General features: G+C 42.7%; 1 protein-coding gene and 1 pseudogene across 1 annotated transcript in view; both read right to left on the bottom strand.

Moving 5' to 3' along the window:
• The window catches only part of LOC122448935 (trophoblast Kunitz domain protein 1), a 22595-nt gene extending 20019 nt beyond the window's left edge, over window positions 1–2576 (bottom strand). The window contains exons 1-2 of the mRNA XM_043480592.1: window positions 2483–2576; window positions 184–267 (exon numbers count right to left, since the gene is read on the bottom strand). Of these exons, the coding sequence (XP_043336527.1) occupies window positions 184–267; window positions 2483–2576 (178 nt within the window). The remainder of the gene's footprint in view (window positions 1–183; window positions 268–2482) is intronic.
• Window positions 2577–36326: 33750 nt separating this feature from the next.
• Window positions 36327–70762, bottom strand: LOC122448934 (annotated as a pseudogene).
• Window positions 70763–72089: the final 1327 nt, after the last annotated feature.

Raw genomic sequence — 72089 nt, 5'->3', positions numbered from 1 at the left:
TAGAAAACATAGGACCCTCACTTCACATCATGTATTACCACCCCAAATGCTCCCTGAAATACATATTTATGGATTCTTATTGAGGTTTCATTAAATAGGCATTGTGATTGAATCATTGGCCAGTGGTGCCTGTTCTCAATCTCAGTGCCCTCTTCCCTCCCCAGAGCTACAGAAAGTTCTCACCTGTAGCCACACCGTCGATGATGCTTGTAACCACATCTATTACTGAACGCTTCTCAGGTCCCCTTCCATGGCTTGTCTCCACACCTATGAACGACAGTAAATTCCAACATTTTCAGGAAGCCTGGGACATGAACCAAGTAAGGATCAAATATGCAAATAAAATAGTAGTCAACACTGGACAAGGCAAAGAACAAATGTGGATAATAAATAATAGTCAAAAGGGGACATGGGCAAGGGCCTGGACACTTTCATAATATTCTCTCAGCCTTGGTCCCAGTGCTCAACCTACACAGGTCTTTTTCTTACATTCCCTGCAGCACATTTATTCCAGGTCTTTCTGATTATTTTTCATGATAGAAGAACACTCACTATTTGACATGTTAATATTCTTTCTTGCCCAAAAGAAGTAGTAAAGGAAATTTTTTCAGATTTATTTTAGATTAACACATATTGGTGTAAAATGCAGGAAATTCAGCATGAAATGTGATTCACTTCCTCATATATATGAATGGTAATCTGTTAAAAAACCCATGTAACATGTATCCCCTGTTCTGATGAGAAAATTGCAGATGACTTGTTCCAGGGGTCATAGGGCCAGGACAAGATACTAGCATGTTACAATCCATTTGATACACTCCCTGATTCTCCCAAGAACTCTGAAAATACAGACAACTGAGATCAGTTTCTGGTTGCAATGTGTACTTTCATTGCTCTCCCTTTTTGGAGCATCACCTGAGCCCCAAATCACAGGGGAGAGTGGTCCTGGGTTTTTGTCTGACACCAAATATGTGGTGTCTCTACCAACAGCACCCAATTCCCCAGACACCCACTGGGTGTGCAACAAGTCCTCAATGGAGCTACTGCAGATTCTGCAGGTTGAGGGCTCAAGACTATTCAGTTCAGATGGCAGCCATGAGGTCCTGAGTCAATCAGCCTTGTGACCAAATAAGTAAAAGGGGGGATTGTGGGTCCATGACCCCATCTTCAAATTCAACAACTCAATAGAACTGGGGGCTGAACTTTGGAAACCATTGGTTACATTCCCAAAATAGAACTGAAGGCAGAAAAATGGAAGAGATGTGCAGGCAAAGAAGGAGGGAGGTGTGCCCAGCCTCTGTGCCCTAGTGAGCACAGCGCCCTCACAACAGCTTCCTGTATTCACCAACCCACAAGCTCTCTGAGCCCAGTTCTTATGTATTTCTTCCTAGGGTTCACTAAACAGGCATATTGGTTGTATTATAAGCCACTGGTGATTGATCTCACTTTCAGTTCCCTCCCTTCTCCTCAGAGGTGCTGGAATGACAGTTGTTGAAAATTGTAAACAGTAAAGACATGCTTGTGATTTTTGGATATCAACCACATCTTGAGGTTACCTTGAGTTGCCTCTTCTGACTCATCTCATAACATCTAACGGCAGGAAACCCCAACAGTTTTAGGAGATCTAGGCGATTAACTAAGAGACGGTACAAATTTGAAGCTTTCTATTACTATGTAGGGGTTTCCTGGTGGCTCAGCTGGTAAAGAAACCGCCTGCAATGCTCCTGCATTGCAGATTCAATATCTGTGTTGGGAAGATCCCTGGAGAAGGTAAAGGGATCCCATACCAGGATTCCAGCCTGGAGAATTCCATGGACTATACAGTTCATGGAGTCGCAAATAGCTGTACCCAACTGAGCAACTTTCACTTTATTTACTTTTATTACTACACTACAGTTAGGTTCAGGGACATGGCAGAGAACAGGAATAGAGAGTCTCCAAAATGGGGACCCTGATCTGGTAGAGTTATATATATATATATATATATATATATATATATATATATATATAATAAAATTGTAATATATATCTTCATGAGAGTCAAGATATCAGTGGAGTTAAACCTTTGCAACTTAAGTCTTCCCTGATGGTCCAGTAGATAAGAATGCACATGCTACTGCAGGGGACATGGGTTCTTTCCCAGAACCCATGGGGAAGATTCCACATGCCTTGCAGGAACTAAGAAGGTGAACTGCAACTTATGAGCCCAATTCCTAGAGCCCTTGCCCTGCAACAAAGGAGCCACTTCCAGAAGAGGCCCACACACCACACCAGAGAGTAGACTGCAGAACTAGAGAATACCCTTCCATAGGGAGGAAGACCAATGCTTTCAAAACCAAAGAAACAGACAGTAATCCTGACCAACATGACAGGAGAAATCCAGAGATGCTTGGCAATACCCACTCCTCACCTGCCCCGCCCCCTTCCATGGACTTCTATCATTTTCCCAGAAGCTGTAGAAGAGAGGTGAGGCTGGACCTACCTTCATCCTGGATATGGTGTATATTCAGCGGGGTGCTGTCCACCAGGATAACCAGGAGGAAGAGAAGGGCTGCGGAGAGGCAGAGCCGTCTCATCTTGGTGGCCTTGCAGGAGGGCTCCTGAGGGTGCTGGGGATGCACTGAGCTTTAATATCCTGGCTGAGGGGTGGGATCAGGTGATGGGGAGGGGAGTGGGCAAGGGGAGGAGCTGGGTCAGTCCTGTTTATTGCATAATCTGCCTACCTAACCATGCCTCCTGCTTCTGTCTGCAGGGCTCAAATGCCCAGTAACACCACTTCTCACTTCATGCCTGTGGGTCTCATGTAAACACAGATTGTGATCAGAGAGATGCAGTGTGTCCTATATGGACAGTCAGGGAGCATCCCAGCCCCTACAGCAGTGCCTGGCATGTGATGAATGATAAGTAGGTGGATGAGAGTAGATCAGAGAACAGATAAGTGAACAGCGTTGTGTTAAACAGGTCCTCCACTTCAGCCACCTGCAGGTGTCATCTCAGCTGGACCCCAATGCCCTGACCCCCCTCCCCCACCTCAGACGACAAGTGTGACACAGGTCACCTTCCTACAACCATTGCCACAGCTTCTCTGGTGGATGGACACTTGCACTTTAGCAGACATTGGCCCACAAGGGACTTAGCTGGTGAAGGTGATGTTGTCCTGGGCTATAACCCTGTTTATGCATCAAAAAACAAGTAAGTGGGAGGGGCAGCTGAGGGGAAACAGGGAGCTGAATCTGCCTCCACAGCATGACCAACAATCATCATCACCTGGTTTCACCAACAGGAGAGCGGTCTCCATGAGTGAACATCAGGCAACCTCAGAAGACCACCTTAGTCACCCAATTCCTCCTGCCCTCTCCCTCTCTGTCAATGGGGCCATAGGACCTCAGTTTGGGTACCAGCTCTTCATTTTCCTCCCTTTTTGCCTGAGGATTTAAATCTCTCAGAACCCTGTGTCTTCAGGAGTCACATGAGACACGTGCTATGTACCCATGTGGTTGCTATGGAAGCAATGGATGCAACAGGCATATATTCCTTCTCCCTAGAAGGCAAAGTCCTTTCTAGTAGTAATAAAAACAGTAATGAGTAATTTCTCCAGGCAAAACTTCAATTCTTTATTGTAACAGGCATTATCCTAGACACGTGAAATATGTAGTTCATTTAATCCTAAAAAATCTTTAAAGAAAGGGGCAGAAACTGTTGACATATCCTCGTGTTACTGAGGAGGAACCTGAGATGTAAAGAAATAGAGTAATTTGCTTAGACCGTAACTTGTAGAGAGAGGATTTGGACCCAGCGATCTGACTCAGAGTCTGTGCGCATGCCCTCTGCTACATTGCAGCTGTAAATTAGAGAGAACATGCCACACCCACCACCCCGTCACTCACTCTTGTTTATCACTTGTGGTTACAAACATAGAGCACCGTTGAGAATGGCGGGAGCTCTCAATACCAAGCTGGCTTATACACATGTGCAACAGGGTGACCCACAAAACAAGCTACTGTGTGTCGAGGGCCTACTCTCTCTGAGACTTTCCACATGCATGGTTTCCTTTAGCCTCATTTCAACCCTACAACATCTGGGATTCTCATCCCATTGTGTCAAGCAGAAAGCAGAGGCTCAGAGGTAACGCCACTTGCTCAGGTCACACAACCTGCTGAAGGTAAAACAAGGATTCACTTTCAGGAGGCGCTCTGGCCCTGCCCTTCTTTCTGAGTCAATCTCTGCATCTGAGACCAGGAAGTAGCTGAGACTCTCCCCTCAAAAAACTTCTCTTTTCTCCCTTCTTGTCTCTCATCAGTCTGTCTTTCTCTCCCAATGTCCTCCTCTCCTGGTCTTTCTCACTCTGATCCTAATTAGAGATCCTCCGGGTCCACAAGCCTCATAATGGGTCAGTTCTCACTCCAGCTCCCCCATCCCTGCTTATGGAAGAGTGGTCATTATTTAGAAACCTCCCTGGTCCCTGCAGGCCTCTTCAGCGAAACTGAAGAACAGGAACAAATAGTCGCTGTATACTGGAAGAAGACAAGCAATGCCAGCCCTCTGGGACCCCAGGTCATATCTCTGCTTCTGTTCCTCGGTATCTCCATCTGAATAATGAGAGTCTTTGATTCCATGGTAATAAGGCCACATCTTCAAATGGATGGAATGCACCTGGGGCAGACAGAAGATGTTTAGATATTTGAGATGCTTTGCCTTTAGAGAGGTATGTTCATATCTGCATAATAGATGATTACTTTCTTGCTACATGATAAAAGAGCACCTGATATTTTGAACCCTGTAGTATGTTTTTCCAGATTATGTTCAAGATTAAAAGGGGATGTATCCTTAGGATGCACTTCTGGCTAAAATGTATGTATCATTAACTACAGAGTTCATTTTACAATTTTAGACATTTATAAGATTTCACAGTGGGACATTTCATATAAAATTTTTCTATCAATACAGGACAAGGAAGCAAACTGGCATCACAGTCCTGGTATTTAACAAGGACCAAGGGTCTCAAATGTGAGTGAGCATCAGAATCCCTTAGTCATTTGGTCAACCACAGATTTCAGATCTTCATCTGCAGAGTTTTGATTCAGTAGCACTGGTTGGGACCTGGCTAGCTGCATCAACAAGGTTCCCAAGGCGCTGAGGGTGCTACTCAAGGGACCACACTTTGAAAACCATGAACTAAGCAAAGAAGAGCAATCCTCTTCTTAGGAAGGGATCATTCTTTCCAGTTTCCATAATCCCCGCCATTCCTAATTGTCCACCTGCCTCCACACCCACTTGGAATACTTCCATTTATATTACTCACCTGTCTAGGAGGGAATTTAAAATTGTTACCTGTGATGTGGTCTCACAGTAAGTGTTGATAAAAAGATACCTTGCTCTTCTTTAACAATCTTAGCAATTAAGTATCATTATTCCTTTTTTAGAGATGAAGATACTGAACCTCAGCTATGGAAAAGTGACTTTCTGGAAGACAAACAGATGAAAATCAGGAGGAAGACACTTGCCTGTTTTTCCTGTGTTTCCAGATATTTCAATTTCATTAATACACAGACAAATGAACACAACCCATTCATATCTATTTGATATTAACACAGGTGATGCATCAAATATCCTGGATGTAACTTCATGAGAGTCACATCGTATTTACAAGAATAGGAGGTTGTGCCAGCCTCTCTAGGGGCATTCAGGCAGCCACATTCCAAGGCTCTCGAAGTGCTGGTGGGGTTGTGGATGAAGTTGAGGATGCAGTGAGGAAGACGATCACAGCAAGAATCATGAATTCACATCCCAGACTCTACTTTGACTGCAGTCACGAGCAGCTTTTCTTCTGCATTGTTTACATCCTCATTTAAATATTTATGGACTATCCTATGTGCCTGGCGCTGTGCAAAGTTCTTTGGAAAGTCCTACTCTCATGGTGCTTAGAGCCAACTGGATGAGGCAGGTGTAAAGCAAGTAGTCAAGCATGGGAGAGAGGAAAGAGGCAGATTTCTGCTGAGGATGTAGGGTTAAGAAGCAAGAGGGAAAGGTTGAATATTAACACAAGCAGCCCTGACTGCGTCCTCCTTGGACTTCAGCTTCTCAGGGGAACCCAGTTCCCATGGCCTCTGCAAAAGGAGAGGAACTTGCTGACTGAATCTCTGAAGCCTCAGACCTGGACACTGTGTACCTGGACACGACCTTAAAGCATCCTGGAAATGAGTAACCACAGTGCTCTCAATATCACAATGACCACCAAAAAGGAAGTGAATTTTTGAGCTGAGGTGGGAGTAGAACTACAGACCTGTCCTGTGGCCTGGCTGAATCACTCTCCCCACCTCAGAAAGGGGAGCATGAGAGTAAGCTCAGATTATCAGGATGGTGCTTCTAGGGCTGACTTTTGCCAAGTTGGCCCCTGGAGGACATGCTCAGCCCATGGTTTCTAAGGATACTGCAGCCACTTCTCCCGGGAGACAGCGAGGAAAATAGTCACTGTGGGCTATTTTGAGGAGTGTATATCCTCTTGAGCTCCACCTCTTTTCACAGTCCTTCCCCTCTCCCCATTCTATACCTGCTGTCTTATCCAGGATAAGATAGCACCCACAGGGGTCTTTTTTTTTTTTGGTTCACAGGGGTCTTAACACAACCTGGCCCCCTTTGTAATCTTTTTTCTTAACATTTTAGCTACCATATACAAAAATCCCAGAACCTGGACTTGGCATTGTAGCTGTGTCTGGTTAGTTTGGCCTTGCAGGGACCTGTGTATGGAGGCGCCAGGCACATGTCAGCCCACAGGGCTGTAGAGGTGGGAGGATCTCAGTGAAATAGGAAGATGGTCATCACAGCTGGGTCTAAAAGGTAAATACAGAAAATACCAGTTTGTATGCATTAAAGACTGGTTGCGGTGCATGTGAAAAGGCCGTTTCATATCCTGTTTTGTAAGATATTATTATTCATGGTTTTAGGCTTCTAATCAACAGGGTAATATTGTAAATAATTGCATATCATTACTGATATTTATACATGAATTGGCATGTTGCCACTGATTAGCTGCTAATAGAACAAAAATAAAAGAAACATATTAAGGATATTCTCCAAGCGTTGATCATGACTGGAGCTAGAGTTTATAATACTAATGGTCCATGAGTTTATAATACCAATATCTGTACACGTATATAGCTGAAAGTTTCCAGTATAAAGAAGAAAGTGTGAAGGCATCATGATTTAATGGAGGAAGGCATGGAAGCAAATCCCCCACTGTGTTCTTATCATGGGCACTTGAATCAAGGAATATTGTGAGTATACTGATACTTTGACTTATATAAGAAGTATTCATTGGTCTTTTAACCATTCCTCGAAGAGAGCTTCTAAAACGATTGGATTTCCTAGGAAATGACAGAACCCAAAGGAGTCTTTCGTGATGTAAGGGATGTCACTAGCAAAACCTATATCTAAGCTTAGAGTAGAGGTTTGTTGTCTGGGTAACCAACACTTGATTTGCTGGTTGAGTTCTTTGCTTTTTTTTTTTTTAAATTTATACATTTTTTTATTTGTAGGATAATTGCTTTACAGAATTTTGTTACTCTCTGTCAAGCATCAACATGAGTCAGTGATAGGTATATTTTAATTCCCACCTTCTGCTTTTCCCTGACCCCAAAACTCACAGAGAGTTGAGAGTTTCAAGGGTGAATACATCACAAATGGCTAAAGATTTAATGAATCCTGATTTGTGATGAAGCCTCCACAGAAGTCTCAATACAGCAAATTATTCATGTTATTCTAATGAACTGAGATCAATCCAGGCAACAATATGGATACACACTTCATCATGACTCACCTGGAAAATGCAGCAGCCAACCCAGGGGCCTCTGTCTCTGCCCTTTACCCCTTAGAGGCCACTCGCCATGCTACAGCCACAAGAATCCTGTTTCAAAGTGAATCATATCCCATGGCTCCCGTGACCAGTCCCTCAGTGACCACCTAGCTTTCTGAGAGTCAAATTCTGATTCTTAAAGTTCTACAAGCCTCTTCCTGACTTGTCCCCAGGGCCTCTCTGTCTCATCCCTTCCACTCCCCTGCCCCTCAACCCTCTCAGCCTCAGCAACCCTGGTCCTGATTGCTGTTCTAACACTCAGGCACTTTTTTGCATGGCTCTGCCCAAAGCTTCCTTATCACAGAGTATTTCCCTGACCCTTGCCACCCTCCTAATTCCCTATACTCCTTCTTCTCAACACTCATCATATCTGACATAGGGTATTCCCCAGTCTTCATTGTATGTTTCCCTCCTTAATGTATATATTATTTACTGTATTTTGTTTAAAGCTGTTTCCCTACTCAAAAAACTATGCTCTCAGAGTCAAAAGGATATATTTTGATAAATAATTCTCAAGTAAATGACTCTTTTATTTCATTCTCATGCAAAGTGCACCATCATTGTAGAGAGTCAATAGAGTAAAATTCCTATTAGTCTCTATGATGATGAGGCCTATTTATATAATTATGAATGCACCTGTCATCTATATCATTATGGGAAAATAAAATATAGTCTGATAGGTGAGCATAGAGAGGGGCATTGAGTCTTTACTAAGATCATACCAGCCTGGGAAAAGCAGTCTCTGCCCCAAGAGCAAACTCAACAATGTACTTCATTTCTTGCTCTGCCTACAGTTGCCTCTGAACTGAAGACCCCCTGCTGTCACTCAACTCTCTGATGAATTTCCTCACAAAGAAATGATCATTATTTGACACATATGTTCTTTTGCACATGTCATGGAGAAATAAATGTAGGTAGGTCAACAAGTCTTTCACATGAAAATGCTTTGGGGGAAAATGAAGCCACTGGCCACAAAGGTGTAAATTCTTTGTCCTCATGACTAGTAATCCTTTGAAAAATCTCTAGAAACATGGTGACCCTGCTCTCATGAAAAAGTTGTAGGCGGGAATATCCCAGGACACCGAGCATGTAGGTGGTAGGATGAGGACAAGACACAATCTGTCACAACCCATTTTATCAAGTCCCTGATTCTGCTAGGAATTCTGAAAATGCAGAAAACTACTGAGGGGTTCTGAGTGCTCTGTTCAACATAATATAGTCCCCTGTCCCTGAGCCTCACCCCCAGATACAAACAGAGGAAAAGAGTAAGTCTGGGTATTGTCCCTTTCACCAAAAATGTGGGGTCTGTGCCAACAACAACCAGTTCCTCCACAACCACTGGGCATTCAGGAGTAAATTCACTTCTGACACTAAGTCTACAGAAGTGATCCAGACCATATAGGGTAAGGATTCCATTCTTGAGCATAGCCCACCCTTCAAGTTTTGATCACAGGTCTTGGGGTCATTTACACATGTGACCAACTGGCTGTCAGCTCAGAAATTCCTTGACCCAATTCCCATGTTGAACAAGTTATCAGAACCACTCACAGAACTGGGGACCCTTTACTTCTGGTCCCCAGTTATTATAAACCATGAAACTCTGAGAGAGCAGAAGAGAGGAGAAGCATAAGGCAAAGAGGGAGTAGGAACTGCCAAGCATCTACACCATCTCCAGACACTCCTCCATTACAAACCCTTGATGTTATCAACCCTCTGAAGCTTTCTGAATCCAGGGTTCATAGATTTTAATTGATGGTTTGATGTGTTCAGTTTGATTGAATCTTTGGCCATTGTTGGAACTTATAATCTGTTCTCTTCTCCCCACGGGGACTGAAAATTCTAACCCCCTAATCATCTGACAGCATTTTTGGAGTCCAGCTGCACATAGATACTATCTAAGTTCTGATACTTCAGTGCTCAAAGTAAGACAATAAATTCCAAGAGTTTCTGGAGTCCTGGGGCATGAACCAGGATGAGGATCAAATATGGATCTTTTTACTGTTTTATAGTGGGGTTTAGGGACAAGGAAGAGACCAGGAATAGACAGTCTCAGAGATGAAGTTCATCATTTTGTAAAATGAGGTGGAATAATTTTATTAAAAGCAGAACACGTATTGATACTTTTGGAGAATCAAGGAATGTCCCTGGAGTTCAACTGCTCACTTCCCAGAAGAAATCCAGAGAGGGCTGGCATCATCCTCCATACCCCTCTTCCTGCCCCTTCCATTCACTCACCTCCTTTCTCTCCAGTCTTCAGAGGAGAGGTGAGCTGGGACACACCCCAGACTCAGTTGCTGCCTTCACCTCCCAGAATGCCGACCAGAAGTGTCCCCTGGAGGAAGAGAAGGGCTGCAGAAAGTCAGAGCAGGCTCATGTTTTTGGGCTTGAAGTATGGCATCTTTGGAAAGAAGGATGCCTACAGATTTGTTTATGCATAGCTGGAGTGTAAGAACAAAGGAGAAGAGGGCAGTGTGGAAATGGAGGATTTGGGGTCATCCATGAGCAGTGTATAATCTCATCACCTTCCATTGTCCTGCTTCTGCCTGTATGTGTGTGTCTGCTCAGTTACTCAGTCTGATCTGACTCTTTGAGACCCCATGGACTGTAGACCACCAGGCTCCTCTGTCCTGCTTCTGTCTGTTTTGGCAAGGATGCCCAGGAAGTATGATTCTCAAGCTTCACTCTGTCTGTGGTCTTGTGAGAAAGCAGAATTTGATTCTATGTGTGGAATTTTGTCCAGTATAGTCACTCAAGGGGCATTCCAGCACCTAGAGCACTGCATGGCACATGATGGATGGTCCATGAGTTGATGAGAGCTGATGAAAGACTGCTAGGTGACCAGCAGTGTGTTAGCCCAGGTCCTCCTTTACACTCTCATGAGGAGACTTCATATCTACCTGTCAATGCTCCCCCTCTCACATTAGCTCCACCTACTTCAGAAGACAGGTATGACACAGGTAAGCTTCCTGCAACCATTGTTGCAGCATCTCTACTGAAACACACAAGCTCTTTTCTGGCACTGGTTCAAAGAGATGTTGAGCTGGGGAAGAGCAGCTCATATGTGGTACAAACCCTGATATTCTGGGTAGAAATAAAGTAAAGGGAGTGGGCAGAATGGAAGTAGAGACATAAACACATCTCTAGAGCATGACCACACACTGCCCCTCACCTGGTTTCACCAAGAGGAGAGCTACCTGCCAGAGGGGACCTCAGGGGCTAGAGTGGATCAGAGACTTTGCAGACTACCTACCACCCATATACCCCCAGCACACCTCTGGACACTCACCTAGTGGTTTTTTGGAAAAGAGGAACTCAGTCTGAGTCTCAGTTCTGCCGTTTCCTAACTATGTGATCTGGGGTGGGAAGTTACCCGCTTCTTCACTTGTAACATATCATGTTGCTCATGTCCTGTGGCTGTTCTGAATCATTAGAGGCCATAGACATATATTCTTATCGCTGCAAACTCAAAGTCCTTTGAAATAATAGGATAACTGACACTTAAATGAGCTTTGGTGTTATGGTGGTCACAGCAAACACCCTCTGTGGCAGCACAAGAGAAGACACTACACATAGACATCACCAGATGGCAAATACCAAAATCAGATTGATTATGTTATTTGCAGCCAAAGTTGAAGAAACTCTACACAGTCAGCAAAAACAAGACCAGGACTGTGGCTCAGTTCATGAACTCCTTATTGCCAAATTCTGACTTCAATTGAAGAAAGTAGGGAAAGCACTAGACCATTCAGGTATGATCTAAACCAAAGCCCTAACAATTATACAGTGGAAGTGACAAAGAGATTCAAGGGATTAAATCTGATAGAATGCCTGAAGAGCTATTGTACAGGAGGGAGTGATCAAGACCATCCCCAATAAAAGAAATTGAAAAAGGTAAAATGGTTTTCTGAGGAGGCCTTACAAATAGTTGAGAAAAGGAGAGAAGTGAAGGGAAAGGAGAAATGAAAGATTTACCCATTTGAATGCAGAGTTTCAAAGAATAGCAAGGAATGACAAGAAAGACTTCGTTGGTGATCAGTGCAAAGAAATAGAGGAAAACAATAGAATGGGAAAGACTAGAGATCTCTTCAAGAAAATTAGAAATACCAAGGGGCCATTTCATGCAAAGATGGGCACATTAAAGGCCAGAAATGGTATGGACCTAACAGAAGCAGAAGATATTAAGAAGAAGTGGCAAGAATACACAGAAGAACTGTACAACAAAGATCTTCATGACCCAGAGAACCACAATGGTATGATCACTCACCTAGAGCAGACGTCCTATAATGTGAGGTCAAGTGGGCCTTAGGAAGCATCACTATGAATAAAGCTAGTGGAGACAATGGAATTCCAGTTAAGCTATTTCAAATCCTAAAAGATGATGCTGTGAAAGTGCTGCACTCAATATGCCAGCCAATTTGGAAAACATGGCAGTGGCCACATGTCTGGAAAAGGTCAGTTTTCATTTCATTCCCAAAGACAGGCAATGCCAAAGAATGTTCAAACTAGCATACAATTGCACTCATCTCACACGTGGCATAGCAGGATTGGTAACAATAAACATCAACATCTTAGGAATCAGTGAACGTAAATGGGCGGGAATGGGCGAATTTAATTCAGATGATCTACTACTGTCAGACTTTACATTTCTGGGCTCCAAAATCACTGCAAATGGTGACTGCAGCCATGAAATTAAAAGATGCTTACTCCTTGGAAAGAAAGTTATGACCAATCTAGATAGCATATTAAAAAGCAGAGACATTACTTTGCCAACAAAGGTCCATCTGGTCAAGGTTATGGTTTTTCCAGTAGTCATGTATGGATGTGAGAGTTGGACTGTGAAGAAAGCTGAGCAGCGAAAAATTGATGCTTTTGAACTGTGGTGTTGGAGAAGACTCTTGAGAGTCCCTTGGACTGCAAGCAGATCCAACCAGTCCATCCTAAAGGAGATCAGTCCTGGGTGTTCATTGGAAGGACTGATGCTGAAGCTGAAGCTCCAGTACTTTGGCCACCTCATGCGAAGAGTTGACTCAATGGAAAAGACCCTGATGCTGGGAGGGACTGGGGACAGGAGGAGAAGGGGACAACAGAGGATGAGATGGCTGGATGGCATCACCGACTCGATGGGCATGAGTTTGAGGAGACTCCAGGAGTTGGTGATGGACAGGGAGGCCTGGCGTGCTGTGATTCATGGGGTCGCAAAGAGTCAGACATGACTGAGCGACTGAACTGAACTGAACTGAACTTACTGTGGGCAAGAATCCCATCGAAGAAATGGAGTAACCCTCATAATCAAGAAAACAGTCTGAAATGCAGTACTTAGTAGCAACCTCAAAAATGACAGCATGTTCTCAGTTTGTTTCCATGGCAAGCCATTCAACATCACAGTAATTCAAGTTTATCCCCCTACTACCGATGCTGAAGAAGAGGATGTTGATCATTTCTGTGAAGACCTAGAAGACCTCCTAGAACACCAAAAAAATAGGTTCTACTCATCATTGAATATTGGAATACAAAAGTAGGGAAGTCAAGAGATACCTGGAGTAACTGGCAAGTTTGGCCTTGGAGAACAAAACAAAGCTAGGCAAAGTCACACTGAATTCGGCCAAGAATGTACTGATCATAGCAAATACCCTTTATCAACAACACAAAAGACGACTTTCACATGAACCTCACCAAATGGTCAATACCTAAATCATATTGGTTGCATTCTTTGTAGCAGAGATGGAAAAACTGTGTAGAGTCAGTAAAAACAAGACCAGGAGCTAACTGTGGCTCAGATCATCAGGTTCTCATAGCAAAATTCAGGCTTAAACTAAAGAAAGGTGGGAACTACTAGGTCAACCAGCTATGACATAAAGCCAATCCACTGTGAATATGTAGTAAAGGTAACAAATAGAATCAAGGGATTAGAACTTGTAAACAGTGTTCCAGAAGACCTTTGCATGGAGGTCTGTAATATTGTATGGAAGGCAGAAAACAAAACTATTCCAAAGAAAAGGAAAGCAAGGAGGTAAAGTGGAATATTTTAGTAGTTTCTGGCTGGAAATATGAACAAGTACAAGCCTTATTCTTATTTTATACTAAAGAAAAAAAAATCTCAGAGATGTTGAGAATTTTCCCAAGACTGGAAAGATATGAAACAGAGCACCAACATCCTGTCTGTTCTCATTTAATCAAATACTAATACTTTTGTGGTCTCCATGCCAAACTTTAATCAGTGGTGAAACAGATCCTATCTGTTTCCAAATTTGCCTCCATTCTAAATCTTCCCAGAAGCAGAGCAGGAAAGCCTCATCAAAGTCCCTCTGCTTGGGAGAGCGAGGACCTGCCATGTCAGGCAATGAATAAAGCAGCTAAGTGCCATTTCTATGCCTCCATTTCCTCCCTTGAAGGATTCTTAGTATGATTAATCCGAAAATGTAGGCAAAACGCTAACAAAGAGCCGGGGATACTCAATGGTAGTTGTAATTTTTTAACTGAAGTAAATAGCCCCCTCCCTACCTATGACTTCAGGGAATCGGATTTCTTAGAAGAGTGGACAACTGTGTCTCCAACCCATTCTTTCCTGAGTCTGGAGTATAACCTGCCCCCGTGTTTGACTGAACTTAGAAGTAAGGAAGAAAACTGTCATGTTGATGTGTGTAAATCCCAGGTTTCTGTGTAACTTGTGTTGCTATTAAGCAGTCCATGATGATATAATGGGTTTGCTTCCTATACCCAGTAGGGTACAGTCTCTGGAAAGGGAAAGGGGAGGGACCCACTGTCTGCAGCACAATGAGAAGGGCCACCATTTCCAAGGATCCTGTTGATTAAGGTTTGTAATTACAAACAACAGACTCTACTCAAGTCAGTTGAATTTTTAATATACATTTATTTAAATATAACCCAAAGAGTTCGAAGCTACAGAAATGAAACTTGCAACATCATTGTGCAGTCAAGGAGCTTTTGTAAAAAAAATCTCTTCTCTCATGACTGATGCTGAGAACTGGATGCTGGAAATTCCACCTTGGACACCCACAAGGAAAGTAGAGGAGTTTGGAAGGGTGATAAAGGTGAGGATGCCGTGATGATGGGAGTTAAAACAAAAACCCTGTGTTACACTGCAGCCTGGTAGTTAATCTGGTCATGAGGAATGTGCTCCTACATTCCTTCCTTCCTTCCTCAAGTAATTATAAACTATCTCATTCATCTAGAAGCTGTGCAAAGTGCTAGGGGTAAACGGAAGACATGCTGTCCTGGTGCTGACAACCAGCTGGATAAGACAGAATTAGACATGCTGGCCAATAGAGGAAAGGAAATAGGCAGGCTCTGCTGAGGAGGGTAAGTGAGAGAAGGACTGTGAGGAGACTGAAGAGGTTCAGACTCAGCCACAGCCCAGCCCTGCGAGAGTCCTCATCAGACTTCAGAGTTTCCGGGAGCCACTCTTCACATGTCCTCTGCAAAAAGAAAGGAACTTGTTGAGTGACATCATTGTAGCCCCAGACCTGGATACCCGTCATCTTGACAGATCTTATGTTTTCAAAAAACTGTGGAACTGTAGTCCCCATGACTCGAATGGCCAACAAGAAAGAAGTGATTTTTCCAAGCCTAGGTGTGGTGCTCAGGAGCACTGCAGACCTGCCCTGTACCATGGCTGATCAGTGTTCCACTTGAGAAAGGGGAACATGTGATCAGGCTGAGATGATCACAAAGAGGCATCAGGGGTTGACCTTCTGCCATCCTCTCCCTGGAGACCTCGCTCAGTGTGGGTTTCACAGGACACTGCAGCCTCCCCTCCTGGCAGCAGCGAGGAGGAGGACACTGTGCAGGGTGAATGGCGTGTGGCCCCCTAAGCCCCACCTCTTTCCCCAGCCCTTCCCCTCCTCCTGTGCCCTGCCCCTGTCTTACCACAGGGACCCTGCCTCTTGAGAGCAGGTCTTTATGCAGTCCTCTAACTTTTCAAAGTTGCTTTCATTCCCTTCGCAGCCACCATACACAAACTGCTTGCACAATCCAATCTGGGTGTTGTAGGAGTACCTGGTCATCATGGTGTTACAGCCACCTGTTAATTTAGGCTCCAGGCAGAAGGCAGGCTTAGAAGCTGCTGGAATGAGAGGGGCTATGGATCAGTTATGAGGATTGTCATCACAGCTCCGTACAAGGACAACAATGAGAACCACCAGTTTATTTGCGGTAGAGAATGATAGGATTGTGAAGGATGGTCAGGTTGGAAAGACCATTTGAAAACCTCCTTTCTGGGACAGAATTATGAATGTTGCTAGGGATTACATGATATAGTACTCATGTACAAATGTGTATCTCCTCATAAAGCTTTTTAAGAAAGATTGGTATAATGCCATAGATAAGCCTTAAAATATCTGCCAGATTTCTGAGATCATCCAGTGGTTAAGAATCTCCTTCCAATGAAGGAGTCGTAGTTTCAATACCTTGTCAGGGAGATGAACTCCCAAATGCTGTAGACCGTATGGTGGCAGGGCATACATTCTTTATATTCATGACTGGTACTCTGTTCAAAGAATGCATGGAACATTTTTCCCCTCTTCAGATGAGGAAATTGCAGATAACTTTCCCCAGGAAACAGAGCATGTGTGTGGTAGAGCCAGGACAGGTTCCTATGATGTCAAAACACATCTGATACAATATCTGATTCTACCAGGAATTCGGAAAATACAACTTACTTGCAAGTGTTTCTGGAGCCAGTGTCCTACTTTCATTACTACCTTGTACCCAAGGCAACCTAAGCCCCCAATTCACAGGGCAGAGTGAGCCTGGGTTTATCCAAACACAAATATGTGGTGTCTCTATGATATTCAATCAATTTCCCAGACACCCACTGTGCGTCCCCCAGTCAGTTGATGACTGATAAGAAATCCATGTAGTTGGTGCAGATCCCACAGGTTGAGCACTCAAGACTGTCCTCAATTTATGCCAGCCACGTGGTCCTCACTAACTTTTACCTGTGACCAAATGGATAAAATGGGGAGTAAATGACCCCACTTCCATGTTCAATAACTGAGTGTTACTGATGTCCAAACTTAGGAAAACACTTCCTTACTGTTTTGAGTAAGGCAAATTTATTTGATATTAACACAGAAGAAGCATCAAAGATTTGGACATGACATCATGAGTGTCACATCATATTCACAAGAATAGGAGGTGGTCCCAGCATCTCTGGCAGCATCCAGGTGGCCAAATTCCAAAGGCTCTCGAAGTGCTAGTGGGGTGGAGGATGAAGATTGGGATGCAGAGACAAGGTAGATTGAGGCAAGAATCAGGAATTCACATCCCAGGCTCTACTCTCACTGCAGTTATGAAATTTTCTCCTGCATTGTTTCCATCCTTACATCAATATTTATGGACTGTAGCCTATGTGCCTGGAACTGTGAATAGTTCTAGATAAAAGGGAAGTCTTGCTCTCATGGTGCTTAGAGCCAACTGGATGAGACAGAAGTAAAGCAAGTTGTCGTATGGGAGAGAGGAGACAGGCATATTTCTGCTGAGGAAGGTAGGGTTGAGAAGCAAGAGGGAAAGGCTGAATATTGTCACAAACAGCCAGAAATCAGCCCTGACTGGGTTCCCCTTGAACTTCAGTTTCTCAGGGGAGCCCAGTTCCCATGGCCTCTGCAAAAGGAGAGGAACTTGCTGATTCAATCTCTGAAGCCCCACTACTGGACACTGTATACCTGGACAGGACCTAGACCTTCCTAGAAATGAGCAACCACAGTGCTCTCAGGATCACAATGACCACCAGTAGGAAGCGGATTTTCGAAGTCAAGGTGGGGGACTCAGTAGCACTACCAACGTGCTCTGTGGGGTGCTGACTTACTCTTACTATCTAAGAAAGGGGAGCATGAGAGTAAGCTCAGATTATCAGGATGGTGCTTCTAGGGCTGACATTTCATCAAGTTGGCTCCTGGAAGACATGCTAAATCCACAATTCCCAAGGACATTGCAGCCATTTCCCCTGAGAAGCAGCGAGGAAAACAGTCACTTTGGACAGTTTTGAGGAATGTGTACCCATCTGAGCTCCAGCTCTTTCCCCAGCCCCTCCCCCTGTCCCTATGCCCTGCTTGCTGCTGTCGCCTATAAAAGATCTATAACTTGAGAGTTGTGAATTAAGTTTCATTTGGGGCAAAACAAAGACTGCAGCCTGGGAGGCAGCATCTCAGATAGTTCTGAGAGACTGCTCCAAAGCGACAGTGGAGGAAGGTCTATATATGAGGTTTTAGTGAAGGAGGAGTTCAATACCATAAAGTGCTCATTTTACAAAATGATTTTTTGTTAGTCATGAGGATCTGATGAAGGGATTTAGTGCTCTAGATATGAGGATATGTAAGGATTGAGATCATGAAATCTGTTCCTAAAAACACCCAGCTATCTAAAGACCTGTCTCACCAGATTCCCTGGAGCACAGAGTGCCTCAGTTCAGTTCCCTTCAGTCACTGTCCTGTCTGACTCTTTGCGACCCCTTGGACTGCAGCATGCCAGGCTTCCCTGTCTATCACCAACTCCTGGAGCTTGCTCAAACTCATCTCCGTTGAGTCTGGGATGCCATCAGTCCTTCTCATCCTCTGTTGTCCCCTTCTCCTCTCACCTTCAATCTTTCCCAGCATCAGGGTCTTTTCCAAGGAGTCAGTTCTTTGCATCAGGTGGCCAAAGTTTTGGAGTTTCAGCTTCAACATCAGACCTTCCAATGAATATTCAGGACTGATTTCTTTTAAGATTGACTGGTTTGATCTCCTTGTAGTCCAAGACATTCTCAAAAGTACTCTCCAACACCACAGTTCAAAACCATCAATTCTTCAGTGCTCAGCTTTCTTTATGGTCCAACTCTCACATCCGTACATGACTACTGGAAAAACCATAGCTTTGACTAGATGGGCCTTTGTTGGCAAAGTAATGTCTCTGCTTTTTAATACGCTGTCTAGGTCAGTCATAGCTTTCCTTCCAAGGAGCAAGCGTCTCTTCATTTCATGGCTGCAGTCCCCATCTGCAGTGATTTTGGAGCCCAAGTGTGCCTCACTCCACCCTGAACTCCCTCTGGGTTTGTAGAAGGTGAACAGTTATAGCAAGCAGCATGGGGCTCAATCTCTATAGAGGTGTATGGCAAATGCCTTTGTTGTTCACTTATTGCCAATGCCCTTGGTAAGTGCCAATTTGTAGTTGGCACAGCCCCTCTCTGGTCATCAACCCAACCATACTTTGGGGGGCACTTCATGACCATTTTGTCTCGTGTTGCTGGGAAGTCTCGTTCAGTTCTGAGGAAGGTTTTTGCTGATAGGCCACTCAATGTGCTATTACTGGAGTAGGTCTTCATAGTCAAAGATCTCTGGACACCTGTCTTCTCTTATGGCCCAGAAAAGTATTTCCTTCGTTGCAACTTCCCATATCTAGAGTTACACTATCACAATCATTAATCATTTAGCAAGATATACCTTTGATCAACTGCTTTAAGTCTAGTCATCATTATTTTCGTTGGAGGCTGTCATACCCTTGGCAATACAAGAAGCAGTGATCTTTGAAACAGGCAAAATACAATGAGTATAGTTAATAACATTAGTGGAATTAAAAGTAAATATTTTAGCCATGTGCCTCCCACACCAAACCAGTTTTTTTTTTTAAAAGGTCATCAAGACTAGGTAATGGGTCATTTAAAGCAGAAATCTGATTTTTCACGTGGTTCATCAAATGTGTTACATTTAAGGATTTATCAGGCATGAAAATAGAGCATTCACTTTGAATCAGAACACAGATATCTCCTTGAGATTCTGTAAGGTGTCAAAGACTGCAGTTGTGTAGCACTGCCTTTCTCATCACAGAGATTTCAGAATTCAATAGGCTAATAGCCTGGTTACTGTCATTTAACGCTTATGAAAGTTGCTAAGGCTCAATATGGCCAATTACGTCCTCCAACCCCATTGAAGGCATGTACACACACACAAGCTGCTAAATGGTCATACCAGTAGAACACAGATCTTTGGCCCATTGGGATCATACCAATGGTAGATTGGTTGCAATGACCTCTAATTTGTTAATATGTATGACCTTAAATTCATGGAAATCCAAGCTACACCTTTGTATCCATCCCTGTAGATGTCAAGTCCATAAATTAGTGCCACAAATCCACTGAGTTCCATACCAATCACTCTTTCTAAGGGTAATAATAGGCATAGTTCATAAAGCACCCAACCTTGTCTATAATATTATGAGGTTGATCATTTTTACTATGATTTAATTGATCCCAACATAGAGGAGCTTTTAAACTTAAATGACCATGCTGCTGCTGCTAAGTCACTTCAGTCGTGTCCGACTCTGTGCGACCCCCTAGATGGCAGTCCACCAGGCTGCCCATCCCTGGGATTCTCCAGGCAAGAACACTGGAGTGGGTTGCCATTTCCTTCTCCAATGCATGAAAGTAAAAGTGAAAGTGAAGTCACTCAGCCACCCCATGGACTGCAGCCTACCAGGTTCCTCCGTCCACGAAATTTTCCAGGCAAGAGTACTGGAGTGGGTTGCCATTGCCTTCTCCTAAATGACCATAGTCTGGTGTTAGCCATATAGATCCATCACATAACTGTGGGGGTTTTCCTTTTAAAGATGAGAGGTTAGTTTTTTGTTTTTTGTTGTTTTTTTTTTTAATTGAGAGCTAGCTTGTCGCTCTGAATGAGTTTGAACGATCCTAAAAGAAAACTTGAATCTATGGCCAGCATCAGAACAGGTATTATTAATTGACCAGGTGAGAGGATCCCAACTAGTAATATCATGAATAGACAGAACAGGACTGAACACTTATCTAAAATAAATTTCCTAGGGGTACCCAGTCAGACCCCAAAGGACAGAAATCCACCATGGTAACCCAGAAATACTAGACACAGGTAATTGGTCACAACCCAACACTGCAGTGAGTTTTAAACTAGCATAGAATCGTGTCCATAATAGAAAACATTTGATTGATAGGCACAGGTCCAAGGAATCAAGAAAACATTATAATTTATCACACAAATCAGGTCCAGCATCTTGGGCAAGCTGTCTACATTTGATGTCGTCTTCTCATCCTAGTGTAGTGCAGTTTCCTCTGTTTGGGGATTGTTTTAAGGTGAGTTTGAGGTCAGCAGGCCTCTTTATAGACCAGTCCAACTTGGGGGTCTTTGGAAGTGGGATATAACCCAAGAGTCAATTCAATTTCACTGGGCATGAGCTAGTTAAGAGTACCTGATAGAAAGGTCCTGCCATCCAGGTTGGAGACAGTTTCTTAAATTCTATCTTTTTCCAGTCTTGGTGGAAGGTCATGCATGAGGCATCTGATCTTCATCCAAAGGAAGATTATTGAGATAAGCTTCAGAAACAAACCTACAGTGTTTTTTAATAATTCAATTAAATTTTGCATGAATAATAGCTAAGAATTGTCCAGGAAATGAGTTTTAGTAGACACAGACCTCCATTAACAAACTGGGATTTAACATTCATTGAAACATCTTTTTCTCCCTAAAATCATCACCATTTTTACCAAATCGAACCAAATTAAGACTTGTTTGTTATATATATCTGGCTTCAATAGACTTGGTCTGGTAATTTATATAACCATAATTAAGACAGACTTTTTGCTTTGCTGAAATTTTTATAGAGTCTAAGACTGAACTTTTACTTTTTTTTTTTTAAGACTGAACATTTAAAATAAAACCTCTCAGGGCTAGGAAAGTCTCACCAAAGGCTTATCACATATTTTGCCTAACAGATCTGAGTGAATTCCTCCCTTCTCAAGGTCTCCAGAATTCCTTGAGATGTCTGCACCTGTGAGTGAGATAACCTTCCTAACTTATCTAATAAAATTACTAGAAACAAACAGCTTCCAATCTCCATAGGGCTCAGATAGAGAAGATAAATGTTTCAATTTGTTTATAAAATATAATTTTACCAAATTACTCTCAGAATTAGTTTGAAGGGAAGGTTTTTACCTTACACCTGGAAAACACAGATTCAAATCAGTTATTTTTCAGAAAACCATAAAAGTTATAAGCATATCACCAGTTCATTCAGTTCTTTTGTTAACCTTTGTGAAGCCATCAGGTTTTCCATTAGAATCCTTACTCAGTTCAGAAACTGTTATTTATCCAAAAGTCCTTTCTATACATTTTCTTGAAGAGGAAGCATTTTTGTGAAAGTTAGTACTATAACAATATTTTGAGATAGTAACTAGAATTATGCCTGATAATATTTTACCCAAACATATCAGAATTTTAAGAACTCCATACAGTTTTTAGGATACCTATATTAGTAACATTTACCATACAGTATAACATGAGACTTATTACTCACTTGACAATAATTCCCATGTCACTCTGTAACAAAATGAACCTAATTAGTGTAATATCTCTCTTTCGGATATTTCGGGGGCCCTCTGAATCATCCTAAAGTTAGCTAGGCATCAAGGTCATTATTAGGATAATTTAGGACGTTTTTTCAACAAATATCGAAAAGCTTTAGAACACTCAGTCAGATACGATTATCTGACTTTTATATTAACATTTTATAGATTCAGTTGAGTTCAGTTCAGTGACTCGGTCATGTCGGACTCTTTGCGACCCCATGAATTGCAGCACGCCAGGTCTCCCTGTCCATCACCAGCTCCCAGAGTTTACCCAAACTCATGTCCATAGAGTCAGTGATGCCATCCAGCCATCTTATCCTCTGTCGTCCCCTTCTCCTCCTGCCTCCAATCCCTCCAATTGGGTCTTTTCCAATAAGTCAACTCCTCGCGTGAGGTGGCCAAAGTACTGGAGTTTCAGCTTCAGCATCAGTCCTTCCAATGAACACCCAGGACTGATCTCCTTTAGGATGGACTGGTTGGATCTCCTTGCAGTCCAAGAGACTCTCAAGAGTCTTCTCCAACACCACAGTTCAAAAGCATCAATTTTTCGGTGCTCAGCCTTCTTCACAGTCCAACTCCCACATCCACACATGACTACTGGAAAAACCATAGCCTTGACTAGACGGACCTTTGTTGGCAAAATAATGTCTCTGCTTTTCAATATACTATCTATGTTGGTCATAACTTTCCTTCCAAGGAGTAAGCATCTTTTAATTTCATGGCTGCAATCACCATCTGCAGTGATTTTGGAGCTCAAAAAATAAAGTCTGACACTGTTTCCACTGTTTCCCCATCTATTTCCCATGAAGTGATGGGACCAGATGCCATGATCTTAGTTTTCTGAATGTTTTATAGATTAGTGAGCATAAATACCAGTGATAATTTTTAAAACCTTTGCTTTCTTAGAGAGTACATTTTAGGGTGGCACCAAACATCATTCATTTTTAGTCCCAATTCTCTTTATTTCTCTCTAAGAGGAGATTAGGGTTCAGTTATAAATGTTCTAAAATCTTATTTTATTTGGAAATGACCTAGCTATTCAGTAGACTTTCAACCCTTAGTTTAGCACAACGCTTAGAAATTCAAGTCACCCCAGTCTGGAGAGATTATTTGAGACAGACATTCCTAAATCATAATGATTCTTAATAGACTTTATCTAAAAGCTCATATCTCATTTATATTTTTTTGACATTTCTTCACTTGAGGTAATATCCTTGTTGACAAACTTGTAACAGATATAATAATATTGAACTAATATTAAACCTAGGTACAATGAAAATATTCTACTTAATGTTAATTACTCTAAGACATGTCTATATTAGCTAGATCAACAGACATTAATATCAGATAGTTAATACTGAATATTTCCCAGTTCACATGAACCTGAAGTTGTTTTAGGTTAATTTCTCTTCTATTTAGAACTTTTTGGCTTGGAAGTGCTTATAAAGGACAATTAGATTGAGCTCATTTGCATACTGATCTCAGCAATCCAAACAGTATCCAAAAACAGAGATACACAAACATATATATATCCAAACAGGCACAAGAGATCCTATAGCTTTGTTTTCCAAACTTAGTTATGAATCAGATACCACAATACAAAACTCACTAGTTGTAAACAATGACAGAATAAGATTTTAAAAGGCTTTGTTCCCTTTTTACTTCCCTTTTGGTTTCAGGAATCAGAGATGGTCTAGATAAGTGATTCAGAGAGCTCTGATTTAAAGGTATAGGTGGAGTTATTTCCTTAGGGCACAAATTCTTAAAGAGATAATTTTTTTCCTTCAAGCTTTTTCTGGAGTCTAAAGACTATTGTAAAATTCAGACTTAAATTGAAGAAAGTAGGGAAAACCACTAGACCAGGTATGACCTAAATCAAATCCCTTATGATTATACAGTGGAAGTGAGAAATAGATTCAAGGGATTAGATCTGATACAAGAGTGCCGGAAGAACTATGGACAGAGATTCATGGCATTGTAGAGGAGGCAGGGATCAAGATCATCCCCAAGAAAAAGAAATGCAAAGAGGCAAAATGGTTGTCTGAGGAGGACTTACAAATAGCTGAGAAAAGAGAAGCTAAAGGCAATGGAGAAAAGGAAAAATATACCCATTTGAATGCAGAGTTCCAAAGAACAGCAAGGAGAGATAAGAAAGCCTTTCTCAGGGATCAATGCAAAGAAATAGAGGAAAACAATAGAAATGGAAAGACTAGAGATCTCTTCAAGAAGATCTGAAATCCCAAGGTAATATTTCATGCAAAGATGGGCAGAATAAAGGTCAGAAATGGTATGGACCTAACAGAAGCAGAAGATATTAAGAAGTGGTGGCAACAATACACAGCAGAACTATACAAAAAAGATTTTCAAGACCAAGATAACCACAATGGTGTGATCACTGGATTAGAGTCAACATCCTGGAATGAGAAGTCAAGTGGGCCTTAGGAAGCATCACTATGAAAAAAAGTTAAATGGAATTCCAGTTGAGTTAGTTCAAATCCTAAAATATAATGCTGTGAAAGTGCTGCACTCAATATACAGCCAGTTTGGAAAACTCAGCAGGGGCCACACGACTGGAAAAGATCAGCTTTCATTCAAATCCCAAAGAAGGGCAATGCCAAAGAATGTTCAAACTAGGGCACTATTGCACTCATCTCACAGGCTAGCAAAGTAATGCTCAATATTCTCCAAGACAGGCTTCAACAGTAAGAACCATGAACTTCCAGATATTCAAACTGGATTTAGAAAAGGCAGAGGAACCATAGATCAAATGGCCAACATTCATTGGATCATCAAAAAAGCAAGAGTGTACCAGAAAAACATCTACATATGCATTATTGACTACATCAAAGCCTTTGACTGTGTGGATCACAGCAAACTGTGGAAAATTCTTCAAGATATGGGACTAGCAGACCACCTGACCTGCCTCCTGAGAAATCTGTGTGCAGGTCAAGAAGCAACAGTTAGAACTGGACATGGAACAACAGAAGAACTAAAGAACCTCTTGATGAAAGTGAAAGAGGAGAGTGAAAAAGTTGCCTTAAAACTCAACATTCAGAAAACTAAGATCATGGCATCCAGTCACATCACTTCATGTCAAGTAGATGGGGAAACAATGGAAACAGTGAGAGGCTTTATTTTGGGGGGCTCCAAAACACTGCAGATGGTGATGGCAGTCATGAAATTAAAAGTCGCTTGCTCCTTGGAAGAAAAGCTATGACCAACAGAGACAGCATACTAAAAAGCACAGACATTACTTTGCCAACAAAGGTCCACCTAGTCAAAGCTATGGTTTTTTCACTAGTCATGTATGGATTTGAGAGTTGGAGTATAAAGAAAGTTGCACACCAAAGAATTGGTGCTTTTGAACTGTGGTGTTGGAGAAGACTCTTGAGAGTCCCTTGGACTGCAAGGAGATCCAATCAGTCAATCCTAAATGAAATCAGTCCTGGGTGTTCATTGGAAGTACAGGTGCTGAAACTGAAACTCCAATACTTTGGCCACCTGATGTGAAGAACTGACTCCTTGGGAAAAAACCCTGATGCTGGGAAAGATTGAATGTGGGAGGTGAAGGGGACAACAGAAGACGAGATGGTTGGATGGCATCACCGACTCAATGGGGATGAGTTTGAGCAAGCTCCAGGAGGTGGTGATGGACAGGGAGGCCTGGCGTGCTGCAGTCCATGGGGTCCCAAAGTCTTGGACATGACTGAGCGACTGAATTGAACTGAACTGAAAGAATATTGTGACCACGTTGTCAAAAATTGTATTTTTCTGTGATCATAGTTTTATAGCAAGAATAATACTCAACTTGGCCCTGGTAACAAGGGCAGATTGGCCCCAGCAGGGATTGTCCTTCTGGGGAAGTAGGGGTCTTGGTTTGATCAGCCCCAGGCTGTTGATTACAGGAGAAAGTCCTGGACATTAAGGAACTTCAGTACATTTTCCTATCCTATGTCAATAAAGATCTAATATTTTCAGCCATTTTCCTTGTCATTGGATGATTGCTATAGATGGACTAGTCAAAAAAAAACTTTTATTTTCCCCAACAGGTTCCCAGGTGGGGTGTGGAAACTTAAATTGAGCACTTCCCATATTAGTTCAAGCAGTTTGTACCAGATGTCTGTAAGCTCAAACCAAATTGAACCAAAACTTTACCAGCCAGGAGTCAAACTTGAAATGAAAAAAAAGGCAAAGAGATGCCCAGAAATCAAAAGCCAAGTGGCACGAGTGCCCCTCAAAAGATGATAAAGTGATGCCAAGAAGTCAAAAGACAAAATGGCATAGAGCCAAAGGTGACTTCCCAGTTCCACTAGACCTGGGACCTGGTGGAGTCAGTGTTAGTGGCTTTTTTATTTTTTTTAATTAATTTATGTATTTTAATTGGGGGCTAATTACTTTACAATATTGTAGTGGTTTTTGCCATACACTGACATGAATCAGCTATGGGTGGACATGTGTTCCCCATCCTGAATCCCCCTTTCACCTCCTCCCCATCCCATCCCTCTGGGTCATCCCAGTGCACCAGCCCTGAGCACCCTGTCTCATGCATTGAACCTGGACTGGCGATCTGTTTCACATATGATAATACACATTTTTCAATGCTATTCTCTCAAATCATCCCACCCTCGCCTTCTCCCAGAGTTCAAAAGACTATTCTTTACTTCTGTGTCTCTTTCACTGTCTCACATATACTGTCATTGTTACCATCTTTCTAAATTCCATATATATGTGTTAGAATACTGTATTGGTGTTTTTCTTTCTGACTTACTTCACTCTATAATAGGCTTCAGTTTCATCCACCTCATTAGAACTGATTCAAATGCATTCTTTTTAATGGTTGAGTAATATTCCATTGTGTATATGTACCACAAATTTCTCATCCATTCGTCTGCCAATGGACATCTAGGTTGCTTCCATGTCCTGGCTATTGTAAACAGTGCTGCGATAGACATTGGAGTACATGTGTCTCTTTCAATTCTGGTGTATATGCCGAACAGTGGGATTGCTGGGTCGTATGGCAGTTCTATTTCATTTTTTAAGGTATCTCCACACTGTTCTCCATAGTGGTTGTACTAGTTTGCATTCCCAACAACAGTGTAACAGGGTTGCCTTCTCTCCATACCCTCTCCAGCAGTTATTGTTTGTAGACTTTTTTATAGTAGCCATTCTGACTGGTGTGAGATGGTACCTCATTGTGGTTTTGATTAGCATTTCTCTAATAATGAGTGATGTTGTGCATCTTTTCATGTGTTTGTTCACCATCTGTATGTTTTCTTTGGAGAAATGTCTGTTTAGCTCTTTGGCCCATTTTTTCATTGGGTCGTTTATTTTTCTGGAATTGAGCTAGCAGACTTTGTAACTGCTGATACAGTTTCAGGCAATTTCTTGCTGGTTTCCTGCAAGAAATTACTCTTATCATTTACTCTTTTAGAAGCTTCTAGATACAAGTCAAAGTAAGCATGGCTGGCCTTTTCTAATTGTGTGTGCAAAAATATCAGTTTTGGAATATCAAAAGAACCCCAATTTGGCCATTTTAGATTGAGATCTCTTTTAGTATAATTTCTCCTATTAACTAGGTACTTGCAAGTGTGAGCTCTGTACATATTATACATGAATCTGGCTGGAGTGTTAGTCAGAGGCTGGCTTTCTGACACCCCTTTGCTTCTGTTTTTGAGAGATTCTGTTTCCTATTTTAAGCTGAATTTGTCAGGGATAAAAATCACTAGTGAACATGTGTAGTGGGCCTATGTGCTGTTTGTGAGCTTAACCCTTCCAGAAGTTACCCCAGAGTCATTTCAGCTTGTCTTACATGTCTCAGATTCTGCCTCCAGCAATCTAAGACCACTGTGGCTGCTCAGGTGGCTGCATGGCCAGTTCTCATGTGTGACCCCCAGACAAGCATGCATTTTAATTAGTGAGTGGGTTTCCTGTGGGACCACTGCACGGTGTGAGGACTAGGCTTCCATCACTCCCATAAATTTCTCTGTCATCTGAGAAAACCAAAACCGGCTGGGAGGAGTCTTGTTCCTTTTCTAAGGAACAAGCAAAACTCTCATATATCCTCCTCACTTTTATCCTGACAAATTTTACAGTGGCAGTCAAATAAAGGAAAAGTGTCAGATCAGCCTCTTACTTACCCACTCAGCAAAGACCCTCCAGTCCCCTAAAACAGAGCGACCTTGGTATCATTCAGCCGAGCCCCAGGTATTCCTCGATTTTTTCCCAAATGAGCCCTCCCCACCAGTACTTTTCCACTGGGTTGGCCATTCCCCTGGCATCTTTCAGCCATCCCCTTCCTCCGCCCACCCAGTATCTTTTGACTGGGTGGTAATTTCTCGGTATGTTTCAACTGAGCCCCCCTCAGTGTCTAGACCATGAGTGGGTGTGCCCTGGATGTTCCACTCTCTTCCCCCACCGCCCCCCACCCCCGGTATCTTTCCTACTGGGAGGGGGCAGGTAAATCGCTCCACCGCCAAAAAAAAACTCAGACTCTCAACCAATACAGGAGATCCAAGAAACAGGAGAGACTTAACCAAATTTGTCTGCACTCCCCGAGGAGGCAGATGGATGCAAGGCGCCACTTCTGGTACCAAAGCTCCGGTTCCTCATGAAGTCCAGTCGAAGGAAGGAAGTCCACTCTGTGTCGCTTCATCAGTTGCTGTAACTGTTGACTAAAAAACTGTACAACTTCAGAGTTGCAAGTTAAGCTTAATTTGGGGAAAATGAGGACCGCAGCCTGGGAGACAGCATCTCACATAGCTCTGAGAGACTGCTCCAAAGTGGCAGTGGGGGAAGGTCATTATATAAGGTTTGAGTGAAGGGGGAGGTCAAGACCATGAAGTGCTCATTTTATAAAAGGTCTTTTTGTTAGTCATGAGGAACTGAAGTCACCATGAACAGATCTAGTGCTCTACATATGAGGAGATGCAAGGATTGACATCATGCAATCTGTTCCTAAAAACATCCAACTAACTACAGACCTGACCCACTAGATTCCCTGGAACACAGATTGCCTCACTCCACCCTGAACTCCCTCCAGGGTTATTGAAGGTCAACAGTTATAGAAGGATTGGGTTCAATCTCCCTAGAGACAGATGGAAAGTGCCTTTTATGTTCACTCATTGGCAATGCCCTTGGTAAGTGCCAATTTGTAGTGACACTGTGTTACTCAGGATAGGATACCACCAGCAGGAGTCTTAATGCAGCATGGCCAACATTGTAGTCTTTGTTCTTAACATTTTAGCTACTATATACAAAAATCTCCAACAACCTGGACTTAGCTTTTAGCTGTCTCTGCTTTTTTTGGCCTTGCAGGGACCTGTGTATGGAGGCTCCAGGCACACATCAGGCCACAGGGCTTTAGGGATGGGAGGATCTTGGTGAAATAGGAAGATAGTCATCATAACTGGTCTAAAAGGTAAAATACAGAAAATACCAGTTTATTTGCAATAAAGAGTGAGGGGTGCAGGAAGGTGAATGGGAAAAGTCCCTTTCACAGCCTGCTTTGTAGGACATTATTATTAATGTTGTTAGGCTTCAGGTCAACAGGGTAATATTGTAAATAATTCTATATCATTATGGATGTTTATACATGAATTGGCATGTTGCCACCGATTAGCTGCAAATAGAATAAGAATAAAACATACATATTAAGAATATGCTCCATATGTTGATCATGACTAGAGCTGGACATTGGTCCATGAGTTTACAACACTAATATCTGCCATGTATGTAGCTGAAAGCTTCCAGTATAAAAAGAAAGTGTAAAGCCATCATGAATTCATGGAGGAAGGCTTGGAAGAAAATCCCCCACTGTGTTCACTTTGTTTACATCATGGGCACTGGAATAAAGGAATATTGAGGGAATACTGATACTGTGACTTATATAACAGCTATTAATTTGGTCTTCTAACCATTTCTGAATCTGAGCTCTTAAAACTATTGGATTTCCTAAGACTTAACTGCACCAGGAGAGTATTTCATGATGTGAGGGAGGTGACCAGCAAAGCCTCAATCTAACCTTACACTGGAGGTTGATTGCCTGAGTAACTAACACCTGATTTGGTGGTTGAGTGATTTTTATTTTTAAATTTATATATTTTTAAAATTGAAGGATAATTGCTTGGCAAATTTTTCTTGCTTTCTGTTAAACCTCCACAAATATCAGCCATAGGTATAGGTTTTAATTCCCACCTTCTGCTTTTCCCTGCTCCCAAACCTCAAAAGAGGCTAGGGTTTGAAGGGTGAATACATCATAAATGGCTAAAGATTTAATGAATCCTGATTTGTGATGAAGCTGCCACAGAAATCTCAATAGAGCACTTTGTTCATGTTGTTCTAATGAACTGAGATCAATCCAGGCAACAATATGAATACACACCTCATCATGGCTCACCTGGAAAATGCAGCGGCCTGCCCAGGGACCTCTGTCTCTGCCCTTCGCCCCCTTGAGGCCACTTTCCACACTATAGCCACAAGGATCCTGTGTCAAAGTGAAACTTACCCCATGGTTCCCATGACCATTCCCACAGTGACCCCCTAGCTTTTCTGAGAGTCAAGTTCTGATTATTAAAATTCTATAAGCCTCTTCATGACTTGTTCCTACGGCCTCTCTGTCTCATCTCCTCCACTCCCCCTCCCTTCAACCCTCTCAGCCTCAGCCACTCTGGTCCTGGCTGCTGCTCAAATACTCACGCACATTTTCAGAAGGCTCTGCTCGAAACCTCCTTATCACAGAGCATTTCCCTGACCCTTGCCAGCCACCTATATCCCTGTCAGTTTCTTTCTTCACAACGCTCAAAAACCTGGCATAGGATTTTCCCCAACTTTATTGTGTATTTCCCTCCTTTACTGTGAGTGTACTATTTTACTATATATTGTTTACAGCTGTTTCCCTACTCAAAAAATAGCTATGCTCTCATAATCAAAAAGATATATTTGGACAAATATCTCCCAAGTAAATGACTCTCCTATTTCGTACTCATGACAAGTGCACCATCATTGAAGAGAATGCATAGAGTAAAACTCCTGTTAGTTGCTATGATGGTGAGGCCTGTCTATATAATTATGAATGTAACATTCATTTATATCATTATAGGAAATTAAAATATAGGAGGGCAAGGGGAAGGGCATTGAATCGACTAATATCATATCAGCCTGGGAAAAGCAGTCTTGGCCCCAAGAGCAAACTCAACAAAGCACTTCATTTCTTGCTCTGCCTGCAGTTACCTCCGAAGAGAAGGCCCTCAGCTGTCACCCAACTCTCTGATTAACTTCATAACAGATAAATAATCATTATTTGACACATATGGGGTTTTTTGGATATGTTGTGGAGAAATGTAGGTAGGTCGACAAGACATTCAGACTAAAATGTTTTGTGGAAAATAGACACCACTGATCTCAAAAGTGTAAATTCTTTGCACTTATGATTGGTAATCCTTTCAAAAAACTCTAGAAACATCGTGCCCCTGCTCTCATGAAAAAGCTATAGATGGGAATATCCCAGGACACGCAGCATGTAGGTGGTAGGATGAGGACAAGACACAATCTGTCACAACTCATTTAATCAGGTCCATGATTCTGCCAGGAATTCTGAGAATGCAGAGAACTACTGAGGGCTTCTGAGTGCTCTCTTCAACATAATATAACCCTCTATCCCTGAACCTCACCCCAGATACAAATGGAGGAAGAGAGTAAGTCTGTCCCCGACACCAAACATGTGGGGTCTCTGCCAACAGCAAACAGTTCCCCCATTATCACTGAGCATCCACCAGTCTATTTACTTCTGACATAAAATCCACAGAAGTGACCCAGAAACCACAGAGTGAGCATTCCATTCCTGAAGACAGCCCACAATTCAAGTGTTGTTCACAAGTCTGTGATCCCTTACACGTGTGACCAACCCAATGTAAATTCAGAGATTCCTTAACCCAACTCTCATGTTGAACTAGTTATCAGAACCACTCACAGCACTGGGGACCTTTAATTATGGTCCCCTGTTATTTTAAAGGATAAAACTGCGAGACAGCAAAAATGAGGAGAAGCATAAGGCAAAGAAGGAACAGGAAACGCCGAGCCTCCATGCCATCTCAAGACATGCCTCCCTTGCAAACACTTGATGTTATCAGCCCTCTGTAGCTTTCTGAATACAGTCTTCATGGGTTTTAATTGCAGGTTTGAGGTAGTCAATTTGATTCTTTATGGAATCTCAGTATCCATTCTCTCTTCCCCAGAGGGACTAGGGACTGATAATTCTAACTCCCTAATCATCTGATGGCATATTCTGGAGTCCAGGTGCATGCAGGTGCTATCTAAGGTCTGATCCTTCACAGAATTCGTTACTTATAGAAAGCCAATGAATTCCAAGAGTTTCTAGAGTCCTGGGGGTATGAACCAGGACAAGGATCAAATATGGATCTTTTTACTACTCTAAAGTGCGGTTTAGGGACCAGGCAGAGACTAGGAATAGACAGTCTCAGAGATGAAGTTAATGGTTTTGTAGAACTAGTGGGGTATTTTTTATTAAAAGCAGAAAACATAATGATACTTTTGGAGAGTTAAGAAATGTCCATGGAGACCAGCTGCTCACTTCCCAGAAGAAATCCAGAGAAGGCTAGCAGAATCCACCATGCCCCTCTTCCCACCCCTTGCATGGACTCACTTCCTTTCCCTTCGGTCTGCAAAGGAGAGGTGAGCTAGGCTGTACCCTGGACCTGTTGCTGTTTTTACCCCTGGAATGTCAGCCACTTCTGTTTCCAGAAGGATGAGTGAGGCTGCAGAAATGCAGAATCTGCTCATGTTTTTGGCTTTGCAAGAAGGGCCTCTATAGAAAGATGGCTGCTGACAAATCAGTTTACACCCCAGCTGATAGGTAAGAGTAGGCGAGAAGGGATGAGTGAGGAACAGGAGGATTTAGAGTCAGTCATGTACAATGTGTAATCTCCCCACCTTCCATTTTCTGCTTCTGCCTGTGTGTGTGTGTCTGCTCAGTCATTCAGTGTGGTCAGACTCTTTGAGACCACATGGACTGTAGCATGCCAGGCTTTTCTGTCCGGGTTCTGTTTGCTCAGGGAAAATGACCAGTGATTTTGGTCCTCAAACTTGACTGTGTCAGTGGTCTTGTGAAAACAGAATGTGATGCTACAGGTGGAAATTTGTCCAATATGGTCACACAAGGAGCATCCCAGCATCTAGAGCCATGCATGGCATGTTATGAATGGTCCAAGGGTGGATGACAGCAGACCAAAGGACTGCTAGATGATCAGCCGTGTGTTAGCCCAGGTCCTCCTTTACAGCCTCATTCATGGGTCTTCATATCTACGTGTCAATGCTCCCCCTCTCACATTAACCCCTCTTACTTCAGAAGACAAGGACGACACTGCTAACTTTTCTGCAACCATTGTGGCAGAATCTCTGCTGGAACACACAAGCTCTTTAACTGGCACTGGCCCAGGCAGTTGTTGAGCTGGGGTAAGAGCATCTCCATCTAGGGCACAATCCCTGATACTCTGGGTAGAAATAAAGCAAAGGGAGTGGGCAGAAGGGAAGCAGAGACATAAATGCATCTCCAGACCGTGACCACCCACTGTCCTAACCTGGTTTCACCAGTAGGAGAGCTACCTGCCAGAGTGGACCTCGGGGGCTAGAGTGGGTTTCAGGGACATTGGAAGATTACCTACCACCCATCAAAGCCCACCACAACTCTTCTCGCTACATAGTCAAAGTCCTTTGAAATAATAATGATGAGTAATTATGATAAATCACACTTGACTACATTGTCCAGAGAGTCAAATAAAGACAAGCAGGGGTGGGAAAGGGGCTGAACCTGGGTGAGATCAATCACTGAAGCAAGAGGGCTTTCAGTTACCTCTGAGGAAGAAGGAGACCTAATTGGAATTGGGATGATGATGCCAATCTAGCACTGTGGCAGTTTCCTGAGGATGAAATTCTAGAAGATGACACCTCTACAGTCAGTGTTATTTCCCCCTGTCTTTACACATTTAAAGAGCACATTTAGACAGCACATTTAAAGAGCAGTCCAGAGCAGAGGAAAATAAAACGCTGTGTTTCTAGACAATTTGTTTAATCTGTGCTGGTGAAAGCACATTAGCACAGTGTTTACCACGGTTCTCAAACTACCCAAATCTGGGCATTTTTAATGTAGATAGCACTTTCTTCTTTTTATTAAAAAAGAACCTGTATCTCAGGGAGATAAAATGACCTGCCCAAAATCACAAAACACAGTAAGTTACTGAAGCCAAACTCTTTTCATTAATATCTTGTCATTTTCATTACACTGTTATAAACTAATAGATATTAAAAATTAAATAACATATATTATAGTATTACTCCTTTTCATGGACCCCTGCCTTGTTGTGGCAAAGGGGCTTGTGTAACTTGATGAATCTATGAGCCATACCACATAGGACCACATAAGATGGACAGGTCATAGTGGCGAGTTCTGACAAAACGTGATCCACTGGAGCAGGGAATGGTATACTACCCCAGTACACTTGCCATGAGAACCTCATGAACTGTATTAAAGGACAAAAAGATATAACCCTGAAAGATGAACCCACTAGGTCGGCAGCTGTCCAATATGGTACCGGGGAAGAGAAGAGAACTATTAATAGCCCCAGAAAGAATGAGCGGAAATGATGCTCAGTTGTGGATGTGTCTGGTGATGAAAGTAAAATCTGATGTTGCAAAGAATAGTACTGCATAAGAACCTGGAATGTTAGGTTTGTGAATCAAGGTATATTGCACATGGTTAAGTAGGAAATGGTAAGAATAAACATTTATGTCTTAGCCACCTGCCCCCACCCCGTTTAACTGAACTTACAAGTAACGAAGAAAAGCTGTTATGTTGATGGGTGTATCTTTCAGGGTTCTCTGTAGCTTGTGTTGCTATTAAGGAGTCAATAATGGTATAATGGGTTTGCATCCTATACCCAGAAGGGCACAGTCTCTGGCAAGGGGAACAGGAGGTGCCCACTGTCTGCAGAACAGTTAGAAGGAACACCATTTCCATAGACCCTATTTGTTAACGTTTGTAATTATAAACAACAGACTCCACTCCAGTCAGTTTAATTTTGAAAATATATTTATCGAAATATAAACCATAGTGTTTGAAGCTACAGAAATGAAAATTGCAACATCATTGTGTGGAAAAGGGGTTTTTTTAAACCAATCTCTTCTCTCATTACTGATGTTGAGAACTGGGTGCTGAAATTCAACCTTGGACACCCATAAGGAGAATAGTGATGGAAGGAATGGGGATGAAGGTGAGGATGCCTTGAGGATGGGGATGAAAACAAAAATCCTGTGTTTCATCACAGGCTCTGTAGTTACTTTGGTCATGAGGAATGTGCTCCTACATTCCTTCCTTCCATCCTCAAATAATTATGAACTGTCTCATTGGTGTCAGGAACTGTGGGACGTGCTAGGGGTAAAGGGAAGACATGCTCTCATGGTGCTGAGAACCAGCGGTAGAGACAGAACTAGACATGTTGACCATCAGAGGAAAGGAAAGGGGCAGACTCTGTAAAGGAGGGTAGGGCTGAGAAGGACTGTGAGGAGACTGAAGAGGTTCAGACGCAGCCACAGCCCAGCCCTGCAGGGGTCCTCCTCAGACTTCAGAGTTCCTGAATCCACTCTTCGCGTGTCCTCTGCAAAAAGAAAGGAACTTGTTGAGTGCCATCAGTGTAGCCCCAGACATGGACAACGGTCAACTTAATAGATCCTGTATTTTCAAAAAATGTGGAACCACATTCCCGAATAATGAACAAGAAGAAAGTGAATTTTCCAAGACTACGTAAGATACACAGAAGCGCTGCAGACCTGCCCTGGAGGGTGGCTGAATTGCTGTTCCCAGCTGAGAAAGGGGAGCATGTGATCAGGCTGAGATGGTCACAAAGAGGCATCAGAGGCTGACCTTCTGCCATCCTCTCCCTGGAGACCTCGCTCATGTGGGTTTCACAGGACGCGGCAGCCTCCCCTCCTGGCAGCAGCGAGGGGGAGGACACTGTGCAGGGTGAATAGTGTGTGGCCCCCTGAGCCCCACCTCTTTCCCCAGTCCTTCCCCTCCTCCGTGCCCTGCCCCCTGTCTTACCACAGGGACCCAGCCTCTTGAGAGCAGGTCTTCATGCAGTCCTCTAACTTCTCGAAGTTGTTTGCATTTCCTTCACAGCCACCATACACAAACTGCTCACAGAGGCCAGTCTGGGCATTGTAGAAGTACCTGGTCATCAAGGCATTGCAGCCACCTGTTACTTTAGGCTCCAGGCAGAAGGCAGGCTTAGAAGCTGCTGGAATGAGAGGGGCAATGGCCCAGTTATGAGGATGCTCATCACAGCTCCATACAAGGACAACAACGAGAACCCCCAGTTTGTTTGCCATAGAGAATGTTAAGGCTGTGGAGGAATGCGAGATTGAAAAGACCATTTGAAAACCTCCTTTCTGGGACAGAATTATGAATGTTGCTAAGGGTGACATGATATAGTAATCATGTACAAATGTATATCTCCTCATGAAGTCTTCTAAGGAGGTTTGGTATAATGCCTGAATAGCCTAAAAACATCTGTAAGGCATCCAAGGTCGTCCAGTGGTTAAGACTTTGGCTTCCAATATTGGAGTCCTAGGTTCAATCCCTTGTCAGGAAACTAAACTCTCAAATGCTGTAGACATTAAGGCAACGGGGCATAAATTCTTTATATTCATGACTGGTAACAGGTTGAAAGAATGAATGTAACATATTTCCCCTCTTCAGATGAGGAAACTGCAGATAACTTTCCCAGGAACAGAGCATGTGGGTGGTAGACTCAGGACAAATTGCTATGATGTCACAACCCATCTGATATGATACCTAATTCTACCAGAAATTCAGAAAATACAGTTCACTTGTAAGAGTAACTGGAGCCAGTGTCCTACGTTCATCACTTCCTTGTACCCAAGGTAACAATAGCCCTCAATCATGGGCCAGAGTAAACCTGGGTTTCTCCTAACACAAATCTGTGATGTCTCCACCAACATCAACCAACTCCCCAATGCCCACTGGGCGTCCCCCATTCAATTGACGCCTGATATGAATACCAAGCAGTTAGTGCAGACCCCACAGTTTGAGCACACAAGATTGTCCTCAGTTTATTGCCAGACACGTGGTCCCCATTTACTTTGACTTGTGACCAAATGGGTAAAATGGGGAGGTCCATGACCTCACCTCCATGTTCAATAACTGACAGTTACTTATGACCAAACTGAGGAAAGCACTTACTTGCTTTTCTCAGATGACTTTACATAAAACATTCAGAAACAGTGAAATGGAGGAAACGTGTCAGGCAAAGGGGCATGTGAGTGTGTGTGTGGAGATTCCATTCCCTTCTGAGCACAGCACCCTCACAATCGTATTCACCACCTAGAAAACTCTCTGAACTCAAATATTATGCACTGTTGAAGTTTCAAGAAACAGGCTTATTGATTGAAGCATTGGTGTTTGGTCATTGATCTGAATCTCAGTGCCCTTCCCTCTTCCCTGAGGGGCAGAAACTACAAACCTTTATTCTCCTCATTGAGTGTTGAGTATTCAATCTTGAGTGTTTGGTATTCTTCTAGTGTATGGTTATCGAATTGTATTCCAGAAATCATCACCTGACCTATGAAAGAAAGTACATTTCAAGAGTTTCAGGAGGCCTGCTTCATGAAACAGGAAAAGGATCAAACATGGAAAAGATAATAACAGTCAAAAGACAACAAGGGAAAGGGCCTGGAGACTTTTGTAATATTGTCTCAGCCATGGTCCCACATCCTACCGCACAAGGGCTCTGTTTCTAGTTTCCTTGCTTTTGTCCTCCTCTGTGGATCAAAGTCTTTTGATTACTATTAATAATACAGGAATAAACATTATTTGATAAAGCAATATTTTTACTTGGCCAAAGCAAGTAGGTAGGCAGAGAAATTTTTCAAACTAACACATTGAGTGGAAAGTGGACAAATCTGGTCGGGACACATGAATAAAGTCTTTCCATTAATAACTCAGAATCTATTCCAAGAACTCATGTAACATGTTTCCCCTATACAGATGAGGAAACTGTAGATTACTTGCCACAGGACACAACTGTGTGAGTGGCCATGTCAGGACAAAATACTCTCATGTCAAAACCCATTTGCCACACTATTGATTGGCTAAGAACTCGAAAATACAAAAATATGGTGAGATTTTCCAGGTCCAGGGTCTTACTTTCACTACTCACCTCTCCCCAAGCCTCTCCTGAGACCTCATATCACATGGGAGGATGAGTCTGGGCTTTTTCCTGACATGAAATATGTGGCTTTTCCACCAACCACACAAATCCCAACAGGCAAGCGGCAGCCCACTGTAAATTGACATCTGATACAATATCTGTGGAGTTAGTGCTGATGCCACAGATTGAGTTATCAAGACTGTCCTACATTGACATGAATCAGCCATGGAGTTACATGTATTCCGTAATTAGCCTCCAACTAATAAAAATAAATTTTTAAAAAAAGTACAATTCAAATAAAAACCAAAAAAGCAACAGGATAAAAATGAAAGAAAAAAAAAAAAAAAAGACTGTCCTGACTTCAGATGCCAGCCATGTGGTCTCACGTTATCATGTCTCTGACCAAGGGACTGAAAGTTGAACTTTCCATCACCGCAACTCCATGCTCAAAAACTCAGTCGAACCAGCGACCAAACTCAAGAAACCTCTTACTCACTGTCCTCACTTTAAGTTACAGGATAAAATCAGAAACAGTGAAGGAGACGTTTAAGTCAAAGGGGGAGTGGAGGTGAGTGGAGCCTTCATGCCCTGGTGAGCACGGCACCCTCACCTCAAAATTGGTTCCCACCTCATAAGCTCTCTGACCCAATATTTATGGATTTTTACTAAGGTTTCACTCAACAGGCATAAGTATTGAATCATCAGCCAGAGGTGATTGATCTCAGTCTCAGTGCCCTCCTATCTCCACATAGGTGCAGAAAATTCAAACCTTTAATTGCTTTATTGATTATTTCAGCCAATTCTGTGAGTATACTGGCTCCCTTTTCAACAATCTTGGTACCTATGAAAGAAAAGATTTCGAGGCCACCATCACCCTAATTCCAAAACCTGACAAAGATGCCACAAAAAAAGAAAACTACAGGCCAATATCACTGATGAACATAGATGCAAAAATCCTTAACAAAATTCTAGCAAACAGAATCCAACAACATATTAAAAAAATCATACACCACGATCAAGTGGGCTTTATCCCAGGAATGCAAGGATTCTTCAATATCCGCAAAATCAATCAATGTAATACACCACATTAACAAATTGAAAGATAAAAATCATATGATTATCTCAATAGATGCAGAGAAAGCCTTTGACAAAATTCAACACTCATTTATGATTAAAACTCTCCAAAAAGCAGGAATAGAAGGAACATACCTCAACATAATAAAAGCTATATATGACAAACCCACAGCAAGCATCACCCTCAATGGTGAAAAATTGAAAGCATTTCCCCTGAAATCAGGAACAAGACAAGGGTGCCCACTCTCACCACTACTGTTCAACATAGTGTTGGAAGTTTTGGCCACAGCAATCAGAGCAGAAAAAGAAGTAAAAGGAATCCAGATAGGAAAAGAAGAAGTGAAACTCTCACTGTTTGCAGATGACATGATCCTCTACATAGAAAACCCTAAAGACTCTACCAGAAAATTACTAGAACTAATCAATGAATATAGTAAAGTTGCAGGATATAAAATTAACACACAGAAATCCCTTGCATTCCTATATACTAACAATGAAAAAACAGAAAGAGAAATTAAGGAAACAATACCATTCACCATTGCAACAAAAAGAATAAAATACTTAGGAGTATATCTACCTAAAGAAACAAAAGACCTATACATAGAAAACTATAAAACACTGATGAAAGAAATCAAAGAGGACACAAACAGATGGAGAAACATACCGTGTTCATGGATTGGAAGAATCAATATTGTCAAAATGGCTATTCTACCCAAAGCAATCTATAGATTCAATGCAATCCCTATCAAGCTACCAACGGTATTTTTCACAGAACTAGACCAAGTAATTTCACAATTTGTATGGAAATACAAAAAACCTCGAATAGCCAAAGTAATCTTGAGAAAGAAGAATGGAACTGGAGGAATCAACCTGCCTGACTTCAGACTCTACTACAAAGCCACAGTCATCAAGACAGTGTGGTACTGGCACAAAGACAGAAATATAGACCAATGGAACAGAATAGAAAGCCCAGAGATAAATCCACGAACCTATGGACACCTTATCTTTGACAAAGGAGGCAAGGATATACAATGGAAAAAAGACAACCTCTTTAACAAGTGGTGCTGGGAAAACTGGTCAACCACTTGTAAAAGAATGAAACTAGAACACTTTCTAACACCATACACAAAAATAAACTCAAAATGGATTAAAGATCTAAATGTAAGACCAGAAACTATAAAACTCCTAGAGGAGAACATAGGCAAAACACTCTCCGACATAAATCACAGCAAGATCCTCTATGACCACCTCCCAGAATATTGGAAATAAAAGCAAAAATAAACAAATGGGACCTAATGAAACTTAAAAGCTTTTGCACTACAAAGGAAACTATAAGTAAGGTGAAAAGACAGCCCTCAGATTGGGAGAAAATAATAGCAAATGATGCAACAGACAAAGATTAATCTCAAAAATATACAAGCAACTCCTGCAGCTCAATTCCAGAAAAATAAATGACCCAATCAAAAAATGGGCCAAAGAACTAAACAGACATTTCTCCAAAGAAGACATACAGATGGCTAACAAACACATGAAAAGATGCTCAACATCACTCATTATCAGAGAAATGCAAATCAAAACCACAGTGAGGTACCATTACATGCCAGTCAGGATGGCTGCTATCCAAAAGTCTACAAGCAATAAATGCTGGAGAGGCTGTGGAGAAAAGGGAACCCTCTTACACTGTTGGTGGGAATGCAAACTAGTACAGCCACTATGGAGAACAGTGTGGAGATTCCTTTAAAAAACTGGAAATAGAACTGCCATATGACCCAGCAATCCCACTTCTGGGCATACACACTGAGGAAACCAGATCTGAAAGAGACACGTGCACCCCAATGTTCATCGCAGCACTGTTTATAATAGCCAGGACATGGAAGCAACCTAGATGCCCATCAGCAGATGAATGGATAAGGAAGCTGTGGTACATATACACCATGGAATTTTACTCAGCCGTCAAAAGGAATTCATTTGAACCAGTCCTAATGAGATGGATGAAACTGGAGCCCCTTATACAGAGTGAAGTAAGCCAGAAAGATAAAGAACATTACAGCATACTAACACATATATATGGAATTTAGAAAGATGGTAACGATAACCCTATATGCAAAACAGAAAACGAGACACAGAAATACAGAACAGACTTTTGAACTCTGTGGGAGAAGGTGAGGGTGGGATGTTTCAAAAGAACAGCATGTATACTATCTATGGTGAAACAGATCACCAGCCCAGGTGGGATGCATGAGACAAGTGCTCCGGCCTGGTGCACTGGGAAGACCCAGAGGAATCGGGTGGAGAGGGAGATGGGAGGGGGGATCGGGATGGGGAATAAGTGTAAATCTATGGCTGATTCATATCAATGTATGACAAAACCCACTGAAATGTTGTGAAGTAATTAGCCTCCAACTAATAAAAAAATTAAAAAAAAAAAAAAAAGAAAAGATTTCAAATTTTCAGGTATATTGAACCACGAACCAGGGCAAGTTTCCAATAAGAAAAATAAAATCATAGGGAAAACTGGAAAAGGAAAAGTCCTGGAGAATTTGCTTATATTGTACCAGCCTTGGTCCCATGAGCCCAAGGAAGCAGGTAGAACTATCTTTTCATAAATCTATCCTGGTGGAAAATGACCAAATGTGGCCATGAAATGAGAATAATCTGTTTAGTTTAATGACTGGTAAAAGTTCTAAGAATTAATTTAGCACTGCTTTTCTGTGGTGCCTGTTCTCAATCTCAGGGCCCTTTCCTCTCCCCAAAGTTGCAAAAAGTTCACACCTGTAGACACACCATCGATGATACTTGTAACCACATCTATTACTGAACGCTTCTCAAGTTTCCTTCTATGGCTTGTCTCCACACCTATGAAAGAAAGTAAATTCCAACAGTCTCAGGGCGCCTGGGACATGAACCAAGTAAGGATGAAATATGCAAACTAAATAGTAGTCTACTGTGAACAAGGGAGGGAACAAGTATGGATAATAAACAATAGTCAAAAGGGGACATGGGAAAGGGCCTGGAAACTTTCCAAAAAATGTCTCAGCTTTGGTATCAGGAGTCATCCTACACAGGGCTCTTTCTTATATTTCCTCCAGAACATTCATCTCAGGTATTTCTAAATATTTTAATGAAAAAGGAATACTCATGATTTGACACCTAAATATTCTTTCCTGCCTTAAGTCAATAGTTAAAGAAAAAATTTTAGATTAATACATCTTGGTGAAACATGCACAAAATTCACCATGAAAAATACATGCACTGTTGAGGTTTAAAGAAATAGGCTTATTGATTGATTGAATCATTGGTCACTGACCAGAACTTCAGTGCCCTTCCTTCTTCCCCGAGGTGCAGAATCTACAAACCTTTATTCTCCTCACTGAGTGCTGAGTATTCAATGTTGAGTGTTGGCAATTCCTCTAGTGTATGGTTATCAAATTGTATTCTGGAAATCATCACCTGACCTATGCAAAAGAGTAAATATCAAGAGTTTCAGGAGGCCTGGCCCGTGAAACAGGGAAAGGATCAAACATGGATAAGATAATAACAGTCAAAAGGCAACAAGGGAAATGGCCTGGAGACTTTCGTTATATTGGATAAGCCTTCCTCCCACAGGCTACCCAAAGGCTGCATTTCTTGCTTTCCCTGCAATTGCCCTCATCCGTGGTTCAACATCTTTTGATTACTGTTAATAATACAGGAATAAACATTATTTGATAAAGAAATATTTTTACTCGGCCAAAGCAAGTAGGTAGAGAATTCTTTTCGGATTAAAACTTTCTGGTGAAAAATGGACAAATCTGGTGGTGACACGTGATTAAAGTCTTTCTATTCATAATTCGTCATCTGTTCTAGTAACTCATGTACATGTTTCCTCTGTTCAAATGAGGAAACTGCAGATGACTTGCCGCAGTACACAAGCATGTGGGTGGCCTGGCCAGGACAAGGTAATGTCATGTCCCAACCCATCTGATACACTATTGATTGGCTAGGAACTCGACAATACAGAGAACTGGGGAGAGTTTCCAGGTCCAGGGTCTAACTTTCACTACTGATCTCTCTCCAAGCCTCAACTGAGCCCTCAAATCTCAGGAGAGTGTGAGTCTGGGTTTTTTCCTGGCACTAAATTCATGCTTTTTACACCAATCACCCAATTCCCAACACCCAACAACCCTCCCACTGTCCACTGACTTCAGATACCATATCTGTGGAGTCAGAGCCAATGCCACAGGTAGAGGTGTCAAGAATGCCCTGACTTCAGATGCCAACCATGTGTTATCAGGTTATCACTTCTGACCAAGGGACTGAAAGTCGACATTTTCATGACTCTACCTCAATGCTCAGACACTCAACGGAACAAGCAACCAAATTCAGGAAAACTCTTACTCACTGTTTTCAAATTAATGTCTAGGAGAAAACTCAGAAACAGTGAAATGGAGGAGAGTTTTAGTGTACGGGAGGAGTGGAGTTAGGTGGAACATCCACGCACTCCTGAGCAGAGCACCCTCACCTCAGGACCATTTGTTCCCCCTTCATAAGCTCTCTGAACCAATATTTATGGATTTCTGCTGAGGTTTCACTCATAGGCATAAGTACTGAATTGTCAGGCAGTGGTGACTGATCTCAGTCTCAGTGCTCTCCTATCTCCCCATAGGTGCAGAAAATTCAAACCTTTAATTGCTTTATTGATTATTTCAGCCAATCCTGTTAGTATACTGGCTCCCTTTTGGACAATCTTGGTACCTATGAAAGAAAAGAAAAGATTTCAAATTTTCAGGTATATTGGACCATGAACCAGGACAAGTTTCAAATATGGAAAATAAAATCATAGGCAAAAGTGGACAAAAGAAAAGGCCTGAAGAATCTGCTAATATTGTACCAGCCTTGGTCCCACAAGCCCACGGGAGCAGGTAGAGAATCTTTTCATGAATATATCCCAAAGGAAAAGGACCAAACATGACCTGAATGTGAAGGAGCAGTTTCTTTTTGTGGCTGGTAAATGTTCAAAGAACTCATTCAGCACTGATCTACTGTTCAGATGAGGACAACAGATGACCTGACCGGGGACACATGGCATGGGGATGATAGAGTCTGAAAAAGATACTTCCTGTCAAAACCCACTTGATATACTATCCTATTCGGCCAGGAACTCTAAAGTATCTATAAACGCTGAGAGTTTCTGGGTGCAGTGTCCCACCTTCATTACTCCCCTGACTCCAGGACTCACCTGAGCTCCCAAAGCACAGGGAGAGGGAGTCTGGCTTTTCCTCACACCAAATTTGTGGTGTCTCTAGAAACAATATGCAATTCCTCCAAACACCCCCTTGGTGTCCAACAAGGCAATTTAATTCTGACAGCAAATCCAGGGAGTGTGTATAGATTGTGCAAGTTGAGGGCTCAGAACTGTCCTAGTTCAGATGCCAGCCACGTTATCATGAGTCACTCCTGATTTGACAAAGTGTCTAAAACTGGAGAGTTCCCATTACCCGACTCCATGTTTAACAACTCAGTAAATAAGAGGACTATACTCAGGAACACCACTCACAGAGGGATGTCATGTTTACGTGAAGAATAAATCTAGCCACAAAGAGATGAGTGACTAGTGCAGGGCAAAGTGGCAATGGAGGTGTGGGGAGCCTCCATGCCCTAGAGAACAAAGGACCCTCACATCACTGCCGTGTGTTACCACCCCAAAGCTCTCTGAATGACCACATTCACGGATTCTTACTGAGGTTTCATTAAATAGGCATTTTGATTGAATCATTATCCAGTGGTGCCTGTTCTCAATCTCAGGGCCCTCTCCTCTCCCCAAAGTTCCAGAAAGTTCTCACCTGTAGCCACACCATCGATGATACTTGTAACCACATCTATTACTGAACGCTTCTCAAGTCCCTTTCTTTGGCTTGTCTCCACACCTATGAAAGATAGTAAATTCCAACAGTTTCAGGAAGCCTGGGACATGAACCAAGTAAGGATGAAATATGCAAACTAAATAGTAGTCTACTGTGAACAAGGGAGGGAACAAATGTGGATAATAAACAATAGTCAAAAGGGGACATGGGAAAGGGCCTGGACATTTTCCTAATATTGTTGCAGCCTTGGTCCGTTGTTCAGCCTACAGAGGGCTGTTTCTTACATTCCCTCTAGCACATATACTTCAGATCTTTCAGATTAGTTTTCATGATAGAAGAACACTCATTATTTGACATGTAAATATTCTTTCTTGCCCAAAGTATGTAGTAAAGTAAATTTTTTTAGGTATTTTCATATTAACACATATTTGTGGAAAAGGTATAAAGTTCAGCATGAAATGTAATTCACCTCCTTATACATATGAATGGTAATCAATTCAAAACCCATGTGACATATATCACCAGTTCTGAGAAGAAAACTGCAGATGACCTGCCCCAGGCATGTGGATGGCAGGGCCAGGACAAGATACTAGCATGTTACAACCCATTTGATACACTCCCTGATCCTGCCAGGAACTCTAAAATACAGACAACTGAGAAAAGTTTCTGGTTGCAATGTGAACATTCATTACTCCCCCTTTTTGGAGCATCATCTGAGCCCCAAATCACAGGGGAGAGTGATTCTGGGTTTTTCCCTCACACCAAATATGTGGTGTCTCTACCAAAAACACCCAATTCCCCAAACACCCACTGGGTGTGCAACAAGTCCATTTACATCTAATGGGAATCAATGAAGCTACTGCAGATTCTGCAGGTTGAGGGCTCAAAACTCTTCAGTTCAGATGGCAGCCATGAGGTCCTGAGTCAATCATCCTTGTGACCAAATAATTAAAAGGGTGGATTGCATAAAAGGGTGGATTGCAGGTCCATGACCCCATCTTCAAATTCAACAACTCAATAGAACCGGGGGCTGAACTTCAGAAAACCATTGCTTACATTCCCAAAATAGAACCGAAGGCAGAAAAATGGAAGAGATGTGCAGGCAAAGAAGGAGGGAGGTGTGCCCAGCCTCTGTGCCCTAGTGAGCACAGTGCCCTCACATCAGCTTCTGGTATTCACCAACCAACAAGCTCTCTGAGCCCAGTTCTTATGTATTTCTTCCTAGGGTTCACTAAACAGGTATATTGGTTGGATTACCAGCCACCGGTGATTGATCTCACTCTCAGTTCCCTCCCTTCTCCTCAGAGGTGCTGGAATGACAGTTGTTGAAAATTGTAAACAGTAAAGGCATGCTTGTGATTTTTGGACACCAACCACATTTTGAGGTTACCTTGAGTTGCCTCTTCTGACTCATCTCATAACATCTAACAGCAGGAAACTCCCACAGTTTTAGGAGACCTAGGCCATTAACTAAGAGATGGTACAAATTTGAAGCTTTCTATTACTATGCAGGGCTTTCCTGGTGGCTCAGCTGGTAAAGCAACCGCATGCATTGCAGGAGACCTGGGTTTGATCCCTGTGTTGGGAAGATCCCCTGGAGAAGGCAAAGGGATCCCATTCCAGGATTCCAGCCTGGAGAATTCCACGGGCTATGCAGTTCAAGTGGTCAGAAAGATTTCACACAACTGAGTGCCTTTCACTTTACTTATTACTACACTACAGTGAGGTTCAGGGACACAGCAAGGAACAGGAAAAGAGAGTCTCAGAAATGGGGACCCTGATCTAGCAGAATTATTTTATATATATATATACTCAGCAGTGGCCACAGGACTGGAAAAGGTCAGTTTTCATTCCAACTCAAAGAAAGGCAATGCCAAAGAATGCTCAAACTACCACACACTTGCACTCATCTCACACGCTAGTAAAGTAATGCTCAAAACTCTCCAAGCCAAGCTTCAGCAATATGTGAGCCATGAAATTCCAGATATTCAAGCTGGTTTTAGAAAAGGCAGAGGAACCAGAGATCAGTATGTCATATTTGCTGGAGCACTGAAAAAGCAAGAGAGTTCCAGAAAAACACCTATTTCTGCTTCATTGACTTTGCCAAAGCCTTTGACTGTGTGGATTACAATAAACTGTCGAAAATTCTTCAAGAGATGGGAATACCAGACTACCTGTCCTGCTTCTTGAGACCTGTATGCAGGTCAGGAAGCAACAGTTAGAACTGGACATGGAACAACAGACTGGCTCCAAATAGGGAACGGAGTACATCAAGGCTGTATATGGTCACCCTGCTTATTTAACTTATATGCAGTTAAATAAGTTAAGTTATTTAACTTATACATCATGAGAAATGCTGGGCCGGATGAAGCACAAGCTGGAATCAAGTTTGCCGGGAGAAATATCAATAACCTCAGATATGCAGATGACACCACCCTTATGGCAGAAAGTGAAGAGGAACTAAAGAGCTTCTTGATGAAAGTAAAAGAGGAGAGTGAAAAGTTGGCTTAAAGCTCAACATTCAGAAAACTAAGGTCATGGCATCTGGTCCCATCACCTCATGGGAAATAGATGGGGAAACAGTGGAAACAGTGGCTGACTTTATTTTTGGGGGCTCCAAAATCACTGCAGATGGTCATTGCAGCCGTGAAATTAAAAGACGCTTTCTCCTTAGAAGGAAAGTTATGATCAACTTAGACAGCATATTAAAAAGCAGAGACATTACTTTGTCAACAAAGGTCTGTCTAGTCAAGGCTATGGTTTTTCCAGTAGTCATGTATGGATGTGAGAGTTGGACTATCAAGAAAGCTGAGTGCTGAAGAACTGATGCTTTTGAATTGTGGTGTTGGAGAAGACTCATGAGAGTCCCTTGGACTGCAAGGTGATCTAACCAGTCCAACCTAAAGGAAATCAGTCCTGGGTGTTCACTGGAAAGACTGATTTTGAAGCTGAAACTCCAATATTTTGGCCACCTGATGCGAAGAGCTGACTCATTTGAAAAGACGCTGATGTTGGCAAAGATTGAAGGCAGGAGGAGAAGGGGATGACAGAGGATGAGATGGTTGGATGGCATCACTGACTCAACGGACATGAGTTTGGGTAAACTCCGGGATTTGGTGATGGGCAGGAAGTCCTGGCGTGCTGTGGTTCATGGAGTCACAAAGAGTTGGACACGACTGAGTGACTGAACTTAACTGATACATATGTATATATAATAAAATATAATAAAATTGTAATATATATCCTCATGGTAGTCAACATATCAGTGGAGTCAAATATTTGCAATTTAAGTCTTCCCTGATGGTCCAGTAGATAATAATACACATGCTAAGGCATGGGACATGGGTTCTGACCCTGGTCAGGAAGATTCCACCTGCCTTGCGGGAACTAAGAAGGTGAACTGCAACTATGAGCCCAAATTCCTAGAGCCCTTGCCCTGCAACCAGAGAAGCCACTTCAACAAAAAGCCCACACACCACAACCAGATAGTAGACCACGGAACTAAGGAATACCCTTCCATAGGGAGGATGATCAATGCTGCTAAAACCAAAGAAACAGACAGTAATCCTAACCAACATGACGGGAGAAATCCAGAGATGCTTGGCAATACCCACTCCTCACCTGCCCCGCCCCCTTCAATGGACTTCTATCATTTTCCCAGAAGCTGTAGAGGAGAGGTGAGGCTGGACCTACCTTCATCCTGGATATGGTGTATATTCAGCGGGGTGCTGTCCACCAGGATAACCAGGAGGAAGAGAAGGGCTGCGGAGAGGCAGAGCCGTCTCATCTTGGTGGCCTTGCAGGAGGGCTCCTGAGGGTGCTGGGGATGCACTGAGCTTTAATATCCTGGCTGAGGGGTGGGGTCAGGTGATGGGGAGGGGAGTGGGCAAGGGGAGGAGCTGGGTCAGTCCTGTTTATTGCATAATCTGCCTACCTAACCATGCCTCCTGCTTCTGTCTGCAAGGCTCAAATGCCCAGTAACACCACTTCTCACTTCATGCCTGTGGGTCTCATGTAAACACAGATTGTGATCAGAGAGATGCAGTGTGTCCTATATGGACAGTAAGGGAGCATCCCAGCCCCTACAGCAGTGCCTGGCATGTGATGAATGATAAGCAGGTGGATGAGAGTAGATCAGAGGACAGATAAGTGAACAGCGTTGTGTTAAACAGGTCCTCCACTTCAGCCACCTGCAGGTGTCATCTCACCTGGACCCCAATGCCCTGAACCCCCTCCCCCACCTCAGACGACAGGTGTGACACAGGTCACCTTCCCACAACCATTGCCACAGCTTCTCTGGTGGATGGACACTTGCACTTTAGCAGACATTGGCCCACAAGGGACTTAGCTGGTGAAGGTGATGTTGTCCTGGGCTATAACCCTGTTTATGCATCAAAAAACGAGTAAGTGGGGTGGAGGAGGGGAAACAGGGAGCTGAATCTGCCTCCATAGCATGTCCAGCCGTCATCCCTCACCCGGTATCACCAACAGGAGAGCGGTCTCCATGAGTGAACATCAGGCAACCTTGGAAGAACACCGTATCCACCCAGTTCCTCCTTTTCTCTCCCTCTCTGTCGATGCGGCCATAGGACCTCAGTTTGGGTACCAGCTCTTCATTTTCCTCCCTTTTTGCCTGAGGATTTAAATCTCTCAGAACCCTGTGTCTTCGGGAGTCACATGAAACACGTGCTATGTACCCATGTGGTTGCCATGGAAGCAATGGATGCAACAGGCATATATTCCTTCTCCCTAGAAGGCAAAGTCCTTTCTAGTAGTAATAAAAACAGTAATGAGTAATTTCTCCAGGCAAAACTTCAATTCTTTATTGTAACAGGCATTATCCTAAACACGTGAAATATGTAGTTCATCTATTCCTGAAAAGTCGTTAAAGAAAGGGGCAGAAACTGTTGACATATCCTCATGTTACTGAGGAGGGACCTGAGATGTAAAGAAATAAAGTAATTTGCTTAGACCGTAACTTGGAGAGAGAGGATTTGGACCCAGCGATCTGACTCAGAGTCTGTGCGCATGCCCTCTGCTGCATTGCAGCTGTAAATTAGGGAGAACATGCCACACCCACCACCCCGTCACTCACTCTTGTTTATCACTTGTGGTTACAAACATAGAGCACCATTGAGAATGGCGGGAGCTCTCAATACCAAGCTGGCTTAGTACACAAGTGCAACAGGGTGACTCACGAAACAAGCTACTGTGTGTCGAGGGCCTACTCTCTCTGAGACTTTCCACATGCATGGTATCCTTTAGCCTCATTTCAACCCTACAACATCTGGGATTCTCATCCCATTGTGTCAAGCAGAAAGCAGAGGCTCAGAGGTAACGCCACTTGCTCAGGTCACACAACCTGCAGAAGTTTTACCTTCACATTCAGAAGGCGCTCTGGCCCTGCCCTTCTTTCTGAGTCAATCTCTGCATCTGAGACCAGGGAGTAGCTGAGACTCTCCCCTCAAATAACTCCTCTTTTTCTCCCTTCTCATCTCTCATCAGTCTATCTGTCTCTCTCAATGTCCTCCTCTCCTGGTCCTCCTCACCCTGGTCCAAATTAGAGGCCCGCCGTGTCCACAAGCCCCCCGATGGGCCAGTTCTCACTCCAGCTCCCCGCTTCCTGTTCATGGAAGTGTGGTCTCTGATTAGAAATCTCTCTGGCCCCTGCAGGCCTCTTTAGAGAAATTGAAAGGCAGGAACAAGTCGCTGTATACTGGAGGAAGACAAGCAATGCCGACCCTCTGGGACCCCAGGTCATATCTCTGCTTCTGTTCCTCGGTATCTCTATCTGAATAATGAGAGTCTTTGATTCCATGGTATCTAAGGCCACATCTTCAAATGGATGGGATACACCTGGGGCTGACAGAAGATGTTTAGGTATTTGAGATGCTGTGCCATCAGAGGGGTATATTCATATTCAAGTAATGGGTGATTACTTTCTTGCTACATGATAAAAGAGCACCTGATATTTTGAACCCTGTAGTATGTTTTTCCAGATTATATTGAAGGTCAAAGGGAGTGTAACCAGAGAATGCACATCTGGCTAAAATATATTTATCATTAACTGCAGAATTCATTTTACAATTTTAGGAATTTATAGGATTTCACAGTGGGACATTTCATATAAAAATTTTCTATCAATGTAGGACAAGTAAACAAACTGGCATCACAGTTCTGGTATTTAACAAGGACCAAGAGTCTCAAATGTGATTGAGCATCAGAATCCCTTAGCCATTTGGTCAAACACAGATTTGAGATCTTCATCCCCAGAGTTTCAATTCAGTAGGACAGATTGGGACCTGGCTAGTTGCATCAACAAGGTTCCCAAGGTGCAGAGGGTGCTGTTCAAGGGACCACACTTTGAAAACCATGAACTAAGCTAAGAAGAGCAACCCTCTTCTCAGGAAGGGAGCATTCTCTCAGTTTCCATAATTTCCACCCTTCCTTATTGTCCTCCTGCCTCCACACCCACTCCAAACTTCCATTCACATTACTCACCTGTCCTGGAGGGAATTTAAAATTGTGACCTGAGAGGTGGGCTCACAGTAAGTGTTGATAAAAAGATACCTTGCTCTTCTTTAACAATCTTAGCAATTAAGTATCATTATTCCTTTTTCAGAGATGTAGATACCGAACCTCAGCTAAGGAAAAGTGACTTTCTGGAAGACAAACAGATGAAAATCAGGAGGAAGATACTTGCCTGTTTTTCACGTGTTTTCAGATATTTCAATTTAATTAACACACAAACAAACGAACACAACTCATGCATATCTATTTGATATTAACACAGGTGATGCATCAAATATCCTGGATGTAACTTCATGAGTGTCACATCGTATTTACAAGAACAGGAGGCTATGCCAGCCTCTTTGGCAGCATTCAGGCAGCCACATTCCCAAGGCTTTCAAAGTACTGGTGGGTGGCGGATGAAGGTGAGGATGTACTGAGGAAGACGATTACAGCAAGAATCATGAATTCACATCTCAGGCTCTACTTTCACTGCAGCCATGAGGAGCTTTTCTCCTGCATTGTTTCCATCCTTACTTAAATATTTGCGGACTCTCCTATGTACCTGGAGCTGTGCAAAGTTCTATGGATAAAGGGAAGTCCTGCTCTCATGGCGCTTAGAGCCAACTGGAGGAGGCAGGAGGAAAGCAAGTACTCATATGGGAGAGAGGATAGAGGCAGATTTCTGCTGAGGATGTAGGGTTGAGAAGTAAGAGGGAAAGGCTGAATATTATCACAAATAGCCAGAGCTCAGCCCTGACTGGGTCCTTCTTGGACTTCAGCTTCTCAGGGGAGCCCAGTTCTCATGGCCTCTACAAAAGGAGAGGAACTTGCTGATTGAATCTCGCAAGCCCCAGACCCAGACACTGTGTACCCGGACAGGACCTAAACTAACCTGGAAATGAGCAACTACAGTGCTCTCAGTATCACAATGACAACCAAAAAGGAAGTGAGTTTTAGAGCCGAGGAGGGGTAGAACTACAGACCTGCTCTGTGTCATGGCAGACTTACTCTTCCCATGCAAGAAAGGGGAGAATGTGTAAGCTCAGATTATCAAGACGGTGCTTCTAGGGCTAATCTTTTGCCAAGCTGGCACCTGGAGGACATGCTCAGCCCATGGTTTCTAAGGGCACTGCAGCCACTTCTCCTGGGAGGCAACAAGGAAGATAGTCACTGTGGGTGATTTTGAGGAGTGTGTACCCTCCTGAGCTCCACCTCTTTCCCAGCCCTTCCCCTCTCCCCATTCTATGCCTGCTATCTTACCCAGGATAGGATAGCACCTGTATGGGTCTTAACACAGCCTGGTCCCCGTTGTAATCTTTATTCTTATCATTTTAGCTACTATATACAAAAATATCCCAGAAGCTGGACTCAGTATTGTAGCTGTGTCTGATTAGTTTGGCCTTGCAGGGACCTGTGTATGGAGGCTCCAGGCACAGGTCAGCCCACAATGCTGTAAGGATGGGAGGATCTCGATGAAATAGGAAGATGGTCATCACAGCTGGGTCTAAAAAATAAATACAGAAAATACCAATTTGTTTGCAATAGAGACTGGTAGGGGTGCATGTGAAAAGTCTGTTTCATATCATGCTTTGTAGGACATTATTATTCATGTTTTAAGGCTTCAGATTAACAGGGTAATATTGTAAATAATTGCATATCATTACTGATATTTTTACATGAATTGGCGTGTTGCACTGATTAGCTACTAATAGAACAGGAATAAAAGATACACATTAAGAATATTCTCCATATGTTGATTATGACTGGAGCTGGACATTGGCCCATGAGTTTATAATACTAATATCTGTACAAGTATGTAGCTGAAAGCTTCCAGTATAAAAAAGAAAGTGTGAAGGCATTATGATTTAATGGAGGAAGGCTTTGAAGAAAATCCCCCACTGTGTTCACATAATGGGCACTGGAATTAAGGAATATTGAGGGTATATTGATACTTTGACATATATAAGAAGTATTAGTTTGTCTTTTAACCATTCTTGGAAATGAGCTTTAAAACGATTAGCTTTCCTAAGAGATGATGGAACCAAGGGAGTCTTTCATGATGTGAGGGAGGTCATTAGCAAAACCTCAATCTAACCTTAGAATGGAGGTTTGTTGCCTGGGTGACCAACACCTGATTTGGTGGTTGAGTACTTAGCTTTTTAAAATTTATACATTTTTTATTTGTAGGATAATTGCTTCACAGAATTTTGTTATTCTCTGTCAAACATCAACACGAGTCAGTGATAGGTATAGGTTTTAATTCCCACCTTCTGCTTTTCTCTGTCCCAAACCTCACAGAGAGTTGAGAGTTTAAGAATGAATACATCACACATGCCTAAAGATTTATTGAATCCTGATTTGTGATGAAGCTGCCACAGAAGCTGCCACAGAAGTCTCAATAGAGCAAGTTATTCATGTTATTCTAATGAACTGAGTTCAATCCAGGCAACAATATGGATACACACTTCATCGTGGCTCACCTGGACAATTCAGCAGCCTGCCCAGAGGCCTCTGTCTCTGCCCATTGCCCCCGAGAGGCCGCTCTCCATACTACAGCCACAAGAATCCTGTTTCAAAGTGAATCCTGTCCCCTGGCACCCATGACCATTCCCTCAGTGAACCCCTAGCTTTCTAAGAGTTAAATTCTGATTCTTAAAATTCTACAAGCCTCTTCCTGACTTGTTCCCAGGGCCTCTCTGTCTCATCCCTTCCACTCCTCTGCCCCTCAACCCTCTCAACCTCAGCCACTCTGTTCCTGGTTGCTGCTTTAACATTCAGGCACTTTTTTGCACAGCTCTGTCCAAAGCTTCCTTATCAAAGAGTATTTCCCTGACCCTTGCCACTCTCCTAATCCCCAACACTCCTTCTTCACAGCACCCATCGTAGCTGGCATAGCATATTCCCCAGTCTTCATTATGTGTTTCCCTCCTTAATGTGTATATTATTTTACTGTATTTTGTTTAGAGCTATTTCCCTACTTAAAAAAAAAAAAAAAAACTGTGCTCTCAAATAAGAAAGATCCATTTTGATAAATAATCCTCAAGTAAATGACTCTTATATTTCATACTCCTGGAAAGTGCATCATCATTATAGAGAGTCAATAGAGTAAAATTCCTATTAGTCTCTGTGATGATGGGGCCTATCTATATAATTATGAATGCAACTGTCATCAATATCATTATAGGAAAATAAAATATACTCTGATATGTGAGCAAAGGGAAGGGCATTGAGTCTTTACTAAGGTCATACCAGCCTGGGAAAAACAGTCTTGGCCCCAAGAGCAAACTTAATAAAGTACTTCATTTCTTGCTCTGCCTACAGTTGCCTCTGAACTGATGACTCTCCACTGGTACTCAACTCTCTGATTAACTTCATCACAAAGAAATGATAATTTTGTGACACATTTGTTTTTTTGCATATGTCATGGAGAAATAAATGCAGGTAGGTTGACAAGTCTTTCAGATGAAAATGCTTTGGGGAAAAATGGAAACCACTGGCCACAAAGGTGTAATTCTTTGTCCTCATGACTAGTAATCCTTTGAAAAATCTCTAGAAATATGGTGACCCTGCTCTCATGAAAAAGTTGTAGGCGGGAATATCCCAGGATACAGAGCATGTAGGTGGTAGGATGAGGACAAGACACAATCTGTCACAACCCATTTTATCAAGTCCCTGATTCTGCTACGAATTCTGAAAATGCAGAAAACTACTGAGGGGTTCTGAGTGCTCTGTTCAATTTAATATAGTCCCCTGTCCCTGAGCCTCAACTCAGACAGAAACGGAGGAAAAGAGTAAGTCTGGGTGTTGTCCCTGACATGAAATATGTGGGTCTTTGCCAACAGCAACCAGTTCCTCCACACCCACTGGGCATCCAGGAGTCAATTCACTTCTGACACTAAATCTGCAGAGGTGATCCAGAACCTATAGGTTGAGGGCTCCATTCTTGACCACAGACCACCCTTCAAGTTTTGATCACAAGTCCTAGGATCACTTACACGTGTGACCAACTGGCTGTCAATTCAGAGAATCCTTGACCAAATTCCCATGTTGAACAACTATTCAGGACCACTCACAGAACTGGGGACCCTTTACTTATGGTCCCCAGTTCTTATAAACTATAAAACTCTGAGACAGTTAGAGAGAGGAAATGCATAAGGAAAAGAAGGAGTAGGAATTGCTGAGCAGCTACACCATCTCCAGACACTCCTCCCTTACAAACCCTTGATGTTATCAACCCTCTGAAGCTTTCTGAATCCAGTATTCTTGGGTTTTAATTGATTGTTTGGTGTGTTCAGCTTGATTGAATCTTTGGCCATTATTGACAGAACTCAGAATCTGTTCTCTTCTCCCCAGGGGTACTGATAATTCTAACCCTCTAAACAACGGATGGCATTTCTGGAGTCCAGCTGAATACAGATACTATCTAAGATCTTTTCCTTCAGAGATTTCAGGGCTTAATGTAAGACAATAAATTCCAAGAGTTTCCAGCATCCTGGGGCATAAACCAGGACAAGGATCAAAATGGATTTTTTTACTATTCTAAAGTGAAGTTTAGGGAAAAGGAAGAAATCAGGAATAGACAGTCTCAGAGATGAAGTTCATGATTTTGTAAAATGAGGTGGGATATTTTTATTAAAAGCAGAACACATAATGATACTTTTGAGAGTCAAGAAATGTCCCTGGAGTTCAACTGCTCACTTCCCAGAAGAAATCCAGAGAGGGCTGGCAGCATTCACCACACCCCTTTTCCTGCCCCTTCCATGCACTCCCCTCCTTTCCCTCCAGTCTATAGAGGAGAGGTGAGCTGGGACATACCCCAGACCTGGTTGCTGGCTTCACCCCCCAGAATGCCAGCCAGAAGGGTCTCCAGGAGGACGAGCAGGGCTGCACAAAGTCAGAGTGTGGTCATGGTTTTGGCCTTTAAGAATGGCAGCTATGGAGAGAAGGGTGCTGACAGATCTGTTTACACCCCAGCTGATGGGTAAGAATAAACGTGAAGAGGGGAGTGTGGAGATGGAGGACTTGGGGTCAGCCATGTGCAATGTGTAATCTCATCACCTTCCATTGTCCTGCTTCTGCCTGTGCGTGTGTGTCTGCTCAGTCACTCAGTCTGATCTGACTCTTCGAGACCCCATGGACTGTAGACCACCAGGCTCCTCTGTCCTTCTTCTGTCTGCTTTGACGAGGATGCCCAGGAAGTATGATTCTAAACTTGACTCTGTCTGTGGTCTCGTGAGAAAACAGAATGTGATTCTATGTGTGGAATTTTTGTACAGTGTGGTCACTGAAAAGGCATTCCAGCAACTAGAGCACTGCACAGCACATGATGGATGGTCCGTGAGTGGATGACAGCAGATCAAAGGGCTGCTAGGTGACCAGCAGTGTGTTAGCCCAGATCCTCCTTTACATCCTCATGAGGAGACTTCATATATACCTGTCAATGCTCCCCCTCTCACTTTAGCTTCGCCTACATCAGAAGACAGGTATGACACAGGTAAGCTTCCTACAACCATTGTGGCAGCATCTCTACTGGAACACACAAGCTGTTTACCTGGCCTTGGTCCAAAGAGATGTTGAGCTGGGGAAGAGCAGCTCCATCTGGGGCACAAACCCTGATATTCTGGGTAGAAATAAAGTAAAGGGAGTGGGCAGAAGGGAAGTAGAGACATAAACACATCTCCAGAGCATGACCACACACTGCCCCTCACGAGCTACCTGTCAGAGTGGACCTCAGGGACTAGAGTGGATCTCAGGGACTTTGCAAGATTACCTACCACCAATATACCCACTCCTCAACTCTGGACTCTCCTCTAGTGGTTTTTGAAACAGAGGAACTCAGTTTGAGTCTCAGTTCTGCCATTTCCTAACTATGTGATCTGGAGCTGGAAATTACACTCTTCTTCACTTGTAACATGATATCGTGTTACTCATATCCTGGGGCTGCTCTGAATCATTAGAGGCCACAGACATATATTCTTCTCCCTGCAAAGTCAAAATCCTTTGAAATAATTATGATAAGTAATTATGATAACTAACACTTCAATAAGTTATGGCTTTATGGTGGTCATAGCAAACACCTTCTTCCAATAACATGAGAGAAGACTACACATGGACATCACCAGATGGTCAATACTGAAATCAGATTGATTATATCATTTGCAGCTGAAGATTAATAAACTCTATCCAGTGAGCAAAAACAAGACTGGGAGCTGACTGTTACTCAGATCATGGACTCCTTATCACCAAATTGAGACTTAAATTGGAGAAAGTAGGGAAAAGCACTAGACCATTCAGGTATGATCTAAATCAAAGTCCTTATGATTATACGGTGGAAGTGACAAATAGATTCAAGGGATTAGATCTGGTAGACAGAGTGCCTGAAGAACTATTGTACAGGAGGCAGTGATCCAGACCATCCCCAAGAAAAAGAAGTGCAAAACGGCACAATTGTTGTCTGAGGAGGCCTTACAAATAGCTTAGAAAAGAAGAGAAGTGAGAGGCAAAGGAAAAAAAGAAGGATATACCCATTTCAATGCAAAGTTCCAAAGAATAACAAGGAGAGATAAGAAAGCCTTCCTCAGTGATCAGTGCAATTAAATAGAGGGAAATAATAGAATGTGAAAGACTAGAGATCTCTTCAAGAAAATTAGAGATACCAAGGGAAACTTTCATGCAAAGATAGGCACAGTAAAGGAAAGAAATGGTATGGACCTAACAGAAGAAAAAGATATTAAGAAAAGGTGTCAAGAATATACAGAAGAACTGTACAAAAAAGATCTTCATGGCACAGATAACCATAATGCTGTGATCACTCACTTAGAGCAGACATCCTGGAATGCTAAGTCAAGTGGGCTTTAGGAAGCATCACTACAAACAAAGCTATTAGACAGGATGGAACTCCAGTTGAGCTATTTCATACCCTAAAAGGTGATGCTGTGAAAGTGCTGCACTCAATATGCCAAAAATTTGGAAAACTCAGCAGTGGCCACAGGACTGGAAAAGGTCAATTTTCATTCCTAATCCCAAAGAAAGGCAATGCCAAAGAATGTTCAAACTACCACATAATTGCACTCATCTCACACACTAGCAAAGTAAGGCTCAAAATTCTGCAAGCCAGGCTTCAACAGTACATGAACCGTTAACTTGCAGATGTTCAAGTTGGATTTAGAAAAAGCAGAGGAACCAGAGATCAAATGGCCACATCCATTGGACTATGAAGAAAGCAAGAGAGTTCCAGAAAAACATCTACTTCTTTACTGACTATGCCAAAGCCTTTGACTGTGTGATCACAACAAACTATGGAAAATTCTTCAAGCGATGGGAGTACCAGAACAATTTACTTGCCTCCTGAGAAATCTGTATGCAGGTCAAGAAGCAACAGTTAGAACTGGATGTGGAACAACAGACTGGTTCCAAATCAGGAAAGGAATACATAAGGCTGTATATTGTTACCCTGCTTATCTAACTTATATGCAAAACGCATCATGCAAAATGCCAGGCTCTATGAAACACAACCTGGAATCAAGATTGCTGGGAGAAATATCAATAACCTCAGATATGCAGATGACACCACACTTATGGCAGAAAGCGAAGAAGTCTAAAGGGTCTCTGGATGAAAGTGAAAGAGGAGAGTGAAAAAGTTGGCTTAAAACTCAACATTCAGCAAACTAAGATCATGGCACCAGTCCCATCACTTCATGGAAAATAGATGTGGAAGCAATGGAAATGGTGAGAGACTTTATTTGGGGGGGGCTCCAAAATCACTGCAGATGGTGACTGCAATTGTGAACTTAAAAGGCGCTTCCTCCTTGGAAGAAAAGCTATGACCAACCTAGATAGCATACTAAAAAGCACAGACATTGCTTTACCAACAAAGGTCTGTCTAGTGAAAGCTATGGTTTTTCCAGTAGTCATGTATGGATGTGAGAGTTGGACTGTAAAGAAGTACGGCACCAAATTTTGATGCTTTGAACTGTGGTGTTGTAGAAGAATCTTGAGAGTCCCTTGGGCTGCAAGGAGATCCAACCAGTCATCGTGAAGGGAATCAGTCCTGAATATTCATTGGAAGGACTGATGCTGAAGCTGAAACTCCAATACTTTGGACACCTGATGTGAAGAACTGATTCCTTAGATTAGACCCTGATGCTAGGAAAGATTGAAGGTGGAGGAGAATGGGTCAACAGAGGATGAGATGGTTGGATGGCATCACCGACTCAATGTACATGAGTTTGAATAAGCTCTGGGAGTTGGGATGGACAGGGAGGCCTGGTGTGCTGCAGTCCACGGGGTCACAAAAAGTCAGAGATGACTGAGCAACTGAAGTGAACTGAACACTTAACTATGTTGTCGAGAGAGTCAAATAAACATAAGGAGGAGTAGGGAAATGGCCGGACCAAGGTGAGATCAATCACTGAAGCAAGAGGGCTTTTGGCTACCTCTGAGGAAGGAAACCTATTAGGAATTGGGACGGTGACTCCACTCTGGCACTGGGGCAGTTTCCTGAGGGTGAAACTCTAGAAGATGACACTAATAAAGTCAATGTTATTTCTTCCTTTCTTTACTCCAGTTGACAGCTCATTTAAGAGTAGTCAGGAACAGAGGAAAATAAAACTCTCTGCTTCTAGACAATTTGCCTTAGTCTGTGGTGTTCTAGACAATTCTAGACAATTGACTTAGTCTGTGGTGTTCAAAGCACTTTAGCATTGAAATCATCGTAGTTCTCAAAGTACCCAAATCTGGGCATTTCTTACTGTAGTTATTACCTTCCTTTTCTTCCTAAAAAAGAAACTGTGTCTCAAGGAGATAAAATGACTTCCCCAAGGCCACAAAACACAGCGAGTCACTGAAGCCAAACTCTTTTTATTAATATCAAGTCATTTTCACTACACTGTTATCAACTAATAATGATTAAAAATATAATAACATATATTTATAGTATGACTCCTCTTCATAGATCACTGCCTTTTTGTGGCAATGGGGCTTGTGTAACTCAATGAATCTATGAGCCATGCCATGTAGGGCCACCCAAGATGGACGGGTCATAGTGGAGAGTTCTGACAAAATGTGATCCACTGGAGCAGGCAATGGCATACCACCCCAGTATATTTGCTATGAGGACCTCATGAACTGTATTAAAGGACAAAAAGATATGACCTTGAAAGATGAGTCCCCCAGGTCAGAAGCTGTCCAATATGCTACTAGGGAAGAGCAGAGGAGACTACTAATAGCCTCAGAAGAATGAAGAGGCTGGACCTAATCCAAAATGATGCTTAGTTGTGGATGTGTCTGAGCCACAGAAGAATGAAGAGGCTGGACCTAATCCAAAATGATGCTTAGTTGTGGATGGGTCTGGTGATAAAAGTTAAATAAGATGTTGCAAAGAACAGTACTACATAGGAACCTAGAATGTTATGTCCATGATTTGAGGTAAATTGGACGTGGTCAAGCAGGATTGGTAACAATAGACATCAACATCTTAGGAATCAGTGAACTGAAATGGGCAGGAATGGTGAATTTAATTCAGATGACCATTTTATCTATTATGGTGGGTAAGGAACCTATAGAAAAAATGGAGTAACCCTCATAATCAACAAAACCATCTAAACTGCAGGACTTGGGTGCAACCTCAAAAATGACAGCATGTACTCAGCTCATCTCCAAGGCAAGCCAGTCAACATCACAGTAATTCAAGCTTATTTCCCTACTACTGATGCTGAAGAAGCTGGTGTTGATCATTTCTTTGAAAACCTAGAAAATAAAATAAATAAATAAATAAATAAAAAGTCAGTATAGCAAAAAAAAAAAAAAAAAGAAGAAGAAGAAAAGAAAACCTAGAAGACCTCCTAAAACTAACACCAAAAAAAAAAAAGTGTTCTATTCATCATTGAGGATTGGAATGCAAAAGTAAGAAATCAAGTGATACCTGGAGTAACAGGCAAGTTTGGCCTTGGAGAACAATACAAAGCAAGGCAAAGATACACTGAATTCTGCCAAGAATGCCCTGGTCATAGCAAATACCCTTTATCCACAATACAACTTCACACATGGACCTCACCAAATGGTCAATACCAAAATTATTTTGGTTGAATTCTTTGTAGCCAGAGATAGAGAAGCTGTGTACAGTCAGCAAAAACAATACCAGGAGCTACTCTGGCTCAGATCATCAGGTTCTCATAGCAAATATAAGGCTTAAACTAAAGAAAGCAGGGAAACTACTAGGCAAATGAGATACGACTTAAATCAAATGCACTATAAATATGCAAAAGAGATAGCAAATAGATTTAAGGGATTAGGACTTGTAAACAGTGCGCCTGAAGACCTATGGACAGAGGCCAATAATATTGTACAGGGGGCAGCAAACAAAACCATTCCAAAGAAAAAGAAAAGCAAGGAGGCAAAGTGGAGTATTTAAGTGGGCTCTGGCTGGAAATATTAACAATTACAAGCCTTGTCTTTATTTTATACTAAAGAAAGCAAAGCTCAGAGATGTTGAGAATTTGCCCAAGATTAGAAAGATATGAAAAACAGCACGAACACCTGTCTGTTCTCATTTATTCAAATACTACTACTTGTTGTGGTCTCCATGCCAAACTTTACTAATCTGTGGTTAAACAGATACTGTCCATTTCTAAAGTTTCCTCCATTCTAAATCTTCTCAGATGCGTATCAGGAAAGCACCATCAAAGTCCCTCTGCTTGGGATAGCGAGGACCTGCCATGTTAGGCAATGAATAAAGCAACTAAGTGCCACCTCTATGATTCCATTTCTTCCCCTGAATGATTCTTAGCATGATTAATAGAAACATGTAGGCAAAATGCTAACACAGAGCCAGGGATACTAAATGGTAGCTGTACTTTTTTAACTGAAGTAAGTCCCTCCCCATATGTGACTTCAGGGAATCAGATTTCTGATAAAAGTAGACAATTGAGTCTCCTACCCATTCTCCTTCTGAGATTCGGGAGGCAGCCTGCCCCTGTGTTTGAATGAAATTAGAAGGAAGGAAGAAAAATTGTCATCTCGACATGTGTACCTCCCAGGATTCTGTGTTATTTGTGTTGCTATTAAGAAGTCATTGATGATATAATGGGTTTGCTTCCTATGCCTAATAGGGCACTGTCTGTGGAAAGGGAAAGGAGAGGGACCCACTGTCTAAAGAACAGAGAAGGACCACCAATTCCATGGACTCTATTGGTTAAGGTTTGTAATTACAGACAACAGACTCCACTCCACTCAGTTTAATATTGAATATATATTTATTGAAATATAACCTATAGCGTTTGAAGCTACAGAAATAAATACTGCAACATCATTGTGCAGTTAAGGAGCTTTCTTAAAACAAACTATTCTCCCATTACTGAAGCTGAGAACTGGATGCTGGAAATTCCACCATGGACACCCAGAAGGAGAGTGGAGGTGTTGGGAAGGGTGATAAAGCTGAGGATGCTGTGAGGATGGGATAAAACAAAACCCCTGTGTTAACACCACAACCTTGTAGTTAATCTGATCATGAGGAATGTGCTCCTACATTCCTTCCTTCCATCCTCAAATAATTATGAACTGTCTCATTGTTTTCAGGAGCTGTGTGAAGTGGTAGGGGTAAAGGGCAGACAAGCTCTCATGATGCTGAGAGTCAACTGGATGAGACAGAATGAGACATGTTGACCAAAAGAGGAAAGGAAACAGGCAGGCTCTGCTGAGGATGGTAGCAGAGAGGACTTTGAGGAGACTGAAGAGGTTCAGATGCAGCCACAGTCCAGACCTGAAAGAGCCCTCCTCAGACTTCAGAGTTTCTGGAAACCACTCTTCGCATGTCCTCTGCAAAAAGAAAGGAACTTGTTGAGTGCCATCATTGCAGCCCCAGACCAGGACACCTGTCATCTTGACAGATCCTATGTTTTCAAAAAACCTATAAAACTGTTGTCCCTATGACTCAAACGGACACAACAAGAAAGAAGTGAGTTTTCCAAGCTAGATGTGGTTCTCAGGAGTCTTGCCGACCTACGCTGGAGGCTTCCCTAGTGGCTCAGAGGGTAAAGCGTCTGCCTGCAATGCGGGAGATTTGGGTTTGATCCCTGGGTCGGGAAGATCCCCTGGAGAAGGAAAAGGCAACCCACTCCGGTACTCTTGCCTGGAAAATCCCATGGACAGAGAAGCCTGGTAGGCTACAGCCCATAGGGTCGCAAAGAGTCGGACACGACGAGTGATTTCACTTTCACTTTCCCTGGAGGGTGGCTGATCAGTGTTCCATTTGAGAAAGAGGAGCATGTAATCAGGCTCAGATGATCACAGAGTCATCGGAGGTTGACCTTGTGCCATTCTCTCCCTGGAGACCTCGCTCAGTGTGGGTTTCACAGGACACTGCAGCCTCTTCTTCTGGCAGCAGCGAGGAGGACACTGCAGGGTGAATGGTGTGTGGCCCCCTGAGCTCCACCTCTTTCCCCAGCCCTTCCCCTCCTCTGGTGCCCTGGTCCCTGTCTTACCACAGGGACCTTGCTTCTTGAGAGCAGGTCTTCATGCAGTCCTCTAACTTTTCAAAGTTGCTTTCATTACCTTTGCAGCCACCATACATAAACTGCTCACAGAGTCTGGTTGGGCATTGTAGACATACCTGGTCATCACGGCATTGCAGCCACCTGTTAATTTAGGCTCCAGGCAGAAGGTAGGCTTAGACGCTGATAGAACAAGAAGGGCAGTGCCTCAGTTATGAGGATGATCATCACAGCTCCGTACAAACACAGCAACGAGAACCGCTAGTTTGCAATAGAGAATGTTAGGATTGTGGAGGATGGTCAAGTTGGAAAGACTATTTGAAAACCTCCTTTCTGGGACAGAATTATGGATGTTGCTAGGGTTGACATCATACAGTAATCATGTGCAAATGTATATTTCCTCATGAAGTTTTTTAAGAAAGATTGGTATAATGCCTTTGAATAGCCTTAAAACTTCTGTAAGACTTCTGAGACTGTCCAGTGGTTAAAAATCACCTTCTGTTGAAGTATTCACAAGTTCAGTCCCTTGTCAGGGAGATGAACTCCCAAATGGTGTAGACACTAAGGCGGCAGGGCATACATTCTTTATATTCATGACTGGTACTCTGTTCAAAGAATGCATGGAACATTTTCCCCCTCTTCAGATGAGGAAACTGCGGATAACTTTCCCCAGGAAACAGAGCACATGGACAGAGCATAAAGAGTCAGGACAAGTTGCTATGATGTCACAACGCATCTGATACAATACCTGATTCTACCAGGAATTCAGAAAATACAGTTTACTTGCAAGTGTTTCTGTAGCCAGTGTCCTACTTTCATTACTGCCTTGTACCCAAGGTAATCTAAGCCCCCAAATCACAGGACAGAGTGAGCCTGGGATTATCCTAACACAAATATGTGGTGTCTCTACCAACATCAATCAATTCCCCAGACACCCACTGGGCGTCCCCAGTCAATTGACGTCTGATATGAAATCCATGCAGTTAGCACAGATCCCACAGGTTGAGCGCTCGAAACTCTCTTCACTTTAGTGCCAGTCACGTGGTCCTCACTTACTTTGGCTTGTGACCAAATGGCTAAAATGGGGAGGTCCATGACTTCACCTCCATGTTCAATAACTGAAGGTTACTGATGACCAAACTGAGGAAAGCAACGTACTTACTGTTCTCATTTCCACTGATGAATATGCATAAAAAAATTGACAAAGAGTGAAATGGAGGCGACGTGTAGGGCAAACGGGGAATGGACTGTGTGTGTGGAGCCTCCATTCCCTAGTGAGCACAATGACTCACCATCCAGAAAACTCTCTGAACCTAAATATTTCTGTACTGTTGAGGTTTCAAGAAATAGCCTTATTGATTGAATCATTGGTCCTTGGTGATTGATTTGGATCTCAGTGCCCTTCCCTCTTCCCTGAGGTGCAGCAACTATATACCTTTATTGTCCTCATTGAGTGTCGAGTATTGAGAAATGAGCGTTGGGAATTCCTCTACTGTATGGTTATCGAGTTGTGCTCTGGAAATCACCACCTGACCTATGAAAGAGAGTAAACTTCAAGAGTTTCAGGAGGCCTGCTTCATGAAACAGGAAAAGGATCAAATATGAATAAGAAAATAGCAGTCAAAAGACAAGGGAAAGAGCCTGGAGACTTCGTAATACTGTATCAGCCTTGGTCTGACAGCCTACCATACAAAGGCTGTGTTTCTTGCTTTCCCTGTCATTGCCCTCCTCCATGGCTTGACATCTTTTCATTACTTTTAATAATACAGGAATAAATATTATTTGATAAGGAAATAGTTTTACTTGGCCACAGCAACTAGGTAGAGAATTTTTCTTCAGATTAACACATTGTGGTGCAAAATGGACAAATCTGGTCGTGACATGTGAACAAACTCTTCCTAGTCATAACTCATCATCTATTTGAAGAACTCTTGTAGCGTGTTTCCCCTGTTCAGATGAGGAAACATCAAATCACTTGCCCCAGGATACAAGCGTGTGGGTGGCCTGGTCAGGACAAGATACTGTCATGTAACTCATTTGATACATTATAGATTCTGACAGGAATTCCAAAAAACAGATAACTGGTAAGACTTTCTGGGTACAGTGTTCTGCTTTTAATACTCACCTCTCCCCAAGCCACACCTGAGCCCTCACATCAGAGGGTGAGTTGGATTTTTACCTGACCTCAAATACGTGTTTTCTCCACAACACCATCCGATCCCCAACACCCAACTGTCAATTGATTTCTGATATCATGTCTGTGGAGTTAGTGCCGAAACCACAGGTTGAGGTATCAAGACTGTCCTGACTTCAGATGTCAGCCATGTGGTCTCCAGTTACCATGCTTCTGACCAAGTGACTGAAAGTCGAACTTCCCATGACCTCAACTCCACACTCAAACTCAGTTGAACCAGTAACCAAACTCAGGAAAACTCTTACTCACTTTCCTCACATTAATGTATAGGATAAAATGAGAAATAGCTAAATGAAGGAGACATTTAGGGCAAAGGGGGAATAGATGTGAGTAAAGCCTCCATACTCTGGTTAGCCTACCACCCTCACCTCACCACCAGGTTTTCCCACCTCAAAAGCTCTCTGAGCCAATATTTATGGATTTTTATTGAGGTTTCACTCAATAAACATATATATTGACTCATCAGCCAGTGGTGACTGATCTCAGTCTCAGTGGCCTCCTCTCTCCCCATAGGTACAGAATGTTCAAACCTTTCAGGTCTTTATGTATGGTTTCAGCCAATCCTTGTGTTATACTGGATTCCTTTCTGACAATCTTAGTACCTATAAAAGACAAAGATTTCAAAATTTTCAGGAATGTTGAACAATGTACCAGGACAAGTTTCAAATATGGATAATAAAACAATAGTCAAAAGTGGACAAAGGGAAAAGCCTGGAGAATTTGCTAATATTGTACCAGCCTTGGTCCCACAAACTAACCACATAAGGACTGGGTTTCATGCTTTCCTGGCAATTCCACTTCTCAGTGGTCCAGGTCTGTGTGATTAATTTTTAAGTAGAGGGATAATCATTATTTGACTGATAAATGTTCTTTCTGGCCCCAAGCAAATAGGTAGAGAAATCTTTCAAGAACATATCATGGTGGAAAATGATCATACTTGGCCATGAAATGTGAATAAGCTATTTATAATTTACTGATAGTATGTTCAAAGAACTCATGTACCACTTATCTGCTGTTCAGATGAGGACTACAGATGACTTGCCAGAGAACTAATGACATGAGGGTGACAGGGTCTGAACAAGATACTTCCTTGTCATAACTCACTTGACATGCTATCCTATTCTGCCAGGAACTCTGAAAATACTGATAACTGGTAACAGTTCCTGGGTGCAGAGTCCCACTTTCATTACTCCCCTGTCCCATGACTCATCTGAGCTCCTAAAGCACAGGGAGAATGAGTCGGGTTTTCCTAACACCAAATATGTGGTGTCTCTAGCAGCAATATCCAATTCCCCCAAACACCCAATGGGTGTCCAACAGGGTGGTTTAATTCTGACAGGGGATCCAGGGAGTTAGTATAGATTGTGCAAGTGGAGGGCGCAGAATTGTCCTCAGCTCAGATGCCAGCCATGTTGGCCCGAGTCACTCCTGATCTGACAAAATGTCTAAGACTGGTAAGTTCCATTACTCCATTCAATAAATCTGATGACCAAACTCAGGAAGACCACTCACAGAGGGATCTCACATTATTATAAAGGATAAATCTTGGCACAGTGAAGGGAGGGAGATGTGCAGGGGAAAGTGGAAATGGAGGTGTGGGGAGAACACAAGACCCTCACATCCCCACCCTCCCTGTTTTAACAGCCCAGAAGCTCTCTGAATGCCCACATTTGTGGATTCTTCTTGAGGTTTCACTAAACAGGCGTTTTGATGGAATCATTGGCCAGTGGTGCCTGTTCTCAATCTCAGTGCACTCTCATCTCCCCACAGGTGCAGAAAATTCAAACCTGTAATAACACTGTCGATGATATTTTTTAACCACATCCATTACTGAACGCTTCTCAGGTCCCAGTTGATGGCTTGTCTCCACACCTATGAAAGAGAGTAAATTCCAACAGTTTCAAGAAGCCTGGGACATGAACCAAGCTAAGGATCAAATACACAAATAAAATAGTAGTCAGCAGTGGACAAGGGAGGGTATAAATATGGACAATAAATAATTGTCAAAAGGGGACATGGGAAAGGGCCTGGAGACTTTCCTAATATTGTCTCAACTTCGGTCCCAGGAGTCACCCTATACGGGACTGTGTTTTTTCCTTTCCCTGCAGCACATTCATCCCAGGTCTTTCTGATTATTTTTCATGATAGAGGAATGCTCATTATTTGACACATAAATATTCTTTCTTGCCCAAAGTAAGTAGTTAAAGAAATTTTTTTAATTAACACATCTTGGTGGAAAATGTACAAAATTCAACTTGAAATGTGACTCACCTCCTTATACATATGACTGGCAATCTGTTCAAAAACCCATGTAACATGTATCCCCTGTTCTGACAAGAAAATTGCAGATGACTTGCCCCAGGACATGGCAGGTGGGTGGCAGGGTCAAGAGAAGATACTAGCATCATACAACCCATTTGATACACTCCCCAATTCTACTAGGAACTCTAAAATACAGACAACTGATAACAGTTTCTGGTTGCAATGTGTACTTTCATTATTCCCCCTTTTTGGAGCATCACCTGAGCCCCAAATCACAGGGGAGAGTGTTCTGGGTTTATCCCTCACACCAAATATGTGGTGTCTTGACCAAGAGCAACTGATTTCCCAAACACCCACTGGGTGTCCAACAAGTCCTTTTATTTCTGATGGGAATCGATGGAACTACTGCAGATTCTGCAGGTTGAGGGCTCAAGACTGTCCTCAGTTCACATGCCAGCCATGAGATCCTGAGTCAATCATGCTTGTGACCAAATAACTAAAATGGGGGACTTACCCTATTTTGGGGTCCATGACCCCATCTTCAAGTTCAACAATTCACTAGAACCAGTGGCTGACCTTCAGAAAACCATTGCTTACTATTACCAGATTAATATGCAAAATATAACTTGAGGCAGAAAAATGGAAGATATGTGCAGAGCAAACGGGGAGGGAGGTGTGCCCAGCCTTTGTGCCATAGTGGGCCCAGCACCCTCACATCAGCTTCCTGTATTCACCAACCAACAAGCTCTCTGAGCCCAGTTTTTACGTCTTTCTTTCTAAGTTTCACTAAATAGGAATATTGGTTGGATTATCAGCCATTGGTGACTGATCTCACTCTCAGTTCCCTCCCTTCTCCTCAGAGGTGCTGGAATGACAGTTGTTGAAACCTGTAAACATTAAATGGGTGCTTGTGATTTCTGGGACTCCAACCATACCTTGAGGCTACCTTGAGTCACCTTTTGTGACTCATCTATTAACATCTAAAGGCAGGAAACTCCCAAGTGTTTTAAGAGACCTGGGCCATTAACTAAGAGACCTTTCAAATTTGAAGCTTTTTATTACTACACAGGGCTTTCCTGGTGGCTCAGCTGGTAAAGAATCCACCTGCAATGTGGGGGACCTGGGTTCGATCCTTAGATTGGGAAGATCCCCTGGAGAAGGGAAAGGCTACCACTCCAATATCCTTACCTGGAGAATTCCATGGACTATACAGTTCATGGGGTTCCAAAGAGTTGGACAGGACTTAGAGACTTTCACTGTACTTACTTTTATTACTACACTATAGTGAGTTTCAGGGAAATGGGAGGGAACAGGAATAGAGAATCTCAGAAATGGAGTCCTGGATCAGGTAGTTATGAGACATATATATATATATAATTTTAATAAATATCCTCATGAGAGTCATGATGTCAGTGGAGTTAAATTTTGCCACTTAAGACTTCCCTGGTAGTCCAGTAGAAAAGAATCCACAGCTAATGCAGGGGACATGGGTTCTCTCCCTGGTTGGGAAGATTCCACATGCCTTGCCGCAACTAAGAAGGTGAACTGCAACCACAACCCAGATGCCTAGAGTTCCTGCTCTGCAGCAACAGAAGCCACCCCAAAAAGATTCCACACACTGCAACCAGAGAGAAGACCCCAGAACTAGAGAATACCCTTGCATAGGGAGGAAGCCCAATACTGCCAAAACCAAAGAAACAAACAAAAAACCTGTGCGGCATGACAGGAGAAATCCAGAGAGAGTTGGCAACATCCACTTCACACCTGCAACTCTCCCTTCCTTGGACTTCTATCATTTTCCCAGAAGCTGTAGAGGAGAGATGAGGCTGGGCCTATCTTGATCCTGGGTATGGTGTGTATACACCAGGGTGCTGCCCACCAGGATAACCAGGAGGAAGAGAAGGGCTGCAGAGAGGCAGAGCCCGCTCATCTTCATGGCCTTGCAGGAGGGCTCCTGAGGATGCTGGGGATGGACTGAGCTTTAATATCCTGACTGCAGGGTGGGATCAGGTGATGAGGAGGGGAGTGGGCAAGGGGAGGAGCTGGGTCAGTCCTGTTTACTGTGTAATCTCCCTTCCTAACCATGCCTCCTGCTTCTGTTTTCAGGGGTCAAATGTCCAGTAAGAGCACTTCTCAAACTTGATGATGCCTTTGGGTCTCATGTAAACACAGATTGTTTTCAGACAGATGGAGTTTGTCCAATATTGACACTCAGGGAGCATCCCTGCACCTAGAGCAGTGCCTGGCACATGATGGATTATAGTAAGTAGATGTGAGTAGACCAGAGGACAGATAAGTAAATAGCAGTGTGTTAGCAGCCAAGGTCCTCCATTTCAACCTCCTGCAGATGACATCTCAGCTGGACCTCAACGTCCTGGCCCACATCACGTACCTCAGATGACACGTGTGACACAGATCACCTTCCTGCAACCATTGCCACAGCTTCTCCCATGGATGGACACTTGCACTTTACCAGGCATTGGTCCAGGCAGGGACTTAGCTGGAGAAGGTGATGTCGCCCTGGGCTCTAACCCTCTTTAGGCAAAAAAAAAGGGAGTAAGGGGAGGGGCCGAGGGGAAGCAGGGAGCTGAACCTGTAACCACAGCATGACCCACAGTCACCCCTCATCTGGTTTCAGTAACAGGAGAGCTTTCTCCATGAGTGGGCATCAGGGGACCTCGGAAGACCACCATAGCCACCCCCTTCTTCCCGCTCTCTCCATCACTGGTGATGGAGCATAGTTCCTTGGTTTGGGTACCAGCTGTGCATTTTCCTAACTGTGGGCCAGAGAATTTAAAACCCTCAAACCGCATGTCCTCAGGTGCCACATGAGATCCGTGCTGCCCACATCATGTGGTTGCCACAGAAGCAATGGATACAACAGGCATATATTCCTTCTCCCTAGAAGTCAAATTCTTTGTAGTACCATTAATAACAGTAATGAGTAATTACTCCAGGTAACATTTAAATTCTTCATTGTCGCAGGCATTATCCTGGACACATGAAACATATGATTCATCTAATTCTAAAAAATCTTTAAAGAAAGGGGGAGAAACCATTGATATATCCCCATGTAACACAAGAGGTCCCTGAAATAGTAAGAAATAAAGTGATTTGCTTAGGTCATAGCTTGGAGGGAGAGGATTTGGACCCAGTGATCTGACTTAGAGTTTGTGCACATGCACTCTGTTGAATTGCAAGCTGGAAATTATAGTGTACACATGTCACACCCACCACCCCTTCACTCACTCTTGTTT

Source organism: Cervus canadensis, chromosome 10, assembly GCF_019320065.1.
Source record: "Cervus canadensis isolate Bull #8, Minnesota chromosome 10, ASM1932006v1, whole genome shotgun sequence".
NCBI classification, from domain to species: Eukaryota; Metazoa; Chordata; class Mammalia; order Artiodactyla; family Cervidae; genus Cervus; species Cervus canadensis.
This window is presented reverse-complemented; position numbering and strand designations above follow the sequence as displayed.